The sequence below is a fragment of the Anser brachyrhynchus genome, assembly GCF_964034855.1.
Source record: "Anser brachyrhynchus genome assembly, chromosome: 1".
NCBI classification, from domain to species: Eukaryota; Metazoa; Chordata; class Aves; order Anseriformes; family Anatidae; genus Anser; species Anser brachyrhynchus.
This window is the reverse complement of record NC_137694.1, coordinates 124,803,042-124,875,130: the sequence shown is the minus strand read 5'-3', so window position 1 is coordinate 124,875,130 and position 72,089 is coordinate 124,803,042. Positions and strand designations below refer to the sequence as shown.

Sequence of the window (72,089 nt, the reverse complement as noted above, 5' to 3'; positions counted from 1 at the left end):
TTTTGAGCTTTTGCAGCTCCAGGTGTCATTTAGGGAAGATGGATTGAAAGAAAACCTGAGTGCACAGCAGCTGCCTACAATCAACTAAAAAAATAAATAAATAAATAAAAACTTGCACAACTTTCTTCTGAACCTTTCTGAGAGCAAGTAGAAGAGTTGGGGAAGAGTGTGAGAAGTATCACACCAAGTGCTGCAGGACAATTTAAGCTCTTTTGAGGCCTGATTTCTGTCTTGAAATACTTGCTTGGTGCTGTAATTTAGTCAGGTGCTTTGTCAGAGCAAGGAACAGAATCTGAAATCCATGAATTTTATGGATTTTAAATCTTTTATGCTGCCAGATCCCATCTGGTTTTTCTTAATAAACTATTTAGAAAAATGTAATTCTACATTGTCATAAACATTTATTTTTAGTTATTCCGTCACTTGTCTTAACCCGTATGTTTATCTGTATCATTCCTCATGGACTGCCTCTGTAGGTATATAATGTATTCTGATCACATAGCGTCTATTCATCTATAATGCTGTTGAGTCAGTTGCAGTCATATTTGAACATTTAATAGTTTAACCTTGATATAAATGGCAGTTGAATCTTTTTTCACCACACCCAAATATGTTCCTGACTAGTCATCAATTTTTACTTTTATTCCCCTGTCATTATTATAATTCCATTTTTACAGCAGAAAACCTCCCTCTTTAAAATGTTCATTATCCAGAAATAAATGACACCACCATCATGCTTAATATATACTAGTTTTGTGTGGGTGTTTGTGAGTGTGTGGGTGAGTGAATGCATGTTCTTTCTGAAATTTTATCTCAAAGTTAAACTGAAAACCTGTGGTTTGGTTTCAGGCAGGAAGGTAGCTGTATTCCTAAAGGAAATAGGGAGAATAAAAGCTGGTCCCGCTGAAGAAAAAATAAAATATATTCAGCTTCAGCAGCATCAACATTTCACCCGTCTTGCACTGGAAATGGGAATATATGAAGGACTGAACAAACAACTGTTTTTATTTTACAAGCCATACTGTGCATTCTGTTTTGTACCAGAGGTGGTGTTATTTGTCAGTTACTTTATACCTAGGATGAACTAGGTGTCAATTTTAAGAACAACACCTAGCACAAACTACCAGGAACAACAACTGGTATGTACATTTTCAGGAATACATGCAGAATCACATCCTGACCATTCTCTCTTCTCATAGAGATGCGATGGTGTCTCATGTAGCCCAGCCCTGTGCTAACAGAGCTCAGGAAAGGAGGCTATTCCAAAAGTAGTTTTTAGGTGCAACCTGAGCAAAGGTAATACTTCCCTTGAAAGCTGAAACCTCTTAGGGGTTAAATGAAACAGTTTCATCAGCTGATTATGGTTCATAGGCTAGGAACTGGACCACTCTTTAAGAGAAAGCAGTATGAACCCGTGCCAACCATGGAGAGGTTTTGAATGCACTAAGGGGACATACATAAGAAATTGACTGAAGACAAAAATAAAAATATACAGGGTTGTAAAGATAGCAGTTTCCCTTATTACTACTTATTACTATCCTTAATATGTCATATTTTTATTGTTATATTACATATTCTTACACAGATATCTTTCTGGATAGCTTAGTAGGCTGCAGCTTATATCTTTTTCAGTCTACAATAAATTTGCATTAGTGATATCTTTCCTTTTTTTTTTTTTTTTTCCTTTTTAGTTACTGTATCCAAAAGATTTACCAATGAATCTTGTAAGTCTCCATAATAGGTCAGTTGGCAAAGAGAAACTTTGTTATTATAACAGCACATATAGTGCAGGCTGCTTATGATTTTCTCCAGAAGATTAAGTATTTGACAATAACTTGCCAAAGTATAGTGGCTCTATAAAACTTAAAATCCAGAGGTTCTACAGTTGCCAAAAGAAGGGAATTCATTAAATATATGAAGTAATAGGTGATGAAAAACCTTTGTACACTGCAGTCTATAAAAATAATATCACCATAATTAGCCAATTGCCATAGGAACGTAAGTTCACAGTTTGGATGGTGGAGGAAATGTTTTCTTTACAATTTTGTCTTTATGAGAGAAAATATAAACTTTTTATGACAGTATTTAGTTTTATTTATTTCCCTTGTTCATCACAATATTTCTTCAAATATGCTACCAAATTTTTAGACTCATATGTGTAGAACCTCAGGATCATGGTTATAATTGATGAAACTAGGTTTTTAAGTTACTTAATTATAGTAAATTGATGTGTATATATATAATTTTAACCATATGATTTTAATTAGAACAGAGTAAATTATTTTGCTAAGTTTTAAAGTCTTCTGTGATTCTTGCAGAAATGACAGGAAATCCAATTTTATGAAGTATTTGAGTAAATACATAAGTAGGTATTTTTATGGTATATTTGAACATATTGTGAAGTAGGAAAGGCCTTAGATAGATTCTGTATTTGAACAAGTTTCATACACTAAAGGAAAAGACTTACTGTGCTACTAAATTTTAAGTACAAAAAAGTTTTTTTAAAATAATCTAGTTTTTATTACCACACAATCATAATAGCATCTAGAAGTAAAGTGACATAATTATCTCAGTTCTTTCAATTTGTCAAAGTTAGATTGCCTCTGCCCTAGTAACAGTTCTTTTAATAGTTTTCCCTGCAGGTACCACTGAATGTTTCAGTATGGCTTTGTATTCTGAGAGGGATTTTCCCAGCATGCTTTTCTCATTGGTACCTTTTAAATCTGGCAGCCAGCAAGGAGATTGCCATATGTGATTGCTGTAGGTTGGGCTGCTTCTCTTCCTTTTAAATGGTAAGCTATTTTTAAGTTTCTATTACATTTTGACATTTTATTTCACTGCTCTGAAGTGGTTGCTTACTGCATTGTGAAAATGCTCCTGGTATGTGCAAGTTCTGTTTTCTTTCTTTTTCTTTTTCTTTTTTAATCCATATCTGTGGATGTTGTTTACCCAGATTTTAGCAAAGCATTTGACAGTGTTTCCCAGAGTATTCTCCTGGAGAAACTGGCTGCTCGTCACTCAGACAGGTGCACAGCTCACCATGTGAAGAACTGACTGGATGACTGGCCTCAAAGAGTCACAGTGAATGGTCTTCAGTCCAGTTGGTGGCTGGTCACCAGTGGTGTTCCCCAGGGCTCAGTATTGGGGCCAGTTTTGTTTCACAGTCTTATCAGTTATCTGGATATGGGGATTGCGTGCACCCTCAGTAAGATCATAGATGAGGCCAAGTTAAGCAGGACTGCTGATCTTCTTGAGGGTAGGAAGGTTCTGCAGAGGGACTTGGAGAGGCTGGATCCATGGGTTAAGTCCAACATTCAACAAGGGTAAATGCCAGCTGCTACACTTGGGTCACAACAACTTCATGCATTGGTATACACTTGGGGAAAAGTGGCTGGAAAGATGCCCAGCAGAAAAGGACCTGGGGGTATTGGTCAAAAGTTGGCTGAACATGAGCCAGCCATGTGCACAGGTGGCCAAGAAGGCCTATGGCATCAGAAATAGTGTGGCCAGCAGAACTAGAGATGGGATTGTCACTTAGTATGTGGCACTGGTGAGACCACACCTCAAATATTGTGTTCAGTTTTGGGCCTCTCACTACAAGAAGCATATTGAGTTGCTCAAGTGTGTGCAGAGAAGAGCAACCAAGCTGGTGAATGGACTAGAAAACAGAGTGTTATGAGATGCAACTGAGCGAACTTGAGTAGTTTATTCTGGAAAAGAGGAGGCTGAGGGAAGACCTCATGGCTCGCTACAGCTACCTGAAAGGAGGTTGCAGCGAGGAGGATGTTGGTCTCTTTTCTCAGGTGACAAGTGATGGGCTGTGAGGCAATGGCTTCCAGTTGCACCAGGGGAATTTTAGATGGACATTAGGAAGAATTTCTTCACAGAGTGGGTAGTTAAGCATTGCAAGAGGCTGCTCAGGGACATGGCGGTGTCCACATCCCTGGAGGTATTTAGGAGGCGTTTGGTTGTGGCACTAAAGAACATGGATTAGTGATGGGACTAGATAGCACAGGTTTGATGGTTGGACTTGAAAGTCTTTTCCTACCTAACCTAGATGATTCTATGATTACCTGATTCTAAATAAAAATTACAAACTTAGACAATGATATGGAAAAAACATCTCGGGGGAGCTCAGGTACCCTAACAAAATGTTAAGGACAGAAAAAACTTATAATAATTTTCAGAAACCCTTTTTTAGAAAGTTCTGGAAAAATTATGACGGTGATCAACCAAATGGAAAGAAAAAAAAAAAAAAAAGTACAGCCAGTAATCATAGAATCGTAGAATCATAGAATATCCTGAGTTGGAAGGGACCCATAAGGATCATCAAGTCCAACTCTTGACACCGCACAGGTCTGCCCAAAGTTTAGACCATGTGACTAAGTGCACAGTCCAATCGCTTCTTAAATTCAGACAGGGTTGGTGCAGTGACTACGTCCCTGGGGAGCCTGTTCCAGTGTGCAACCACCCTCTCAGAGAAGGATCTCTTCCTGATGTCCAGCCTAAACTTCCCCCTCCTCAGCTTAACACCATTCCCGCGGGTCCTATCACTGGTGTTTACAGTGAATAGGTCACCTGCCTCTCCACTCCCCCTAGCGAGGAAGTTGTAGACCGCAATGAGGTTCCCCCTCAGACTCCTCTTCTCCAGGCTGAACAGGCCCAGTGCCCTCAGCCGCTCCTCATATGTCTTCCCCTCTAGGCCCTTCACCATCTTCCTCGCCCTCCTCTGGACACTCTCCAACAGTTTAATGTCCTTCTTGTACTGTGGTGCCCAGAACTGCACACAGTACTCGAGGTGAGGCCGCACCAACGCAGAGTAGAGCGGGAAAATCACTTCCCTCGACCGACTAGCGATGCCATGCTTGATGCATCCCAGGTTACGGTTGGCCTTCCTGGCTGCCAGGGCAGACTGCTGGCTCATATTCAACTTGCTGTCAACCACAACCCCCAGATCCCTCTCTGTGGGGCTGCTCTCCAGCGTCTCGTCGCTCAGTCTGTACGTATAGTCAGGGCTGCCCCGTCCCAGGTGCAGGACCCGGCACTTGCTTTTGTTAAACTTCATGTGGTTGGTGATCGCCCAGCTCTCCAATCTATCCAGATCTCTCTGCAAGGCCTTTCCACCCTCATCAGAGTCCACAATGCTAGAGAATTACAAAAAAAAAAAAAAAAAGGTAAAGCCAATAATGAGTATAAATGCTAGAGAAATACAAAAAAAATAGCTCTTTAATACTATTGTATATACAAAATAATGTCCTTAAGTCTTAAGACTGGAAAGTCAAAGAGATGTTCTATATCCTTCTGAGCATACAGAACCCATTTACTTCTGCTAGAACACATATCTGCAAAATTATCATTTGTACAAGCTATGGCCACTTCTAGTTAGTCCCCAGTAAATTTCACGTTTCATGATATATTTGTTTGTTTGCTTCTTTGTTATCTCAGAATTGTACTTACACAGGACCTTCACATACAGTCGTAAGCTGATACCCTGTATCCTCTCACTTCTTGCCCCACATTTTGATAGGTAAGCAGCATTCTGTTGACCCTTTCACCTGCTTAAGTTTCAAACTACTGCCTAAGGTACAAAAATTCCTTTATACTATTTTAACATCTGCTATGCTGTAGCAGAAGAGAAGAAAAGCTTCCCAAAAGCAGTGATCTGTTCTCTTCCCTGCCACCTCCTAAATGCAATTTTATTTTTTTTACTACAAAGGCAGCAAAGATCATTGTACATTCTCAGTAGGCTGCAGATAGCTTACAAGAAAGCTGGGGTTTTGAAACAGTCTTAGTGGCACGTTAGTGTCTGCAATCTGTCAAGAGAGCACAACAATGGAATTTAGATCTGGGTCTTGAGAGTGCAATATCTCACAAGCCTGAAGACTTTGATAATGATAATAAATGGGTTGCCTTAGACAGTTGAGGCATAGATTTCAAAGACATCCTTGAACCACTTCCTCTAACCCCTTCCCACATGTGCACACTCAGATGCTCATCTCCTCAGCAGTTTCTCTGCAGGGAGGTACCATTTAATAGACCCTTACTGGAATTACATTTTAAAATTGTGTTATAAAGCCCTGTTGCTCTGTTGTTCAGGTAAGCTTAAACAACAAATACCTGTACACAGTCAGCTCATTTATTCATTTTTGTGGGACACAGCTGTGTGTGCAAGGTAGCTGTTTATCCAGAGGAAGACATGAATCAAATTTTTAGATGTGGATGTACAAAATGCATGGCTTCCATTTCCCAAAGCGGGAGATAAGTCTTCTTCTCCTTTTAGTTCCATTGTAAGCGCTCAGTGACACTACAGCTGAAACAGAGATCTCAGACCTGCAAGAGAGATAGTGGACAGGACCCGGAGCATCCTCAGCAATTAGAAGGGGCATGCAGGAACTTGAAGGACCAGGCTGCAGATGCATCTGTCTGGGTGACTGGACCTTCTGGTCACAGCCCAGCAGTATGTGGCCAGGGCTGCAAAGGCCAGAACGAGACACTCAGCTATTTTACTATTCCTGTTAGTTACTTTTGACATGGTATTAGAGTCCAAAAGCAAGTTAGAAATAAAAGTAATTACAAAATCACTATATAAATATTAATATATGCAAACACAGAGCTTTATTGAAATTCATATTTATACAGCTATATTTATATAAATGTATTACATTTGTGTATTTATGAAAATAAACATACAAATATAAATGCTCAATCTTGAAATAACTGATTGAAATTTCATAGCTATGTTTTCCGCATGCTGTAAAAAACAATACTCTGTAGGAGATTCAGTTAACAAACTTTATTTGAGGTTGCCCTATATTAGAAGTTACCGTTATAGAATTGTTTCATGTCAGGTCTGATCTTTTGGGCAATTTATGATAAGATACAAAATTCAAACTTAAGTATTTGTAGTTCAGGTATGCAGATTGATTCACCATGCCTTTCTTGCCTTTTGTGTTTCATGTTTGCATTAACATTATTGGAATAAAAGGGAATTATTCAAGAAGATATTTTCTTATAAAATTCAGACACCGTATTCTTTTAAAATTAAAAACATAAGTCTTATTTCAAAAAAATGAAAAATATATGCTAAAAACAAGCACACACAAACATGCACACACACACACACACACACAAAAAAAAAGAAGCTCTCTAGTTTATATATATATATATTTTTTTTTTTTTCTGAAGCAGACTGTGATGCATACTGCCTAATATTTCAACTGGAAAGAAAAAGGCAGACTTCCATGAAATTTAGTGTTCTAGTGAAGTAAGAGAAAGAGCAGTCATGAAATATTGCATGAGAAAACAAAATAAAAAGTTAAACTCCCTTGTGACAAATTATCCTGCCTGAGGAGAAGCCATGTTGTTATTGGTTTGATCCCTGGCAGCAAAATACCACAGACTTCTTCTGAGGGTAGTGATTGTTTAACACGATGTTCCTCATCTTCTCTGCATCTTCTGATGGCAGCAGCATACCCTCTTTCACTTCCAGGAATATGTCTAATATTCTAGAAGTATAAGCAATACAAGAAACTGTTGTTTTCATGCATAACTACTAGAACCAAGCAATCCTCAAAATGATATTTTTAATATTATTTCTCTTAGGATGTTTAGCATCAGTGCTCCACTTTCCCTTGGTCTGGGAGTCTGTATGACCTTCAGCAGACTGTCTAGGAGGGCATCGCTGTGACTCAGCCACCTGAAGTGACCTGCAGGTGCCCACTGGCCCAGCTCACACCCCTGCAACAGAGGTTTCTAGGGATGCCTGCCCTGTAACTCCCACAAGTGGTAGTGCTCAATTACTGCCAGCTGCGTACCCTCCCCTCCCTTCTCCAAGAAATCCCAGTTTTCCCGGTTGCAAACCTTATTTATGTATTTTCCGTAGCTGATCATTACCTGTTTGAATTTCTTATGGCAACCATAAAACTACAGATGTCATCTCACTATGTAGACTTTCTGATTTCATTTCCCTGTGGAAATGCCCATAGGTTTGTTAGTATAGCATTAAAATCAGAGCTGGAAGTGGGAAATAATCTCTCCAACCAATGACCACATGAAAAATTGTCCTTTCCAAAAAATATTTAGGAAAGCATTAACCTAACCAATTATCACGAAGTTTGGTTTGTTTGCTTTTTCTCCACCAGTTCTCTAGGACTATTGTTGGGAATGGCTGACAAGATGGTGGCAGGAGAAAAAGAAGGCTCCAGGACTGCAGCAAAATCTGCTTGCTGGTTTAGTTTCATCCAAAGGGAAATACAGCTCGTGTTCTTCGAGGTCTGCCCACAGTGTGAGAGCCAAGTGAGGCAAGTCATGGGAAAAGGAAATTACCAGATAACTCACTTCAAGAGTGCACTTCCAATCCAAATGATATTGCTAATGTTGACTACTTATATGCTATGTGAAGGTACAGGATGCCTTAAAGTTTTATTGTAAAAATAAGCACAGAATGAAATTAAGTGTTCTTTTGAAAATAGGACTACACATCTAGCACAATTATATTTAGGGAAATCAGAGCTTTTAGTTGCAAAGCAAATTTACATGTTTCTTGTAATATCATTTGAAAAACTGCAGATATTTCATACTGGTCTGAGTATGGAGGGGGCAGGGGGCATTCCTTGGTTAGAGTATGTCTATGTATATGAATTCCACATATTTGCTTTATTTGTCCTTTAGGCCTAGGAAATTCAAGAGCTTGTGAAATATTTATACCATCTGCCTATGTGTTCCCTAACTCAAATCAAGCACTTTTGGTTCCCAAATTTCCCATCTTTCCCATCATTACCTCCCATCTTTGAAAAAATAAAACAAAATAAAATCACAACATAACCTAAGACAGAGAGTCAAGTTTTTTTCCATTGTTAATTTTTAAATTAGTTAATTGGAATAAAAGAAAACAATGTACCCATGTAATCACAACAGTTACAATGCCATAGTCATTATCTTCTTGTATTTAATTTTGAAGGGAATAAATTTTACACAGGTTACAATGCTGAAGGGGAAAAGAATATTTGCATGTAACAACAACTTTTATTTCTGCTGTGAAGTAATATACCTTAAACAGCAGTAAACATTCTAATGAAATAGCAGCTGAAGCAGTAGAGCATAAAATTAATATGCATCAAATGACAAAAAGGAGATGATCAGTTGATAGGCTGTTCCATAAAGTTTGCATGCATAATTCAAATGATGTTCAGCAATTCATGGATCTCACAGTTATAGCCTTCTTTTATTGCCAAGTCACAAAGTATATTTGCTAAGGTAGAAATACCACGTTTTTTTTTTTCATGGCAAAGTTTAAACAATTCAGATATCAAGTATTTGATTTGCCCAGCAGTGTTTTACAAATGGGGGGTAGGGAGGGAGGGAATGAGTATAGCAAAGTCTTCACTAAATTCAAAGACAACAGACCAACTTTTCACACACTTTTTTTTCCAATATAACTCAACATAACTTCAGTTCCTGGAGAGAAACGTATACTAAAATTGAGAAGTATTCCAGATTTCAGGTTGATTACTTGAACATTAGTGTCACATAAATGCTTGCAATTTAAGCTGTGAAAAACAATAGCATACAGATTTCCTATAGAGAAAGCACTGAAAAGAGTATATATATAGAGTGGTTTGTATACAGCTATAGAAAGAGTTTATACTTCGTAATAGAGAAGGAGTCTGATATATTCTGCAGTTTGCATTTGATATACAGGTAGGAACAAAATGTTCCTACCTGGAACATGTAAAACACAGAAAATCTTAAGCCTTCTGGTCTTTCCAACCTAAGAATTACAATACAAGTGCAAAGTGATTTGGGTCCTTGGCTCTTCAAGGAGAACGGTCTGCAATGAAAATGGCATGGAAATATAATAGTGACAAAGATGTCAAGAAACCAATATGTTCCTGTTGTACTTGTGAGAGTATGCATGGATTCCTAAAAGAGGGGGATGTATATAGCAATAGAAGATGCAAACAGCAGGTTATTACACAGACATGCAGTATTCTGCTAGTTGGTGTAAAGAAAACACTGAAATTAGATATTTGGCAAATTTAGATTTCACTGACAAATTTTCATATAAGTCAGCTGGGTAATTAAACGGAAAAGAACTCAGTCAGTTGGACCATGAAGAGACAGTATAGAGATGGTTATTATTATTTAAGTATTAATGCGTCATTGGAAACTTTATCAACACAAGTTTTAAATTAAATAATTTCTTTTGCTGTGGGTCTTTGAGGAGTCTCTTCCAAAAGCAGAATGCCTGAGAGAGGCCAAGGAAAGATAATTTATTGGCTGACTGGAGAACCATTAGCCAGGAAAGAATAGCAAATGGAAAATACATTCCAAATATGTCCAAACATTTCACTTGCCATTAGTGAAAGAGAAATCTAATAATAAAGCTGTAAGAATATGAAAATTCTGTTTTACAAAGAAATCCAAATTTGGCTTTGTTTTGAAATGGAACGAAACACAGCATTTTTTGACATAATCTGCAAGAGAGCTCAGTGAGGGGGGAGGGGAAAAATGTTGTCTCAGTCAAACCTGTTTCTTGGTGGTTCATATTGGTGTCAATCAAAGGTATGAGATGAATTTTAAGACAATATTTGACAAGCAATTTAAAAACAAAAATTGGTCTTATTTCAGTGGCTGAGACTGATTAAAAAAAAATCACTGTGAAATGCACAGTCCTTGGAACTTTAATATTGATAGAATTGCACATTCTCAGAGGATTTAGCTCTTCTGACTGAGGAGCTTCATCTTAACAAAGGTATCTACTAAGGCCTAGATATTAGGAAAAAATGACAGTATCAATTGAATCACAGTTCTGTGCTACCTGTGAATACTGAAGACTTCATGCAGTTGGATTGTGAATGGGCCCCCTGGACACTTTTTATTTTGTGTAGCCCTGAAAAATACAGTATATTTTTGAATCTATTCTCCCTCTCTAGAGGCAGGGTGTGATTTACATAGCTAAAAGTAAGTTATGAGTAAGAAAATGCATTAGACTCATGCAGAATTCTTTTTTGGACACTTTTAGTCACTTGGGATGAAATCCTAGCCATGTTGAATTTGCTGGGAAGCTGGATCATGATTTTTAACTAGTCATGATTTCAACTCTTAGTGTCTATTTAAGCACTGCAAACTTGCATTTAGCCTTCTTAGTCATTCAGATTTTGCCCTACTGACTAGAAAAGAATGATTTAATATTGTGAGGATAAAAGTGGAGAGCCCGAAGTGTTATATATTTTCTCTTTCATTATGTGCTCTCATTTTCTTGTGATTTTATCCCTTTGTCCTTTCCTATTTGATTTTCTTGCTAAGCATTCATTGTAATAAAGTGCCATGTTCAATGGAGTTGCAGTAAGAGATTTAAATAATAGCAGGTGTAGATGTGTAGGAATTTTGATTGTAATGTGCTGCTGTGAAGAACTCATGCATTTATAGTGCAGTATATTTCTGAAACCATTATGGCAATAAGCCAATCAGCTTGAATGCATCAGGGACACTGCTGCAAATGTATAGAGCTGATGGAATTCATTTCTGTCACTTATTCTTGAGGTAGGATTAGAGGAAATTTTGATCAGCTCATGCATCTCCAATTTGGCCTGCAGCTTTGAGCTCTGGCTATAGCTGAGCTCTCAAGCTGGGCACAGATGGGGCTGGATAGTATTTGGGTGAGAAGCTTCCAAAAAAAATCTGAACGCTGCAATGTGTAGGTGTAGGTAACTCACCAGGCAGTACGCTTTCCTCAGGTCTGCTCTTTACATCTTTGCCTTTCACTATGGCAGCAAACACTAGCTTGCTAGATGTATTCCTTTTGAAGATAAGAGAGAAGATCAAGTTCTTCAACAGTTGAAAATTCTATTATAAGTTCTTCAATACTAGCCTTGATATCATGTCTAGCTTCCAACTCAAGCAATTCCCTTACATTCAGATGACTTTTTCTCATTTCATTTTTAAAAGGAGCAAATTAAAACTGCTGTCAACATAAAATAGATTTGATTGCATTTTGCTGAGAATTAGTTGAAGCTATCTGTGTTAGGAGAATGAGGAGTTTGTTCTGGGTACTAATCATGACAAAGTGAAAAAGCTCATTTTTATACATTTATCTGTTGAGAAACTATAACTTCTAGGACTGTTTGTAAAGATAATCTATTATCTCTTCAAATTGTCCTGAATCTTGCAGTTGAATTCAAGCTTTATTTTTTGAACTATGACTTCAGTTGTGCTTGAAAACCTCAGTTACAAATTCAAGCTGCACTACAGCTGGGAATATTTTCAGCATGTTATGTAGGTACATATAATGTGACTTACAGCTCACTCTTCTATAAAGAATTTGCAAACCCCCTAGACATGGTGTTGAACAAGAACGAATATGGACCACTCTGGGACATAGTAGAAAAGACCATTTTTCAGGTGCTGACAGAATGTCTTGCTCATTAGTTTTAAGACTACATTGCAACCTGGGCCATGTGTCTCTCAGATCCACTTCCAACACATTTGGAGCTTAGGAAATTCTGTTAAGCTCTCCAAGTAGAAAGGAAAATTTTATTGACTTCTATTACACCATGACCGTGCATGAAACCTGGAAGGTGAGTTTGGTGCTTGGAAGTTATGCTGATATATCTCTGGGGATAGGTGGGGATGGGTGATGTGCCAGTGTGGTTTTGTGAAATGTTGGTCATGCTGTGGGTCAAGGTTTGCTGAAGTCATTTCTCCTGTCTAGAGAAAAATCAGGGGAGCTACACAAATGTGTACTAACTAACGGTCTCTTCTTGTCCTGAATTTGCTACCCTACTGATATTGTTTTGAAATCACACAGTGGATCATTGAATTTTTTCTACTTCACATTATTTTCAGTTAAAAATGAGTTGTAGAAAATATAATGGATGACTTAAGAATAACCCTGTGAAATTGCATGGAGGAACATTACTTGCATGAAGTGCTTAGGAATCAAAAGCTGCCATTACACCCATTGACACAACATCATCACATCTCCTTAGTAACTCGCCCCCAAAACTAACAAATGCAGACAGGATGATAATTGATGTAATTTTGGTGAGGAAATCATCTATGATCCACCAAAATTTATTCAAGAGATGTTGTCATCCTGTAATCTTTCAAAGAAACAGGAAAAAAAATCTTTTGTGTAGTGATGATAGTGTATTCTAACAGACAGGAGACAAAGTGACCTAACATGCAAATTATATCTGTAACAGAATAGCCGTTACTATAGTATTTAACTTAAACAAAAGCACACAGGATATCAAATTTGCCTCAGGAGCAGGTGTTTAGAATGGGCTGGCTCTTTTATTCACCTGCAGCTGAGCTATTTTTTCAGTCTTACTGAATTTTTGCTCAGTGTAGTTACAAGACAAATTGCGTGTGCTAGGGTATGTGATAAAAGCTGGTCTGCACACCAAGGGAGCTCAGAGAGATGAGGGAGGAGGGCATCCCAAATAATGCCCTGATCAACCGCTCCCAGGCCCACCCCAGGTACCACCGGCCTATCAAAGGCCCAAAGGCAGGGGGAAACCCAAATTAAAGACTCAGAGGGAGTGACACTGTGACACCCTGTCTGGGGTCCTCCCAGGGTTGTTCCAGCAGAACCTAAGCCCCAGTGTCCATGTGTGAAACCCATCACCATGAGTCGTTGGGTGCAGCTCTCTGGATCAACTTTTGGACTATGGGAGGTTGCTGCTTTGCCATGGGACGCGTTATGGGATGCAGGGGAATGTTTGGGATTGCACGCAATTTGCTGTGGGATATTTAGAGGAAGAATCAAAGGTGAGAAAAGGGGAGGGATTTAGGCCATTTGGGTTGGGACAAGTGTGGGAAATAGAAGGAGAAGTGAATATAAGTGTACATTTACATGTAAGCAAGGGCTGGTGAATGCACTTACTTGTCTGGTCCTGCCCTGCTCTTAGAATCACAGAATCATAAGATGGTTTGAGTTGGAAGACACCTTAAAGACTATCTAATTCCATCTCCCCTGCCATTAATTTGACGCAACAAGGAAGGCTAAAGCCCACCTAGAGATGAGGCTTGCAAAAGAGATCAAAGATAATAAGAAGGGTTTTTTTAAGTATGTAAACAGTAAAAGACAGTAAAAAAAACAAACAAACAAACAAAAAAAAAGACAGTAAAAACAAAAAAGACAGGGATCTCCTGGAAAGAGTCCAGTAGAGGGCCACAAAGATGATATGGGGCCTGGAGCATCTTCCCTATGAAGAAAGGCTGAGAGACCTGGGTCTGTTCAACCTGGAGAAAAGACTGAGAGGGGATCTCATCAAAGTGTATAAATACCTGAGGTGTGGGAGACAGAGAGATTTGGCCAACCTCTTTTCAGTGGTTTGTGGGGACAGGACAAGGGGTAATGGCCACAAGATAGAGCACAGGAAGTTCTGCACCAACATGCGAAAGAACTTCTTCACAGTGAGGGTGACGGAGCAGTGGAATAGGCTGCCCAGGGAGGTTGTGGAGTCTCCTTCTCTGGAGATATTCAAGGCCCGTCTGGACGCCTACCTGGGCAGCCTGCTCTAAGGGACCTGCTTTGGCAGGGGGGTTGGACCCGATGATCTTTCAAGGTCCCTTCCAACCCCTTCAATTCTGTGATTCTGTGATTCTGTGTAATGGGTGGGGACACCTTCCTCTAGACCAGGTTGCTCAAAGCCCCCTCCAATCTGGCCTTGAACATTTCCAAGAATAGGGCATCTACAACTTCTCCAGAAAATTGTGCCACAACATCACCACCCTCATATGAAGAATTTCTTCCTTTTATCTCCTCTAAGATTACCCCCTGTTAGCTTAAAATCATTACCCCTTGTCCTACCACTACAATCGCTGAAAAAGAGTCCCTCCCCTGTTTTTCTGTGGGTCCCCTTTAGGTACTGGAAGGCTGCTATAAGGTTGCCCTGGAGCCCTCTCTTCTCCAGGCTGAACAACCCCAGCTCTCTCAACCTTTCTTTATAGGAGTGGTGTTCCAGTTCTCTGATCATCTTTGTGTCCATCCTCTGTACTCATTCTAATAGGTTCACATCCTTCTTGTGCTGGGGGTCCCAGAGGTGAATGCAGGGCTCCAGGTGGGGTCTCCCAAGAGCAGAGTAGGGGGGGGAATCACCCCCTTTGACATGCTAGCTACACTGATTATCATGGTCTTGTGATGACAAGCTACGCTTGATCATCACAGTCTGCCTGCCTCCTTACTGTAGTCCATCTTCAGTTGTTTTCTGGTAAGGGGCTCTTTGCTCTGTGTGTGGGGGTGTATGGGGGTTTGTGGTGTCAGCTCCTGGAGTGGGGCTGCAGCCCTGGGACTGGTGTGTCCAGGTGCCATCAGCTGGGGAGCATGAGCTCAGCTGATGGATGAATCCACCTCATACCAGATGAACACACTTCTGCTGAAGGAACTCTGTCCTGCTCCACCAGGGAGGGGAACCAATGAGGCCACTGGTGCTGTCTGCGCTCATGAGGGTGCTCTGAGTGTCACTATGCGATCCGTGCACCCAGCTGGCTATACATATATATGTATGCATGTGTTGTGTACGTGTGCTCTCTGTGTGGGTGCCCACTAGGCATACATTTTCAGCTTTGCTACTGGATGCATCTGGAGACACAGAGTGGCAGTGGCCTCGCCTCTCTCGAGCTGCCAGATCCAGCAAGATATATTTTCCTCTAACAGAATGAACAGCAGTTTTAACAAGTCTGAGCAGGGATACTGATTAGTTTCCTGAATGCAGTCCTTTCCTTTGGCAGGACAGATTTATTCCACCTGTCAGAAATAATGCCTACCCCGGGAGTCCACTGGTCACTGTGAGGTCCTCAATCAGTGCTGGCAACCATAATTTGCATATTTTAAATTTCCCATTAAAACCACTCAAATACAACAACACATCTTAATTCTATCCTGTCATTTAATTGCTAGATTGTGAAAACTCAGACACAGATGAGTTACAAATGGAAGAAGGTTTTTCAGCCTATGAATAATGCTTTTTGTGTCCAACTTTCAAAACTGCATGTGTAAGCAGTAATGAGGACTTGCTTAGACACACAAAATTTGTGTGACCGTGTGTGCGTAGGATGGTATTGAAGTGTTGTTCTACAGGAATTATTGTGCTATACCAACATACATATGCAAATGAATGAGAAAGAAAAAAATTTAAATAAAGAAAAACAAACAAACAAAAAAAATAAGATAAAAAAAAGAATCAGATTTCAAGGAAAACAGAAAGATGTCACAGAACATAACTAAAAAATGCTGAGTTCCATGAAGCACCACTGTAAGACACAGAAAATGATTAATATGGTGCAGATTACTGGAAAAAATCCATAGATGTTTAAAAACCTTAATTGGCTATTTCAGTCTCAAGAGAGAGGAAAAATAAGCCTGTTATTGAAAAGCACATGAGCAAGAAAGAAAGTTTTTGCTAATGTCAGCATGTATCCCAATCCCTCTTTCACAGGCATAAGGTGAATATTGATTTTTTTTTTTTTTTTTTATGTTTCTGTAAGGAAGTTCTGAAACAGGATTCAGTGGCTTTTTTTCTTTTTTTTTTCTTCTCTCTTCTTTGAATACATATGAACAGTATGCATTTTCTTTCCCAGCTATAGCAATGGTATTTTGCTGCTGCCTTAGTTTTAACCAGTTTTATGTGTAGAAAAGCACAGTGTTGCACGATGTCAGTGATTCTGCAGAGCATAATGTTGATGGAAATGGCAGGCTGCTGTTGGAGACAGAGATGGTGTTATGGGAAGCCCAGGCTCTCTGTGAACAGTCAAATGAGGGTCTCTGGGAAAACATGGAGCAGCAACATCCATGCTTCACTGAGCTCTCACAAGAGAAAGCGTTCCAGATGCCTTTTTATGGGCTTGTGATGAAATTGAGATGGCACCATTGCATATTTCCAAGATTAGAAACATTAACATTTCCTTCACCACATTTGGGTGCTGCTTTGACAGAATATGGCATAGCAGACACAGACCTGCTGTGTCGCAGATTTTGCCAGGCTCTGTAACAGCCGTCATATGCTGATTTAATCTGCTGAATTTTTTTTTAGTCTTATTATTTATTATTATTATTTTACTTCATTTTTTCTCTTCTTTAGTATAATTTCTGATGTATAAAACCCTGTGCTATTTGCAAAGCGAAAGCTATGCAGTAATTGTAGTGTTTCACTTCTGATGTAAAGCATTCTTCTTTGGACATGTTGCAAATGAGATTAGCTGTTTTCCTTTCATATTCTCTGCATACTAATTCCATCAGAACTGCTACGTTATGCAAGCATATGGTTCTTTTTCTTCTTTTCTTTCCTTTCTATTTTTTAAGACAGTTTAAAGAAGTAAATTAAAATCCACTGTTAAGTGAAACCTGTTTCTCTCAGAAAAACATAATAATGGTCATTGAGATAACAGTGCATGCTGATATTGTAATGAACTGATGTAATGCACTGCATTTCATAGACTTGAGGCAATCAGGCACTGAAAATTACCCATCCACTGAGCTTACCCACCCACACTGATAGCTTAAGAACAGTCCCTCTAGGATATTTCTAAGTGTTTTGGACAGTCTAGTTTTTAAATTTCACAAGTGTCAAGACTGCCTTGAAAAAAAAGAAAATCAAAGAGACATTTCATGTACATCTGTATTTAACATCAAATACTACAACCTTGAGGTTAAAAAACTGTTCTCATTTACCAGAATGCAATTTATTTCTATGCAGAATATTTAGAACTGCAACTGGAAAATATGATTTAATGCAGGTTGTTGACTATCAGAAGGTGCCAGACTGGTATAAAATAAATAAGTTTAAAATATTACATGCAAAGGATTCACTATGCTGTTTAAAAAGTTATGACACAATAGTGTAAATGGGTTCCAGAAGAATATTATTAATAAGTACTTTTTTTTTTTTTTCTGTTGTTTGAATAGAAATTCTGGGAGTTGTCATTCAGGAAAGATGTTGGCCAAATGAGTGTCTAGAAGAGGTGAGAGGTCTAGGAAAAATGAACATCTAAAAGAATCCAGACATGTATCTTTCCACAAAATGATGTTTAAGATTAATAGCCTTCAACTATGCAATGGTCTTCTGTCATAAAGTTTATCTGTGTGGTTGGTGAATAAATTGAGAAAACAGGGGATTGTGTTACAATACAGAAGGATCACCTTAGATTCCTGGGCAACTTTTGAATTTTAAGTGTAGTGACACAGAAATAGATTGAATGTGGGTGTATTAGACACCCCATCACTGAAACTTTTAGAGTTAGGTTAGACAAGTTCTTCTGATATGGTATATAATTCATCCTGTCAGGACGGGGGGTGGATTAAGTGATCACCTGAAATCCCTTCCAGCCATATGACTATTTAGAACAGAATATACACCTACTGTAATTTATAACCCATTTCAGCTTTACTGCTTCTCTTCATTTCTTTTTCTTGTCACCTTTACTGTTCTGTAATAAAGTAACTGATTGATAGAAAAAGGGTTCCTTTGCTGAATTACTCCTCTATGGTTTATGTTAAAGAAACATTGAGAGCATACCAAGTCCAAGCCTACTGGATTCTTTGGGAGCAAAACAAAACTTTAGGTGCCTACTTCACGCAACCAGTAATTGCTTTATACCTATAAAGGCTCTAAGTCTGTCCCATAACTAAGGCAGCAAATACCGTCCAATGTTTTCCCCAACATTCAGTAAAACTAGAAAAAAAAAAAAGAAAAAAAAAAAAGGAAAAAGGAAAAAAATGAAAGATAAATAAATAAATAAATAAAGATACAGATAAACAGAACCATGAACTTTATACTGAGCAGAGTTTTCTGCCCCTTTCATGATTCATCTCGAGTAAGTGCTGCCCGCTGCAGTGTGCCCTGAGAGACTAGTTTCCTGGCAGTGTAGCTCAACAACCTGACTGGAATCAATACTGGAATCAGTACTCGAGTACTGTGTGCAGTTTTGAGCACTACAGTATAGGGAAAATATTAAACTGTTAGAGTGTCCAAAGGAGGACTGCAAAGATGGTGAAGGGTCTGGAGGGCAAGACTGAGGAGCGGCTGAGGCCCCTTGGTTTGCTCAGCCCAGAGCAGAGCAGGCCGAGGGGAGGCCTCATGGCGGCCTGCAGCTCCCTCACGAGGGGAGCGGAGGGGCAGGCGCTGAGCTCTGCTCTCTGGGGACAGCCACAGGACCCGAGGGAACGGCATGGGGCTGGGACAGGGGAGGGTCAGGCTGCTTGTTAGGAAAGGTTCTTCACCCAGAGGGTGGTCAGGCACTGGAGCAAGCTCTGTAGGGAAGTGGTCACAGCACCGAGCCTGACAGAGTTCGAGAAGCATTTGGTCCACTCTCTTAGACACATGGTCTGATTTATTTGGGTGGTCCTTTGGGGACCCAGGAGTTGGACTCTATGATCCTTGTGGGTCCCTTCTAACTCAGGATATTCTATGGTATCACAGCTCACTTTCAAAAAACCAAACAAAACCAAAACAAAAAACAGCACTGTGAAGTGGGGAGGAGGACAGAGAGAACTGAGAAAGCTAATGTCTGGCACACCGCAGGTGTACACCACAGGTTCACAGGGCAGGGCATCTGGGCACGGGGGCCCAGAAATATTCTCAACTCTACTGACCGAGCAGGAGTTGTTATATATGAGTTGTTTCTGAGCAGAATTTCTAGCTAGAATGATTAGTTCCACGTGATTCCCGTTAAGGGTCTTAGAGTTCAGAGGTGCAGTCCAGTTACCTTAATTTAAAGAGTTACTGAATATTAACTGGGCTGTGATAACTTGTCCATAGCAAATGTCAGTGAAAGGTTTCTGTTCACAATGCAAATATCACAGAAGTGACAGGAAGAAACTGTTGCAAGTCAGTTTACAAACAGTAACTTCTTAAGATTTAGGACTCATTTACAAGAGCAGGCTCAACCATCATTCTTACATTCCTCAATTTCTCCGCAGTTTGGGGGTCTGGATTTTAGACACAAATAACTCATAAAGTACAGGTCATATATGCTTTCTTACTCTAATTTGGGAGCAGATGTTCATGCTCAGATTCCCCCACACAGCAGAATTTTTGTTTATTTGATAGTCATCTAAATGAGAAGGAGGGTTTTCTCCTAAGCATTCCAGACACTAGAAAAACAACAATGCTCGCCAACATTCTAGAGGTCATCCCTAAAGATGACCTCCCACTACCATTCAGAAAGCCTCCTATGGCTTCCTGATGAAGATAAGATGAAAAAAAAAAAAAAAAAAAAAAAAGAAAAAAAGAAAAAAAAAAGAGAGAGAGACATAAAAGACAAAAGGAAAAAAAAAAAAAAAGCGTCCTAGTTCTAGTACTGATCTTTTTGGTCACTTTGTCATTCAGTCCTATGTGCTGACTTCAGTGTCAAAAATAAGAAAAAGATCTGTCAGCTGGGAGATATCTAATCTCTTCCAGAAATGAGGGTGACACCAAAGGCTCCAGGCCTCACTTTACCTAACTGTAGAGACTGATAGCTTAATGTATAATCTGTGTCTAGCCTTTTTCTATAAAGTATGAATCACTGACTCCATCCTAAAACCGGTAAACTGGGATCAAACGCCATCTGGAGGCGCTTGTGCTTCTCCGTTCACTCCAGACAGAGACTAGATGCCCCCATCGACTGGATGTCAAATTTTCAGACAGCTCAGTTTAAGCAAGATGAAAGTCCCCCTATGTGACAAAACAGTGAGTGCTAAGATAACATGAAAGCGCATGATCTTTTTTTTTTTTTTACTTTTTTTTCTGAACCTGAAGCTAGTGTCATTTTCCTTATGTAAAATCAGTAAATAACATAAGTACACACAGAAAAACAGGTGTCTGTATGCCATGTGTGCTTGTATAAACATTTGTATGGTTATTTACCTTCATCTAGACACAGTGTGAATATCTAAAAATATTCCGGCCAATTTCACTGCTGACATAAGCAATGAAATGACTACTGATTTATACCAACAATGTGAACAATTTGTAGATTTGCCTGCGGTGCCAGCTAACACGTTATAGCCCTGTGTCTTCACTGTGCTTGTTGATTTAAGGACATTGTTGTCAAAGTACTTCTACAAGCCTTTAGTGGTTTTAGCTATTGAAACTTAACTGTGTACATTTCAGACTTAAAACTCTAGACTTCCACAATATAAAATGAATATTAAGACTGCTACAACAATATGTGTGCAGATCTCAAACTGCATCTCAAAATTTCAAAATGTCCTGATACAGTATTTGCTTACACTGTTCAGGACTTTTATTCAATGAGAGGAAAACAGATTGGCTTTCTGACATTTTTATTTATTTTATTTTATTTTATTTTATTTTGTTTTATTTTATTTTATTTTATTTTATTTTATTCATTTCATTTCGTTTCATTTCATTTCATTTTTATTTATTTTTATTCTGTTGCTGTTTATCACAATGCCCAGAAGATCCACTAGAGGAAGAAGTTCTACCTTTAAAGAGAGATGGAAATGACTGACGGTCTAATAGATTCAAACTGGTATATGAGGCTATTTCATAACAAGAAAATTAAAGTTGTAGAATCATTCCTTTGTGAGCAGAGTTATTGCTCACTAAGCATTACCAGCATTCATAGTCTATCCATATCCACATCAGCAAACTGCTGGGGGAAATTATATATATATATATATATATATATATATATATAAACTTGGAAGATTATGAATAAATGCCTTGCCTTTCCTTACCTAAAAGAAACACTCATAACCATACTAACTACAAGTGCAAGCTGGTTTCTAAATTATCCTTTCTCAAATCTCTTCAGAGAAAAGGCTATCACACAGCAGCAACCCCTACCGAATGGTGCTTTGTGATTAGAAGCCAGCTACTGCTCGTGTTACAGCCCTGACCACAAGCAATGGGCAGCTCTGCTGAGGCAGAAGGAAATGTTTTGTGGTATAGCCCTGCTTCTATCTAGCTGAGGCAGTCAGTGGGAGGACTGAATAATTAAATTGCCTGGGAGGCTGCTTTTAGTTAAATGTCTGTAACATAGTTGAGGGCTGAAAAATGTGCTCAGAAGATTCATGCCCGGGATGACAGGGATAGGGAGCAAATAGAGAAAATACATAAACATTTTTAGAAATCATTTTTATAATTGAACTGGAAAATTACTGGTATGTTTAAGCGAGTGAGGGGAAAAAATCCATGCATAAATAGACAGCTTCCCCTTCACACAATTTTCAAAGAATCCAGCCAAGTATTTTGCCACTCTTTTTGGTGGAAAAAGTGCAGATGCCTTTGATAAATTAAAGCTACTGATTTATATGGCCAGATTACTGTCATACTGCTGACCTGATCACACAAGATTTACACCTTGTGAGAAACCATATATATATTTCCCCTGTTTCAAACACAGTTATGTGGCAATGTCAAACTGGAGCTGCAGTGTCAGCATTGCCATGGGAAAGGACCCCTCATGTGACCCTTTGAGTCAGGCCGTTCAGGCTTTGAGTCCTGAGTGGGTCTAGCACAGCAGCTCCCAAGCAACCTTGAGCATGCTCCTGCAGTGCTAAGTACTTGGGAGTGTAGACATTACATGTGGAGCAAAAGAAAATTGACAGGGAGAATCCCCTTCCTTTTGGGAAAAAATAAAATAAAATGAACTTTAGAAACCTGGCCTCATACATTCTCAGATGCTTAATAGAAACTTAAAGACCAAAATCCATGCATGGATCTACACAAGGTGCCCAGGTCTCAGCAGGTTAAGTATGAGGACATGATCACAGTGCCATATTCAGTAATTTTGCAGATACTGTCCAGCCCCACAAACACAAGAAGAGCACAGGTCTCAAGACTGAATCACTCTGAACACAAGCTGCTGAAACAGCTGCAGGGATAATATTTTTCCCCTCCTGCTCGTTCTTCTTTCCAATGGATATGAAAAGCCACGGGGTCACCTGCCTTTGATCTGATACTGAAGGGCAGCAGCAGTGGTGCAACTCCATTCCTGAGACCTATTCTGCCCCTACACATCCCTCTGCAGAGACCTTTTATGGTGCAGAACAGTCACTTTGGAGGGTGCCAGGCGTGGTGGTTCCCAGTCACACAGCTCCATGGGTGCAGAAACACCTCTGCCCTCAGTTTCAGCAGGCAGCCAGTAGGACAGGCACCAGTCACCAGAAGCTGGAAGGGTAGAAAAGGGGACCATGCCAGCCGATGTTATGCTGCTGCCAGCAGAGCTTCGTTCACAGCACAGTGTAGCACTGCTCATCATAAGATGGGACTGGCTGCAAGCTTTGTCTACACCTGCTGCCAGGGACATCCACAGAAATCCTCTCTCGTGTCTCTGAGGTGGCAATAGCCATAGCCATGTAGGACATTCAACTCAGAGTTCACTCACCCTGCGGAGGACAGAGTCAAGGCAGAAAAGTATTTGTCCCAGTAATTCTTCCCAATGAAAACTTGCGCTTTAGAGCACTGACAGGCAAAGGCTCTGGGCAGTGGAGTAGCTTTTCTTACTTCAGCAAGCACTGTATCCTCACAGAAGACTGAGCAGGTTGCTCTTCACTCCTGCACAGCTGCTACTGTGCAGGTGCCAGTGCAGCTCAGGTGCCAGTGGAGGAAAGAGCAAGCCATCTAGTCCCAGCAGGTTGGTGAAGATGCCTGTGTCCTCCTCTGCATCTGCTTCTCGAGCAGGTTCTTCCCTACTCTGCAATATTTTCTGGACTTGATACAGAGTATTCCCACAGGCACCCTTTTGCTCCAGCTCTGGCCTGTTTTGCGAATTATAATCTCTATCCATTTGCTTCCAGTCAGTTCTTGGCACATTGTTTCCACACTAAAATCATACCCTTCCTCACTCTGTTCCTGAATCATGCCGATTTCTTCTCTCCCATTCCTGTGTGGATCCCAAGTTTTTATCTTGGTTTCTCCTAAAGGTCTTTTTAAATTCTTTGCATAGTCATTCCTGTTCCTTTGACCTACGAGGAGACACATTTTTGCCAGTTCTCTGCTATGGAAAGGCAAAGAAAGTCTAAATAAATTACTTTTCCCATTCAGATTTCCTATTTACTGTTCCCAGGTGCTTTCATTTGAATAGACAATAGCTAAATGACTAACAGTGCTGCTGGTCCGAGAGAAATATGATAGAGTACACTAAGTTCAAGGTGGATTCATTGTGCACAGAAGCAACATTTTTCATGACAACTTCAGAAAATTGAGTGGAATGCAGAATTTGCTCAGAGAGGGATATTCCTGCTTATCAACCTGGAGATGTAAGCCGGTCCACCTGAGTCATGAAAACTTTTGTGTTCAGTGGCACAATAGATCCAAAACATCTCAAGGTGACTGTTCAGCTGAAAATCCTTGCCTGTGACCAAGGTTCAGCTATTACAATTCACTGTTATGAGTACTGCCAAGAAGCCTCTTCTGCCACTCAGCAGGAAAGAAAATAAAACTATTTATTTCCATTTTTAAGTGTGAACAGTGTATTATGAAATTCAGTGGTATACAAAGTTGTTTTAATCCAAACCTGTTTAATCTTTTTAGTTTTTACCCAAGATTCATTTGCTGCCACTAACCACTCTTTAAACATTTTATCAACATCCTTAGTGCTTTTGGGAAAAGAGGTTTCTTTATCAGGCATCCTTGAAAGCTAACTATTGTAAACTCATATTGTAACACATACATTTACGTTGCAGAGATACTAGATATGCTCAGAAGCTATTGTAAATTCATGGAACATTTATGCATACAGAGTAAATACTCTCCATATGAATACATTTACATTTGTTATATGTGTGTGCATGCATGTGTGTGTACATGTAAAAGCATTTATTTAACAGAGACTAAGCCTGCTCTTTTTTGGAGTGGTCTGAAGTCTGAACTGGTAGTGACGAGCACCTTACTTACATTCTTTTTGTTCTTTGGAATTCTGGGGAAGCTTCTTAGGACACACAACCCTATCCAGAGTTATGTGAGCACCAGAAGAGCACGCATTTAAGCCACACCATTAGTTTTCAGGAAGGGTGTTGTTTTTGCTGCTTTGATTTGTTTGCTCAGCAATGGTCATCAGTCCATGACGATGTCCTTATTGCTATGACAATACAAACCTCAGTGATAATATTTATGGATGAACTCATCCCCCATGAATGTTTGGCTACCTCTACAGCTGTTTCTACTTTCCACGTTTTATCTGGGTAGGTACAAGACAACGGTCCTCCTTGGGACCGACCTGAGTGCAGGAGTTGAGATTATCCTTTGCGCAAGGTGGCAGCAAAAGAAAGCTCTTAAACACTTCCCTCTCTCCCCTGCACACCTGCTGTTAAGAATGACTGCCTCAGCTATAGTAACTGCATTTTAAAAAACACCTCTTATTGATAGTGGTTAACGTACATGTATATACTTACTGCTTTTACTTTGAGAACACTGTCACTAACAATTCTTTCCCTGTTTCTTTTTACCAATACTCCCCAGGAGAAAAGGGTAACAAGATGCACATGGAGAAAGGTAAGACACAAAACAAATAGGAATTTGTTAAATTCTTGATTTTCCCTTTTTAATTTTAAAATAAAAAGGGATTATTTTTTTCAAAAAAAACCACAACTACTTTGGGAGAAAAGATCAAGTCCAAATCCAAGATTAAAAAAAAAAAAAGTGTAAGCTTGACATTTAATTACGACACCTTCATGCTAGCTGACAAATTCTGATGGACATACCACATGTACACAACATGTCAGCGCAACAACTGTGTATTTCTATAGGAATTAGGTTGAAGAATCAAGCTAACAAAATCCTTACTAGCAAATGCCTAGATGAAAAGCAAAGAAAAGTGTCGAGTCCACACCAGTAGTTCACCACCCTACTCAGCATTTGCTTTTGGGATATTTTTACAGTTGTTATTGTTTGCTTGTTGTTTTGGGGACTCAAGAGTGTATGTGTTTATTTTTTTTTCCCTGAAGCCCAACATGTGTTGAATGGAATGTTTTACCACAAGTTACCCAAGCTTCATTCAAGTTTCATTAAATCTCAAAATATTCATAATATGCTTTCCCTCACATCAAATAAAACATATTTTCTTTAATACTTCTTACAGACTTCCAGTTTGTTGACTTCAAGTCAATAGAAGTAGTTCACTCACAGCAGTAAGCCTCTGATGGAGCTGGTATTTGAACTATGAGCAGAATTGTGATTACAGTATCCTATCCTAATATCACCAGAACATGCAAAGCAAATGGCTTGTTCATTTCCCACTTCTGCATGCCAACTATGTTTAAAATGTAAACCTAGACTAGTTTGTTGTTGTTGTTTTTTTGTTTTTTTGGGGGGGGGGCAGAGCAGAGATTACTAACCTTGAAAGTACAATCTAGTATGTGTGATCTTTGTTCAGAGACATGGTAAAAGAATAGCCAGTCGACTTAGGTTATGAACATTCTTTGCAACCTTAAAGCTTACTGTGATGACTGTATTCTTATTCCAAAAACACTGTGTTTAATAAAAAATAATTCCAGAATATAAAGAATATTTTATTATTGAATACAAAAATACTATCTATGTAAAAACAATAAGTTAGTTTATTTACAGTACTTTACACTATTCTGCTCTAGGGCTTCCTTTGCATTGAATTTATTTTCATTATTTTACACACCTTTATAATTTTGCACAAAGCATTTCCAAAAGCATGTCATCCATGTTCACTGCTCCAATAATGGGCCTGAAGAATAGTTCAGCTATCACATTAGCATTAATAGATCTTAACAAGGATAGAACAACATTCAGCTTGGCAAATCTGGCTTCATCACCTCTGTGAATGAGTCTGACATGTTCATTTAGAGCTTGTTGTGCTTCCCTCTGCAGTCCTTCAATATACTGTGTACACTGCAGTCCAGGTAAATCTGAAAAGAAAAATAAATTATTTTGTTTACATAAGTTTCATCTACAAAACATTCAGCTTACAGATTATATTTATCACACAAAGAATGAAACAAATGAAATTGCTAGAGGACTTCTTGCATGCCGATTCAATGAGCCAAATTTTATAGTGTAGCTCAAAATCTTATCATGCTGGTGGTTCAGGACAATCAATACTCTTTGCTATTCAAAAGTGAACTGCAATATTTGCCAAATTCATTTAAATGTTAAAAAGAATTAGCTGATAACAGAAACTTTCACTGAAGAATGCTGTACAAAATGCCTTTGCAGTGACAAGTACAATCTGTAAATAGCTGAGATAATAAAAAATATATATATTAAAAAAAATTGTTTAATAACTTGTTCACTTCTACAAAAGGCATTACTCTCGTAAGGCATCTTTTGACAACAGTTTCTAAGTAGCTCCAGATAACAAGTGGCAACAAGTATTAACTCCAATATATGATAGAAAGTTTCCGAGTGAACTACACTGAGGGTATTGAGGGAGTGGGAGTAGAGGGATTTTGCTTTTCGGTGCAACAGTGTGACGGCAGAAGTGCTAAATACAACTTGGTACAGCCATAGTTAGGAAGTGCCACATCCAGCTACCTTCCAGGTAAGTAACTGACATGGTAACCACTTGGTAGAGCTGTTGGAAGTCTTTAGGAGGAGAAACGATGGATGAAAATAAAAAGAAAGAACAGTAATGCAACGCAAAGCCAAACAAGCACTCCCCTGCCGTGGCACACCTGAGAGCCTGAGGTTTGCCCCGCTTTGTCCCCGCTGTGCGGGTGCCGAGCTGTCCGGAGGGGCCGCTGAGCCCCGCCGGCCGGACAGACGGACAGACGGACAGACGGACAGACGGACAGACGGAGCCCCAGGGCGGCTCCAAGCAGGCGGGGAGCGGCGGCTGCCTCCCGGCTTTTCCCGAGCCACTGCCGCGGGCTGGCTATGTGTCATTCCTGGGACAGCGGCCGCGGCCCCACCCCTGGGGGAACTGCGCCCCGCGCGCCCCTTCTCCGCCACCTCCCTCGGGGGACCCCCGCGGGCACTCACCCGGGTTGAAGAGCACGGTGCCCTTGAGGTACGCGTACTCCTTGGTGCTGATGTCCAGGCTCCAGCACTTGGCCAGGAAGCCCTCGATGGCCTGGATGTCGCCGGCCGACGGCGGGTGCGGCCGCCCCGGCGCCGGTCCCCGAGGCGGGGTGTGCTCGCCCTGCCGCCGGTTGGTGAGGATCCTCTGCAGCATGCTGGGCTCGGCGCTCTCCACCGTCTCGAAGTGCACCCGGTCCTGCGCCAGCCCCAGCACCAGCAGGGGCGCCCAGCAGCTGCGGACCAAGACGAGCTGCTCTTCCAGGGGCAGCTCCTGGAAGCAGGGCACGTTCTGCACGAAGCGCAGCGTCTTCACCAGCACGGCCGAGGCCGCCTTGCACGCCACCTGCGGGCTCTTCAGGGCCACCCGCCGCTGCGAGCCGCACGAACAGCCGCCGCACGCCGGCACCCGCCTCGCCACCGGCACCGGACCCTGCCTCGGACCCTGGCCCGGCGGCGGCTGCCGCCTCTCCGCCTCCGCCTGCTCCTGGCTCTTGAGGATGTTGTAGAGGATGCTGCTGTGCCGCCGGCTGCCCGCGCAGCAGCGGCAGCGCTCCACGCACGCCATGGCACCCGGGGCCGGGGCCGGGGCCGGGGCTGAGCCGCCCGGGAGGAGGCTGCTCGGGGCGGTCGCGGTCCCCGCCGCCTGCGACCGACGGGAGAGGCGCACTGCTCGCCCTCTGCCCGGCTCTTAACTTATTTATAGCCGGCGGCTGGGTGTGCGTGTGTGAGTGCGCGTGTGTGTGTGGTGTGTGTGCAGCCGCTGTGCCCGCGGTTCAAAGGGGCAGACACTCTTTACTGGCTGGAAAAGAGAGAGAGGAGGGAAAAATTAGAAAAGAAAAAAAAAAAAAAAGGAAAAAAAGAAAGCCCTCCTCCTCCTCCCCCCTTTCCCGAGGCAGCGATGCCTAGAGGGAGTCGGCGAGCCGCCCGCCCCTGCCGTCAGGCTCCGAGGTGGCGAGAGGCGACCCCGCACGTCGCGAAATGGCGGCCGGCCCCGCGGGCTGGGGTTGGGGGGGGACACAGACTAACACCTGGGCCGGAACCAGGCGACATCGCCAGCGGTACAAAGGGCTTATTGCCTCTGCTGCCCCCTCGGCTTGATTAACGCCTTAATGCTGCCGTGGGGAAGGGAGGCGGACATGGTCCCCACAGTGTGGGGTTGGGGTCCTGGTGAGGCTCTGTCAGGGGTCCCCGGGGTTGCTGCCTCTGCTGCATGAGATCCTGCATTGAAACTATGTGGATCTCCCGTGAAACCATCCCCCGCGAATAATTCCCTTCCTCTGCTTCGCAGTGCTGCTGTGCATGGCCCATCTTTATGAGGTCCTGATGTTTACATTCTACCTATCCGTTTAAAACGTTTCAATTTTCCCTACAGGCTTGTCATGTCCTGAAGTGAGTATTTCCTCCTCATCTTAGATCTCCACTTCTCTGAGACCCATCTCGTCAGTGTGACATATGGACTCCGAAACAAGAAAATAACTATACCAGGCCTTGATGTTTACACAGGAGGGATAGAGGAACAGTGAATGTCAAAATGTGGTTTTACTCTTGAATGAAAAACTCATTTACTTTCTTAGTTGGACTAACTAAAACTGGGTGCAGCAGAGAACAGTACTTACTCAATACAGTAAGTAAAGAGTTACTTCTTTGTGCCTATATGGGCCAAACCAGAAACATTTTATGCTTTCTGTCAACTAGAAGAACCTTGGCACAGTTTTAGAGAAAGCAGCCAGTTTTCAGCAGCCTTCTGTACCTGCTCCATCAATATCTGCTACCAAGGGATGTTTAAATCAATTCTGGACAAACTTCTTTTCTTTCAATAAAAATTTGTAGTTTTTTAAGCAAATACCGCTAACAGCTTTGGGCTTCTTAGGAACATACAAAGTTTAGGCCAGATCTCAGCAATTTCTTTTCCCTATGAAGCTAGTCCTTCTATATCAGCTTACATTGTTATATAGCCATTTCTCTCTTAAGTATTCCTTCACAATTGGACTCAAAAGGGATATTCTTTACAAAAAAGCACAAAAGGTATATGTGTAATATAAAGCACTGGAGGGTTATTTGCCTTAAGTACACCTTGTTTTCCAAATGCAGATTGTCCAAAATCCTAATTAAAATTATCTTTGGTTTTACCTGTAAAATGCATCATATAATTTGTTTGTTTTATTAAAATATTTTTATTAACTTTCCTGGTGTCTCTTAAGAAGTCTTACAGTTTACTAATGCAGGGCTTTCAGATCTTTGTCTAAGGACTCTATCATTTTTTTCCACAGACTCAAATATGATAAAGTCTTTTATTGTCTTTGCAGTGGTGGAGAATTGTTACATTGCACCAATGCACTGATATCTACAGTTTGCAGACAACTGAGTTTTGTCCCTGCAGCAAAAAGCAATCTTTCACTGAACATTCTTGAAGAAAAAAAAATGCTTAGAGTTCAAAAATAAATAAACAAACAAATAAAACTTAAATGTTATGAAGTTTGTCATTCGAATAGTATCATTGGTAACTGGAAAATACTTGTCTAATCATGTAGTATATTTTCCTGCCATTCACAAGTGTTTCATGGTACATAAATCAGTGTTTTCTCTACATTGCTATGTTAGATTTTTTTCCTTTCTAGCCTTTTTCCTTCCTTTTTTTTTTTTCTTTCACTAACTTCCAAGAGAAAACTTGCCACATTTCAGAAAATGAGCATCCCTAAGCTTTTAGTTGACTTCAGTAGCACTTCTCCCATGAGGTACGTATTATTGGACTGACTGTGGAATCCAATTATGTTTTTTACTAGATTGCAATTTAGAAGGTATCTGTGGGAAAGTATGGTACAGCTGAGATTCAAAGCATTGCCTTTACAGTTTCAAACTTAGACCAGTAGTGGGAACATTCTGTTTATGGGAGGATGCTGCTTGCACCGGGCCATATGTAACTTTTATAGTGAGTCTATAATAGAATTTTTTCCTGATGTAGCAATGTGGATTGCAGGTATTTAATTTTTCAAGACATTTCTCTTTCAAACAAGTCTCAAATGTAGATACAACTCTACTGTCATACAATGACTTTGCTGGCACTTCATTTTTTAAACCAACATATGCAAAAAGGTTTTTTCTTTGATAACTACATCAATATGGGTATCCCATGCTGTAACTGAAACTTGATTTATTATTAAGTGCTAGAAATTGCATTAGTATAGTCAAAAGTGTACCTCTTTCTCTCATAAGTACATTTATGCATTAATTTCTTTCTTTCTAACTCTTAATGTATCAATATACATGGCATTTTATTCAGGGCAGAGCATGTCTTTCCCAATTAAAACATCAAAATGCCCTAGACATATTTAGTAATGTTTCTTAATGCCCTAGACATATTTAGTAATGTTTCTTATGTTGACATTTAGTGATTTGAATAGTCTTTGTTTTTGTGTCGGAGTTTTGCCTATCTAAAGCATTCAAGCTAAACAAAAGGCTGCAAAGCATTCTGTTTAAAAACAAACTGAAAACAGAATCTCTCACAGACAAGTAAATATGTTTTGATGGAAACTACGTGAAAACACATATAGCAAAAAAAAAGTGGATGTGTCTCATTTCTTCTAATTTACCCAGTCCATGTTGTCCAGTCATGAATAGATTTACATCCAAACAAAAGATTGCTTGTTTGTTTATATTCTGTTTTGTTTTTGCCTCAGAGAAAAGCCTTGGATATGAAGGTGATACAGCGCAGTCTTGGCAGTTATACTCTTTCATGTTGCTCTTCAGTGTCTCTGTATTGCCCATTTGGTAGCACACTTGGTTCTCAGCCAGAGGGCAAGACTTCGCTTTCAGAACAAGACCAAACAAGCATTTGGTTTGTGCCGTCAGTGCTTTAGTGCACCATTAGCTTGAGAGAGTGCTTTTTTCCACTGGGGAATTGGATCCTGATGTTCTGTAAATACCTCTTATTCCTCCCTGTGTAAGGGCTGAAAAATGAAATTTGATCTTAAGATGAGATGTAAAACTCAGGGCTCAATTCAGTGATTAGTACAAGCAAAGCTAACTTTTTCTCTGGAAAAAAAAAAGGCATTGAATGTGGAATACTGTTAAGAGTATATGTTTAGTAAGACATCTTTGGTACAAGAGAAGTATTCCATAAAAACAAGGTTTTGGAATTTACATATTTTGTTATGTTTCACACATATATTTCTCCCATATATTGAGACTGTCCATTTGTCAGATTGACCACCATTCAGAGTCTCTGTATTTTACTGGGGTGTTTACTTGAAAATGAGTGAGAATTAAGGGAAAAGTGTCATCATTAAGAATGTTTTACCTACACATTTTTTTAGGCATTCCTAATGGCACTACTGCCTCCTTCCTCAACTTGCAATGGATTCCTTGGGTGGAACAAACTGAGATCCTGACTGATTCTGCCTGAGCCAAAGACAGCTGATCAGTACCAATCAAGGGATGCTGAATGAATTTATAGAGCTTTTACGGCTGCCCTAAGGCTGTGATTTGACTGTTGTTACTGTATTCGACCACCAGCTCACCTAGCAGGATTTGTTTGTTATGGATTAGGATGAGCATGCGGTTATATTCTTATGGAAATAGCTGGACTGCATAATAACATACAGTTTTAGACCTTTACACCAAGTGCTTGAAAGTAGTTGATACCTAATCCAGTAGAATGATGCAAAAGCAGCCATTCAATATATCTTAAACAAATTTAAATCTTCAAAAGGTATTTTTATATTTATTTTTTTTTCTGGTCAGATGAATGCTTTGCAGCATATTGCTCTGAAATTTTGGATCCAGAAGTAGGAATCCTGAATTTGCATTTACTGTTACTGGACCATGCACTTTACTGTCGTCTTTCCATTGGCAGATAACCAACTTAAGGAGACCTTCACACATCCCACACATCTTCTCACCTTCATATGCTAATTTACCTTAGGTAATACAATTAGCTTACAGGGGAAGGCAAAATTAGGGGAAGAGAAGCAATTTTTTTCCGGGGAAAGAAGTTCAGTAACTTCACATAAAAAAAAAAAAAAAAAGTAACAGATCTTTGGGCTCAAATAAGTTCGTGTTAATGGGGGTTCTTTGGGCCTCTACTATGTAGAAGAGCTATGTATTCCAGCAATTTAGAACTGAACATTTAAGTATGCTGTTGGGGGTTGGCTGTGTCAATGTTTAAATCTAAGTAATTTCTTTTTTTGGCAAAAGTTGGTTCATATGCTCCCAAACATCTGCCAGTGTAGCATGTTTAAGGGTGCAATCCCATAAGACAGATTTAGCCAGTCTAATAGCTCATTGGAGCTGAAAGAGATGACTTCCAGATATATCTTTGCTGCTGCTGCTTTCCTTGTGCCAGCTCTGGCACTCATCTGACTTCTTGGCGAGCCAAATCCTTTCATTAAGCTGGCTGCATTTTTAGAACAGCCATTACAGGAAAGGTTGCAAAGAAATTAGATACCTTGAAATGTGCTCTCCATGCTTTATTTTCCCCATTGATGCTTTCTGAGGTTCTGCCCAACCTAAAAAGCTGTACAACTCGTGTTATGGCAGCTTTTTTTTTGGCTGAATCAGCAAGAAACTAACCTATCAAAAAAAAATGAATAGCTTTCTGCCAGTTTACTGATCTGAACTCGTTCAGATAAGGATCAGAAGAGTGCCAGAGCAGGTGGAAAGGAGTGGCCTTTCCTCATTTCCAGGAGTGGAAGGAGAGAGGGAAAAGAGCAGGACCACTGCTGAAAGCTCTTATTCCACTTGGTCACCATGTGGAACCCCTCCCTCAGGGGGGACAAAACCCTAAAGCTTGAGAATAGGGGAGAGAGGGCTTTTAGTAATCTTTGTTTTAAAATGAATCTTTTAAACACCACCTGAAATTGAATTGATCTGTACTTTTGCTAATGACACTTGGCTAAGGGGATTGTATTATAAAATATTAGTGTCGAAATAACTTTCAATTACTAACCTTATTACAGTCATTTGCCTCGAGGAATACATTGCTAATAGGGAAAAACAGATGGATAACAAAAAAAAAAAAGAATCTGGAAAATTAAGTGTTTTAATACATTGTTCAAGGTTGTGGCATAAAGAATAAAATGCATTCTAGCACTGTGGTGGCAATAGGACACTATGCATCCATTACACAAATTCTGAAGTTGAAATTACTGTATAAATATGTCTGATTGTCTGACACTGACAAGTTCACAAATACATTTACATTTGTGAGTAATATCCAAGGATATGCTCCTAATAAAAATAATTTAAAAAAAAAATTACGTGCAAATAGTTTTATCAGTTAGCATTCATTTTATGTGGAAATCAATGCGAGGGCTTTTAAAATGCATACATCTTTCCATAGGTTTTAATTGAGACATATTTCACCCAAGATGGGTATTTGAAAATAGTGTCCTTTTGGTGAATCGGTGATGTAATTTCTCATTAAATCAGGTTCATGTTTTGGTATTATAAAACATACTTATTTCCTTTTTATCATTCTCTGTACATGCACATACATAAATGATTTGTAGGTTTATCATGCAAACTAAAATCTGAATCTCAAATACTTATAATCTTAAAGTAACTTCTGCAGTCCTTTGGCCATGTTCTTTGCTTAAATCACAGTTCACCATGTTTCTAAATTTGTACGTTTTATATAAAATAGGAAAATCATTTGGCATTCTGTTCTGCTGGCAGACAAGATAGACTACATCCTCAGTTTTATCAAAGTAACTGAGCTAGCTTACCCTCTTTAAAGAAAGGATTTTTCTAAACTAGAACATTTCAGCAGAACTTGATTAGGGAGTGATCTGGCCGTTATGTTGGTGCATCTAGTGTACTCACAGTCATTGATAGACCAATGTACCATGAGAAACGCTAACATCTTAACCTACCTCAGCTGCAGCCAGACAACATCCTTGGTTGGTCTGAGATTCAGAGAATCCCGTAAGCTAACCTTGGACTTCCTAAAAGCACTATTTCCGCTGCTATATGCTGAGCTTTTGTTGACTGAAGTGCAATTTCTGCTCATCTCTATGCCTCTGCAGGAAACCATTCAATCGTGTTTCGGATTTAGTGAATATGAAGACTTTGTGGGTTTTTCAGTGATCATGACAGGGGAAGGTAGAGACATTAAACGTTGAGTTAAAAGAGGAGGTGTTTTTGTTTTTTCTTTTGTTTTTACCAAATCATCTGCTGAGGTTTGGGGGGTTTTGTTTGTTTGTTTTATTTATTTATATATATATATATATATACTTTTTTAAAAAATTTTTTTTTCTCCCTGGATATCCATGAAAATGGATAGCATTGAACAGAACAGTTACTGAGCAGAAAACCCCTAGACTCCAGTGTCCATACTGGTGGCTTTAGTTCAGAGGAACAAACTACAACGAAATACACACACGTTGCTAAGTGAGAAGAACCCATGATGGAGGAGGAATACATGAATGCGTGAAGGAATAGGGCACTGCAAAGAAGGAAGGAAAGTGCCACTGAATGGTGATAGAGTAGTCATAAGATGTACATGCAAGATAGAAAATGAAGTACAGTGAATGGGCATGTTGAGGAAATCTTTAGCTAAGAAAATCAGAATTGGAAATTTTTCAAGTGATGAAAAAATAAAGAAAGAAAAAAAAATAGGGTAGAGCTTGCAGCAGGAGAGAGTCCATTTAGGGACAGACAGAATGAAGACAGTTGTTCCATAGATATAAGATTGACACATATATTTTTCTTTATGCATCTTTTTGTTAAACTGTTGTTGGGGGGTTGGTTTATTTGGTTTTGGAAAAAGTATTGGAAATTGGAATTAGAGAAGAAAGGCATCCTTTTTTTTATTTCTTCCAGCCCATGGAAGCCATACTTCACATAGATTTCTGATTTTTGTGAAATTTCACTAGAATTCCACTATTACATTATTTTCACTAATTTCCCTGTTATCTCAAGGTATGTCTTTCCAGGTTTTGGTTTTGAAGATATTTTTGTCTTAGAAGAGATTCCTTCTTTTGTACCTTCATCATTTATTTTGTTTTCCAGCCATTTATACACCATGCAGAGTATCCACATCAGAAGGACAAAAAAAAAAAAAAATCACTAAAATGTCATTGTTGACACTTCATTGTCTCTTTCTTGCATCCAGAAATGTATTCAGTTTAAATCTTTCACTCTTCTCAAGGACATGTTTTCTCTGTACACCTGTAAGATAGTAAATCATATCATTACCTTGGACTTTTAATCTCAGAACTTCAGGAGCATGGTCTGAGAATGAGAAATGAGGATGTTGCTGATTGCAGATGTTAATGTCTGAAACTTTAAGCAATTACATGAGGAATAGTTTAGAGTAAAACAACTATGTTTACTTTTGACTTGAAGTATGAGTTTTAATCTTTTATTAACTGTGTTCTGTCCTCGCAGTAATTCATACATAAAGCATAGAAAGTTTAATCTGATATTTCATAGCTGCTTATTTCTCCTAAAGAAGACTTGAGTGCTTTTTGTTACCACACTTGACAACACAAATCCCTTACACACAAAAATCCCAGAAATTCTTTGAGGACCTCCTTTTTCTCTCAGCAGTGCTCTTCCCTTCCACCTCCAAACCCCATAGCAGTTCAGTTATTATAATAGTTTCTAAGTTTCCCAAATCTTTGCCAGTGTTTCCTGGTAAGCAAAGAGCAGTTTACTCTGAAGCAGGTCAGGTTATAATTTTAAAATGTAGAGGGAGAATAAACTACCCTTCTGTAACTGAAACTGTGTAAGTGGCTTCTTTCCAAGGTCTTGCTTACCAAGAGATATGAATAGTCTGCTTCCCTGCCATGGTAGATGCTGAACTCCGCCCTGATTCATGGAATTCTTCTCTGATCAGTAGAATTACATTAGTGTCAGAACTGATGTAAAATTGTGGTGCCTTGCACTGCTCAAAGAAAGTCCTCTAAGGTTTTATCCACCCCACAAAATTAAACAAGAGTAGTTTTAATAAGTCTATCAGGAGTATCAATGACATGTTGGAAATGACAGTCACAGTCCAAGTCCTCCAGGCTGTCAGTGATATCACCTTCATTCCCATGGCTAAATTAAAGCTACAGTAGTTTCACATCTTCATTTTGCTGAGTAGACATACTCCTAATATCTGTTGTTAAATGATTCGATTCAAGTAATAACTACAGCTCCCTGATATTATGAAGCAACATAAAAGGGAAATCCCATGTATTCCTGGCTTATGGTGTCTATGTTGTACTGTGAGACTGTAATTTGGGAAGGATGATACACTACTAAAAGAAAACTAAAAGTATTTTTCCAAAATATTTAAAAGCTGAGGTGATGTGGCTCAAACACCATCATTTCATGTCTCTGTTGCTGACACAGCTGATGTTGAAACAGTTTTATTAAAGACATTACAGGGTCAATGTAAAATCTCTGTGCATATCTAAAGTATTTTGAATGATTTATGTGAGTCCATGGATGTTCATTATGATGATATTCTTTCATGTTTCCATTGACAGGCAGAACAATGTCACCGGTAATGTCCAAAATAAATTATATCATCATAAAACTGGACCTTAAATGCAACAAAATTAAATTTAAGGTAACTCTTAAAGTTTGACAATTAAGGAAAGTTAAAGGACATATTTCAAGCAGCACTTGACACTCTAAATTGCCCTGTTCTCAGTAAGTGTTGACATGCAGTAGGCTTTGTGACACAGAAACAGACATATCATCTGTAATCTATGCTACAAGTGCAAGTGGAAGAATGTAGTGAGAGAGCTTATTCTTAATTCTCTCACCTTGTCTGGTTTACAGGTACTCTGTATTAATACACTGTTTTCAATGCCACCCGTCTCAGACTACTGCAGTTTTCTGTACCAGGCATGTGCTGTTTTCTGTAGCTATCAAAAGATTCTCTTCAGTAAGAGTTCATGTGTAAGTACTCATTATCTCCAGCAATTCTGCAGCTGGCCCCAGTGAAAATACAGACTGCTTATGGATTTCCTGATAGTCTGCTTTTATATTGTCGTTTATGTAGAAAGATGATAAGTAAAGACTGAGATAAGAGTGCCATTGTGCTTAGGAGCTCTATAACTAGTAGTAAGAGACTGCCAGCAGTTCAGAAGATGGATTATCACAACTAACTGAAAAGAATCAAAGCCAGAGAGGGCAAGAGGTGAAATGATTTCTCCGGTATTATTTATCAGATCAAAAAACAGAATTAGGAAAGAAAACCACCAGTGGAATTAAGGCTTTGTTTAAGCCAAAAACAAATTTCCCGCTAGATTCAATAAGGCTAGGTTTCATCCCACGTATTAAAACTTCCGTGCTTTATCATTCCCTGTACTACACCAGGCCTAGCATACACCTTGATTTTAAAATATCATATGCCATATGCAATACAGAGATTATGATTTTTTTTCTGGATATACAAAAACAAATTGGAAACTTGTTTCTCTTATGAGCTGAAATAAAGGTCATCCAATTCCTTCATCAATGAAGCATTGAAAAATGCAAGCACTACTCACAAAGGCCTGAATCATGCTGGCTGTAGATCAAAGAACCACTTTCAGAGAAATAGTGGAAGTTAACATCAATAGAGCAGTCAACATTTCTAGTACCAACATCAGGAACATTACTGGTCCTCTTTGTCCTCCACTGATGATGTGTCAGGCCCCTTTCCACCCAGTAAATATTCCAGGCCAGATTAAATTCTGCAATATTTCTCCTTCCACTTTCCTTAATCTTGTTTGTTTCTTTGCATTGGTGTTTTCATGCACATGGTTGTGCTCTAAATCCTGATTTTTCTCTGAAATTGCTTGTGTAGCAATTAAATTGTTTATCTGTTGTTTTGTATGTTTGTTTGTTTGTTTTGTTTCCCTATGCTTCCCTAGCGCTAGGCTTTATCTAGTATATACTAAATCCATATTCATCTTTACTCTAACCAGAGTGTTAAGTTCATTTTAAGTAAAGGGTAATTTACTAAAATAAAATAAAGTATTTTCTTGTACATTCTCACTCATTTTAATTGGATGCTTTCCACCTTGGTAGTATTGCTTTTTATCTGGTAATGGACGTATTTCTATAGCTGACAAGTTGCAGCACTTGTAGCACTGCTGGCAAAGCCTGGTTGCATGCACATTGTTCTTTTACTGCTTAGAAAAGTTTATCGTCCATATGAGGTCCAGGTCTTCATTTGCACACAAATTGTGTAAATTCTGCTGCACAGGGACTGATTAGAAATGAAGGTGGCAAAGCTTCAGCAGCTACGCTGAGCAGCAAGTACAAGCTCTTCTATGTCCTGGAGTCCTGGTGCCACTAAGCATCAAGCCTATGCACTGAAATTTTCTTTCCACAGAAATCAAAGCACTAGAGATGAGGGGATGGATTAGGATTGGCACATGTCTTGATACATCCTTACCATGTCTTGGATTCAGGGTGCGGCTGGAGTATGTATCCACATTAAAGACCTTGAAGACACTCTTGGCATCTCAAAGTTCAGATGACAAAGCCTACAGCTTCCTCTGTGTTCTTTGATGATAGAGCTTATTTTTATTAAAAGCAATATAACTGTCTTGTTTATATGCCTTGTACACTTCAGTATTCAGTCTTGCTTCTCCTGCTCCCATTCTCTGTCTTCACAGCACTTCATTATTAGAGGATTTTTGACTGGATTTTATTTTTAGTTTTCTAAAAAATGTTCATATATTTTGTACATAATTTCATACACATATACAGATATATATATACACCTTTAAAGATGTATAGATGAAATACATTTCATTTGAGTGTACCTTTTTCCTGCAGAGTTCTCACCTTTGAAAATCTTCATTTTTCTTTCTCTTTATAAAGGCTGGATTTTGCCATGTCTAGTAACCTATGCTCCATAACTTTCGTCTGAAATCTTTAGTATGATTTATGCTGAAAAGGACATAAGGGAAGCAGCAGGTAGCTTGGAATCTGTTTATGCAGTTTCATATGGTATAATTAGCATTCAGTTTTATCTCTGCACACAATAGTTAGATCATACTAGGCAGATTAATGAGGCAAATTCACTATTTCTTTGTATTTAGTTTATAATTATTTTTTTTCTCATTTTAACCTCTCCTCTGAAGGAAAATATGTAATGATATGAACCAAACTTTGTTATGAAAAATGTAAACAGAAAAAACAGATTGTTCCTATATTCAGGTTTGGGGAGAATAAAGGCCATATGCTTTAGTTAGTCTCCATGCAAAGAGCAAATGAAACAACTTCTTTTTCTTTTCATTGGATATAAATCTCTGGGTGAGATTGTTGTACATCACAGGGCAAAAATAAGGGTATAATTATGAGATATTGAATAACAAAAATAATTTATTTTCCTCTGTGTCTCTACACAAGAAAGGGTTTGGCTCTGTCCCACTGTTCTGTCCTGAGCATGGACTGCTCTCTTAGTGATGCAGATAACTAGACTAGAAGCCTAGAAGAACTCTTCTCCCTCCAAGCTCGTTTATACTTAATTTGCAGCCCCTGGCCTTTTCCTTACTTTTAAGATGGGTCCTCTCTACATGCTTGTCCAAAAAAAAAAAAAAAATGGTCTGTCTGCTTCTTATTAATGTAAATGTAGTTGTCTTGTTAGAAAACCTGTGTAATTAGGATTGTTCATTTTTACTAGATCAACTCAACTAGAATGATATGTGTAACAAATGCTGTTCGTAGGCTTTGCAGAAAGTATTGTGAAAAACCCCCCTTTTTCTTTTTGAGTTACACATATTTTCTTCCTGGAATTTGACTTAAAAGATCTAGAGGTAACCAGAAAACAAAGCAAGACAGCAACTTTATTTTCAGCCTCCTCTTTCCTTATGATTTCTGTTTCAGGGTTCTGTGTACCTTTCATTGCTCAGGCTTGATTTTTCCCATTTTGTTCCAGCCAGGCCTAACACAACCCAACTCAAAACCAGTTGTCTTAACACAATATGGAGAGTCTTTTTCTTTTTTTATTTCTTTTTTTTTTTCCCAGAAAAATTGGAGATATGCAGAATATATCATGCATCTATGTTAAGGCAGGACTGCAGTATATGTTTCACCTAGTGTCACAAACAATATCTTACTAAATAATGAACAGGAGAAGCCCTTTCTCCAGAAAATGTGTAAGACTATGCAGATGTGGTTAGACTGTGTCATTTCAAAATAAACAGCAGGCAGTTTTTCCTGATATACAACAGCTGACTGATATCAGTTCTATTTGCTATCATTACTATTAAAAGAATGGTCTATTAGGACTTTTCTTTCCCCAAGAGAACCCTAAGTAAAAGCTCCAAGGACACTTCCAAATAGACTGTAATAGTTCAGACATTCTTATCAGCAGCACATTATGAAACTGTGCTAGCTTTCTCTTACTTTTCTGACAAGTCAGGCTTTTCTCATAACATTAGCAAAGGAAGGGCAGATTCTCTGCATGTAACTCTATAAACAGCAATGCCACCAAACTGCATGTCATTAGCATATACACAGCTTTTCTGCAGTACCCAGTCTTCTATCCCTATTTTCCATGAGTAACCTGTTGAAATTCCTTTGTAGAGAAGAATCTGTCCATAGTCTAACAAAAGCTGCAGCCGATTCATTAGAGGGTGGTATGCCTCCTAAAATACAATTAGGTGCTTGTGGTCTTAATGATGAGACATTTAGAAGAAATATAGCCAGTAGAGTATAAATACATTGCCAATAGAGTATAAATAGCTCAGTATCTATATAAAAAGGAGGTAAAATCAGTCTCTCCTTATTCAAACTAATACATCCTGGAATTCTACTGCCTCTCTTTATTATTATTATTATTATTATTATTATTATTAATTTTACTGAAAATCAGAGCCTCAGTGTGTTAATTGCTTAATTGCCTTTAATTCATTAGTTACTTGTTATAAGTTAGTGACTGACAAAACGTGTTTTCTCATTATTGTTTATAACATATTGCAGAAGGAGAAATAGGTGCATGTGTTTTATCTAGTGTTCCAAGCAAGTCAACAACTTGGATTAATGATAGAGAAATTTCATGTTTCTAACTGTATAAGCCCTTCATATGTTCATAAATAGTATTTCAGAGTAGATCATCAAAGTCTTAACTATGCCAAATCCTGCACTGTTAGGACTATAGTCTCCTTGTCTTTGGAAAATAATAGCAGATAGTTTAAACTGTATCTGCTGTAGAATGGCATTAAAATCAAATTTGTCCACCAGTTTAGGAATCAGAATTTAAGCAGTAGAAGAGGCAAATAAATGCTTCTTACGTGTTGGAGTCACTTCATTCCATACTGCGTGAACTGTGTATAAAGTCACATTTTTTTCGATTCACTTGCAGAGCTCTTTGCTGAATCACATACATTTCTGTTGCACCACATTCATTGGTTTTATGACACAGTTCTTTGAGTGATTTTTTTCATTTCTTTTTACTTCAGATTCACCTTTTTGTATGCCCTCTTCTGTGACATTCATTGGACAACAGAAGTATGGTACTTAAGAACTGCACCACAGGGCACAAAGACAGGTAAGGTGAAGGGAAACATGTTATAGCTCTACATTACAACAACAATATAATGTTTCAGCACATTAACAATGATATTTTTAGACTGCAGTTTCTGGTATTTAATTGTCAGTCTAATGGTTTCAAATATACCACACAGACACATACTGTCATATGCAATTATACTTTGATGTGCTCTAAAGGTAGAAGAGTAAAGGTTCAGAGATTGTAATTACAAATTAGACTGATATGTTTTCTTTATGAAAAAGCAGTCACTCAAAGCAGGCACATAATTAAAATATGATACTGCTTTTTTTTTTTTTAATTATAGGTTTATGTGGCAATTCATGGATTTATAGAAGTGTAGACCACTGTCCAGAGGAGTTTATAGCAATTATTACAGGTGTCCCAGGCTACTCTGGCTCTGCTGGTATAAATGGAGCTTTGCTTAGATACTGTGCATGACTGTTCCTAAATTCCTGCGACTTTCATTGTCTTCATCATCTTAACATAAGGTGAGACTAGGTCTCTGTTGGTGATACTGTCTTTTTCTTTGTAGCTCAGCAAAGAAAAAAGTATTTTGTATCCAGCTCCATTATTGTTCGGTTTACTTGATTTCTTTGATTTAGTGATTGTAGTGAGAGATTTGTGAGTTTGATTTTCTGAGATTTAAGATGGCTACCCTCAGCTCAGGAACATCAGCAGAACAGTTCTTCTTGTAACTCACTGTCTATGATTTGACTGTCCAAAAACCAAAAATGTTCATAACTTTGTGCACCTAAAAAAGGGGATTTTGTCTAAAGAAAAGTTTGTTTATTAAAAGTTCCATCTATGACCTTTAAAAGCATGACATACATTATTCAGAAAGCATAGAACAATGACAAGCCAAGCGTTCGTCTCACTAAAAGCACTTTTTTTTCTGAAATGATTTCATAATAACAAAATCTGAAGGGCAATAGAAATATAATGTTCCTCAGAGAGGAAAAAAAAAAAAGGCATTGTTTAACAAAAGTGCTGCCACTGCATTAAAAGAATTCAAGAAACTCACAATAATATAATAATAAATTACAATTGCCTATTGTGCTTTCCTAATGACACTTTATTTATTTCTGTTTACCACCTGTATCATCCTCTGTTTGCCATAACATGTTGTATTTTTTTCTTATGTGTTAATGGTTTGTAGACAATCATCATCTGAAAACATAAGGATTTTTTCTCCGTTTATATTTCTGATATTTTTTCTTCACACAAACAAAACAAGAATTACGGATATACAAACTCTAAGTGTTATAGCTGTTAACTTGATTATAAATGTCCATACATTTGGCTTGATAAAAAATTGGTGCTATAAGTTTCGTATTTCAAATTAACATGTTCTGCTGTGCTATAGAAATGATGGATCCGTGTGGCATTATGTGGTTTATCAACGTGACGTTGCAGAGTTCATTTTAGAAATGCAGAGAATTGAAAAGAGGTAAAATGAAACACTATTCTATTTCCATTTTAGCACTTAATTTAAAACTATAGTCTGGAACACAGCAAAATGGGACTATTATCCTGGTGAATTAAATATTAACTTTGATTAACTTTATGCTGCTGTACCACTTAATCCTTGACATTGACCTACTTTTCTCAAGTTATTGTGTAGAGACTTATATCCTTGTTGTTTGGGGGGGGAAATGTCATACTGTTATAGCGGCCTGTAATTAAAACAGCTCACATTTATTGAAAGTTTTACCTTCAACTGTGTTAACTCCTTACAAGCTTGTGAGGAGGTTTGCAAGCAGCAGCTTATTTTAAGCTGATATCAAGTCTAAATTAAGGTCATATTCAATGCAAACATAATGATAGAATTGAATGCCATATTAGCAGAACACTGGTGTAGGACAGTGGAGATGTCTGTTCATTTCCCAGCATGGACGACAGATACTCTGACTGACCTTGGATAAAACAGTCTGTCTCAGATTTCAATTTCCCGTCTGTGAAAGGGGACTAATATCTTCCTACCACAGAGGCATCCTTTGCAAATGTTTATTCATGACAGTGAGACAGTTACCTAGTGAGGTTTATAAGATACTACAGAGTTTCAGCAGCTGTAATGCCAGACGTTCGCAGAGGTTATGGATAGAATGCCTAGGAAGGAGGCATTCCAGCTACAGGTTGCTCTGGTTCAGCACTGTTCAATTCTGTGTTGTTTTTTGTTTGTTTGTTTGCTTGCTTCATCTTTATTTATATTCATACTAAATGGTTCATTTTTTTTTTTTGTTTATTTCTTTGTTTGATAGTCATTGACTCTAGCACTTTCTGTTCCCTGTTTCTCAGTTGTATTTGCATTTACTCTCACTGACGGTTTGTTAACTCTACAAATGTACACTTAACTCACACACAGCTGCTGATATGTGTAAGACAGTGGTAGCTAATGCAAGTGACTAGAAATCAGCTTTTCAGTAGGTAATCCCCTGCCTTTCAAAGGCATCAGTCAAGAATTTTGACCTCCAAGCACAATAGCTTTTTTGAAATGCAGGGTTTCTTTTTTTGTTGTTTCCAGACCATTTCTCTAAACATCCCCAAGTTTTAGCTACTATGCAGAATCCATCTGCTGGATTTTTTTCTTAATTTTTTTTAACTTTCTCTTTTGGGTGGTCAGCATCTTGGAGAGCAAGAGCTGCAAGAGGATGAGAGATGCTAGATGCTATTTTTGGCATAAGAAAGTTATGATGATATATAAAATACAAGGGGTCATACTAATATAAGACTCAACTGGTAGCAAACCATCCATAAAAGGTGTTCCATACAAAGCCCAGTTACGGAGGTGAAGTTAAACCTAAATATTACCACACTGCAGAATTAGATTGTAATTCAAAAGTGTGCTTATTTTCAGGCTTTGTTAGTAGCTCCTGGTCACCAATCTAATTATGTTTCAAAGAATATAAAAGGGCAACTATGAGCATCTTGTGGTAACAGTTAAAGGGGTCATGTATAGGCATCCAAATATAAAAGTATGGCTTTATAAACTACACTCTAAGCAGGAAAACGTGTTATGCCTTTTGCTTGGTAAATTATTGCTTTCATACAGTGCTGAAGACTTATCTCATTTTTCAGCAGTGTTACAACTAGGTACATGTTAGTCTGTCAGTGTAGGTCAGAAATAACCCACACTAGAAAGAGGGAAGCTGAGAGGAAAGTAGATACTTTTTTTTTCACGATGTTTTCTTCTTTGTTGACTTTAGGTATAAACCATTACAGTCTTTTCTCTAAAACATTTGAAACTAAGAATTGGGACTACGTCTGAAAGCTGAAAATCACAGGTTTCATAGAGGGTTTCTAACTGGAGCTACATTTCTGAATTATGCATTAGTAATGTCCAAAGAAAAAGATACATTAATTACAGAAAATTCAGTTACTGATCTCTACAGACCTTTGGTTTTCATTAACCTTTCTTTTTAAGCATTACAAGCAAATCTAGGAAAGGTTCATATCTTGCCATAGACAAAGGTGAAAGATAATGTTCCCAGATGCATAAGATGGCTCTAAATGTAGTTGACAATGGATAACCTCAACAGATCCCTTTCTTAGTTGCTCTTTATGACTGTAAAATTTTCTCTCATTTGTGAGGCAAAAGATGTCATGGGTCATTGTGATATCTGTGGTTCGTATTGCTCATGAGCTGCCAGTAGGACACAAGAAGAGGTTGGGCTGAAATATTTTATGTTGTTGTGTAAGAATTTCTACTGTTTAATATTTGCATACTGTAACTGATTGGTACTTTGGGGTATTTTCCCCTTAGACTGTGTGCTTATAATGAGAAAAACATTCAGTAGACTTTCTGAAGGAAGCATAGTTCAAGGTGAAATTCTGCTAAAAAGAAAGACTGCATTAAAAATAACATTATATTCAACAGCTCAGTCCTATGTGCATTTAATCACAGCTGTAGAGATGAGTGTTAATGTTAATCCAGTACTGCCTTTAGTTCCTAATAGTGCTTTAAGAATTTCATACCTGTCAGAGAACAAGAGATCTACTAACACATTAATAGCCCTAGGCATTCCTTAAGTTATTGCTATCAGTCTCATAATTCACACCTTTAGACTTCCATGAAAACATGTTAACAGATGGCAGTATTTGCACAACAAACTGTTATGTCAATAGTTATGTCAACAGTTTTTTGACAATGTCAAAAATATCATTGTTTCATTTTAAATAAGGTATGGAACTAAGAAAAAAAGAAAGAGAAAAAAGAAAAAAATAGAAAATAGAAAATAAAAAGAAAAAAGAAAAAAGAAAAAAGAAAAAAGAAAAAAGAAAAAAGAAAAAAGAAAAAAGAAAAAAGAAAAAAGAAAAAAGAAAAAAGAAAAAAGAAAAAAGAAAAAAGAAAAAAGAAAAAAGAAAAAAGAAAAAAGAAAAAAGAAAAAAGAAAAAAGAAAAAAGAAAAAAAAAAGAAAAAAGAAAGATCAGCAGGGAGTGACAGGCTTTGAGCAAAATAAAAAACAGTTGTGGGAATAAGATCTTACTGAATATCATCAGTCTGCTTGAATCCATCTTGTTTTCAGAATTTACTTTGGAAATTTCCCAGAAATTGACAAAATTTGAATCTGGGGTTGCACCTACTTCCCATATTGAAGTTAAGGTTCTCAGTGTGAAATTACATAACTGACAGATTTCAGTAGCACACAAGGGCAAGCTGCCCTCATGTTTCTTGTGAAAACTTATTGCCATTTCATACTTTTAATCCACTTGCAAAGTGCATTGTGAATCTGATTTTGTCTTTTTTTTTTTTTTCCAATATCTGTGTTTTGAATCCATTTACTTCCCTCGCACACCAAGTCACGGGTATTGTTGATCTCAGCCTACTTGTAGTTAGACTTGATGATCTTTCTAGCTACCTTCCAACTGTTCTGTTCTGTTCTATTCTATTCTATTCTATTCTATTCTAATTTATGCAGAAAAAATGAAGCAGTAAAACACATGTAAAGCTTTAATGAGGTTTTCTAAATTTTGAAAACTATTTTCTTTTACATTTTTAAATCATGGTATCATGGAATTTTTATATTCTAAATCATAGATTTTATAAGAATTTTAAAAAGGAAAAGTAAAGGAGAGAAGAAAAGTCATAAGGGAATTATCAAATCTCCTGAATTATGAAGCTGCTGGCTTCATATCGGTCAAGAGGTTATCCATAAATTCACAAAAATATTATGATCTAAAGAAGGCATTGCACTGAATGTCTATGCATTTGGGGAGAGAACAGTAAGAGGCTGGGGGCTGCAAATTTGATACCCAGGACAAAGTATTTTACTGCACTATAGCCTCATGATGTTTTATTTCCTTCATAAAATAAAAATCCTTACTGCTTCAGCTCAGTTTGACTAAAATGGTGGAAGGAGGGCTTGGATAAGTAGCTGATCTACTGAGGGCAATAATCTCTCAAAGAAGGAGCAGGCAGCAGCAGGCAGTTGACATGTTTGCAACCAGATTTATGAAGCATGTTAGTCTTCCTTACGCAAAGTGCTTCTGCCTTTTCAGTCTTCTGCAGCAGATTCTTTATTGGCATTATAAAGCCTATCTGTTTAACAATGAGCTAGTAGAGTTGGTCAGTGCAAGTTGTTTTGGTTTAGTTTTGAACTTTTTTTCACAAAGTTGTTTTCAAATTAATGGCATTATCAAAAAGTTGAAAGTTTTGCATCATTGTGATAAAGACAGTGGAATTTATGAGGGAAAAAAAAAAAAGCCATCAACTTCCCTTTTAATTGATTGGTTTGTTCAGAATTTTTTACAGAATATTGAGAGTAAAATTTGTGACTATAGGTGTAGTGTGTCCTGGGGTTTTCTTGTGACATTCTTGCTAATGGGTTTCTGAACGGTTAAGTACAGGTGACATGAAAAGCAGGAGCAGTATTTTCAGTAAGACTGGCAAACCTCTTACAGGAGCCATCTTTGTCTTTGAGGCTACAGATCAGTCAGTTTTTAAAGGGAATATGTTTTCCTACATGTCCCCAGTCTTTCTTTTAAAATTCCTTGTTTTGTCTGCATATTAATCTACATACTTAATTTCTAGAACTATTTATTTTCCACTTAGTTTCTAAACTATTGGTTCACTATTGTCCTCTCTTTTTAATTTAGCTCTACCAGTTTACTTAAATTTATTGATCGAGTATATTTGAGAAAAAAAAAAAAAATTTAATTCTCTGTTAACAATGAACAATCCATTCTTAACACAGAAATATTCAAAAAATAGAATATAGGCGTAATAAATATCATATTTAAGGATGGTATTTAAAATGTATTTTCTTCCTGTATGTAAATTCTTTTACAATGGTTTAGCTGTTTCCTTCTAGTCTTTTTTTCCTAACAGCGTTGTATTTAGAAAAAAAAAAATGAAAAAATAGTTCTCCAAGATAGAGCAGTACTGTATGCTTCTGCAAATATTAAGCAGAAAATCAAGAGGAGACAAATATAACAAAACTGAAAATAATATTATCACAGCTGTTCCTTTCACCATCACAGGTGCTATTGTTCACAGGAACACATTGCTTTATCTTAAAAAGCTTGCTTTCCACCCAAAACTGAAGGGAAGAAGGGAAGAAAAAAAGGGGGGGTGGAGGAGGGTGTGAAGAAAGGTTTAAGGAGGGAGTTTAATTATAGAATTACAGAACCACAGAATGGCATAGAATGGCTTGTGTTAGAAGGGACCACAAAGATCATATAGTTCCAACCCCCCCTGCCATAGGCAGGGAGGACACACACTAGATCAGGTTGCCTGGGGCCCCATCCAGCCTGGCCTTGAACACCAGGGATGGGGCATCCACAGCTTCTCTGGGCAACTTGTTCCAGTGCCTTACCACCTGCTGAGTGAAGAATTTCCACCTAGCCTCTAATTCAAATCTCCCCTCTTTTATTTTAAAATCATTCCCCCTTGTCCTGTCATTATCTGATTGAGCAAAGGATTGCTCTCCATCTTTCTTATTAGCCCCCTTCAAGTACTAAAATGTTGCAGTGAGGTCCCCCAGAGCCTTCTTTTCTCCAGGCTGAACATCCCTATCTCTCTCAACCTTTTTCCATAGGAGAGGTGCTCCAGCCCCTTGATCATCTTTGTAGCCCTCCTTTGGACCCACTCTAACAGCCCCACATCTTTCTTGTGCTGGCGGCCCCAGACCAGGACGCAGTACTCCAAGATGGGCCTCACAAGGGCAAAGTAGAGCGGGACAATCACCTCCCTTGACCTGCTGGCCACTCCTCTGTTGATGCAGCCCAGGATGCAGTTGGCCTTCTGGGCTGCAAGTGCACACTGCTGGCTCACGTCGAGCTTTTTGTCCACGAGAACCCCCAAGACCTTCTCTGCAGGGCTGCTCTCAATGAGTTCTTCCAGTCTGTCCTCATATCTGGGATCGCCCTGACCCAGATGGCGGCACCTTGCACTTGAGTTATTAGGTTCAGGTGGGCCCACTTCTCCAGCCTCTCCAGGTCCCTTTGGATAGCATTCCTTCCTTCTATTATATCAACTGCACCACTCAGCTTGGTGTCATCTGCAAATTTGCTGAGGGTGAACAGTCCAATGCAGCAGTCCAGTCAGTGTTTTAGTTTAGGTGAGAAAGGTATTTCCAAAGTGCATCTCTTCAATATCTCCACAGGCTCTGTTTTTGTTTGCATTATAGAGTGGTTGTGGATTGTGTAAATTTGATACGTCTGGGGGGAAGCCAAAATGAAAGATGCTCTCCAGAAACATACCTGACACTCTCCAACTGCTAATGGGATTAGTCCTAAAGACCAGACTGATTAGCCCAATGTAAAACCCCTGAAATACATGCTACATGGATGTTGAATCCTCAGCACCAGCTGTTTTATTCTACACATTTGTTCCCAGTGCACTGCACTGCAGCACTTGCTAATGTAGATATAGCCTGATTCTCTTCCTACTTTATGTAGAGTTGCTGATCCATCCCTCACATAGCTGTTACATGAGAGCAGTTGTAGAGGATCCCAGTATGAAGTAGATAAGAAACAAAATTCCTTCAGGGAAGGGAAAGTTGAAGCTACATCTTAACAATTAAAACCACTCAGTTTAGAGAATGATCTTGAAATGTTACAAAGAGAACCTGTGGGCAGGAGTACAGAGAGGAAACTGGATTCCTAAAAGTGAGGATTCATCAGTAGAAGACAGCTCTTCAGAAGACGATCAACTTTATGTGCCCAGGCAAACTGTTCAGGAACAGTTTTAGCAGAAAAAGCATGGATGCAGGTAGAAGCAGACAATGTCTTTGCATTCTCTATTGTTTTTTGGTTTTGTTTAGGAAAAAATAAAATTGTTAGAGGAAAGAAGCAGTCACAGAAGAGCACTGCTTCTTCTTCCACTGCATAAAATTTTTCTCAGTGACATGAATCTACATTTATAGTTTCTTATATATTTCTGCAGTATGAGGGTGGGTTTTTTGTTTGTTTTTTTGTTTGTTTTTGCTTCTGTGTTTAGAAAGGCTGGGACAAAAGTATCACCATTTGCAGACACAGAGTCAGGCAGTGTGGTGGCCTGCCAAGCCACTGATACCACATATGCTGAAATGCTTGTTGCCCAGTCACATAGCACTTGTACTACAGCCAAGAGGCTCAAGAGAAAAACAAATGTGCAACAGTTCCCTGGGAGAGCAAAGCTGACATCACCAAGACCTTCACAGTATCATCTACCGACAACAGTGTGAAACCTAACACTGTTTGTTGGATGTTTCTGAGATAAGTGCAGTAAATTTTGAAGATATGCAATGATCAGTGTGAACAGTATTCCTTTTGGTAGTGATCCTATTCAAAGATAAAAATTTTATGATGTTTTGGAACTACAAGAATGGAACATTTCTGATTAAATAAAACAGTTGTCTTTTTCCAAAGAAACATACCTAGCATCCTAGGATGGAAGGCAAAGTGGTTGACAAAAGTAAATGGACAAAGAAATCTTTGCCATTTAAGAGCACTTTGCAAAGGAAGCTGCCTGGCTTCACTGTAAAGAATTACGTTTCACTTAATACTGCGGTGAAATCCGGAAATAAGTAGCATTGAGAGAGGCAGAAAAGGTCCTGTCCTAGGATTCTCTGTGACAAGTCTTCTCACCCAAATATCCAACACATTCCCCAGAAACCACCTCTTGTTGTCCTAGATATTGTCCTTTCTATCTTGTTCAAATCCTGCCTTAATGTTTGCCTGCTTCTTAAGGGAGGAGGTAAATTTCACATTCACATTAATTTTCACATTCTCTTTTGGGGAATGTGAAAAAGAGGGCTGATTTGTTTCTTTTTGGGTGCTTGTGTCTTACCAAAAGTTAATAAGACTTCAGTGCCTAGTGGTCGAAAATCTTGAAATGTTTAAAATCCTCACCCCACCCACCTTATTCTGTATGTTTTGCAAATTCAACTTGCAGAACAGGATGCTTCAGATTTGCTAGCTATTCTGAAATCATTATTAAAACCAGGGATAGAATAAAGTAACACAAATAACAGTGTATTTTATCAAAATATAAGCATGAGAAATAAGTTGTTATGTCTGGGAAGAAATAAAATTATAGAGAATATATTAACATATCATACAGCTCTCTTTTGGTCTGGTTTGTCTTCCCAGTGATTTCTTTGTTCCACTCACCACTTTTAAAGACAAATTTACATCCATGGACTTTATTTAGTCCTAACAGCTGATTTCATTAGAGCATCAAGCTGATGTCTCAGGTCTTTTGCCCGGTCATGCTGGGGATGTTTGTTACATAAAAATAACTTTGAAAGACTCTTTTCTTCTAGGCAGACTAAATAAACATAGTAGTTAGTCAGTGGCAAATGCATTCTTACATGATTTTAATGATAATAATAATAATAATAATATTCTAATTTTGATTACCATAAACAAACTCTCCTCCTGACCAGAGAATGTGGTATTTCTCAGCTGCCATATGTTTATATAATAGTTTGTAACCTATTTTACACAACTACAGATGAGAAAAAGAATACTTACTGCTTGTCCACAAGGAATTTGCAAAAACTGGCAAGCAATTATATGGGAGATAGACTTTTTTTTTTTTCAGTAGCTTACTGAATTGGGCAGGTATGTGATAACTAGTAGATGGAGTCAATATAAGACATTGACACTGTGAAAACCCTTAATCATGGGGTTAATGAATGAATGAATCATCATTCTTAAATCACAGAATCATAGAATGACTTCAGTTGGAATGGGCCTTAAAGATCATCTAGTTACAACACCCCTGCCATGTGGGGCCATCCTTAGCTGCCTTATTAATCTTTTTATATTTTTATTGATTCTGTAGATATTTCTGATGTATGCAATATCAGTTTCCAATTTCTAATTAAGAACAATTCTTTCTCTTAGCTGTTATACCTTATTGCAAGATAAGCATATTCCAAAAGCCCTTCTCTGTGTGAAAAATGTAGAGGCACTTAGCTTTCTTGAATTATCCAGGATATGTAGTCATTGATCATGTAGTACAAGGAAATGAAAGAATAAGGAGTATAAGATTTATAGAAAAATCTATGATTTCACTTTATTATGCTTATAATCTAATCTGTTTGTCTGAAATTCACCTTTGTGGTAGCACTTCACAAGGAAAGCACGAGGCTTTTGAAGAATCCCTCACAGCTGATTGAGCTACTGATTCCTTCATAACATTTGTCCAAGTGTTGATGGACTTCTGCAGATTTTATTTTTAATGAATTTTTACACCAAAACTAATTCCACCTTCTTTCAAAAACTTGTACAGAGGACATAAAGAGACCTTACCAAATATGACCTTTTTCCTGAAGGCAAGAAGTGTTGTCATTGCTGTCAAGGAGTTCTATAGTAAAGACAGGTATCAAATAAATGCATGCTTGATCTTTGTATAGGTGTTGTACAGAGCAATTTTTTTTCAGGGAACCTATGATGATGATGTTCCTGAAGTGCTGCTTTTGTCACCTTATACTTCTGCCAATGAAGTTGCTAAGTTGCTTCTTAGCTTCTCTAATACTGCGGGTTTTATTCTGAAATTGATATCCTTAGGCATTGCTAAATAAATACAATTTTAAAATTGTATAAGAAATCAGTCTTACAAATTGAAATTCTGGATGATTTCCTCAAAGATTTCTTTAAAAGTTTCTTGGAGGACATACAGATATTGCAAAATAATTTTCAGGATTATCAGAAAGTATTTCTGAAATGTTCAGAAAGGTAAAAGGACCAAGAATAAGTGTTTAAATACTTTCCATCTGTGGTACAAGCATCCCATGTTGTGTTCTCAGTGTGAGGTAAGCATAAAACAAGGTCTTCCTTTGGGTCTCAAGAGTAAGTACCGGTACATTTTTCTGATGTTTAAAGAGAGAAAAAGTCATGACACAGCCTTTTTTATTTATTTATTTTTTTTAGCAGCAGCAGAAACATTAATAGTGTTTCTCCCCACTCTCCCAACTATTTTCTCTTATTTATTTTAGATATTATAGGAAAGTAGTGGTTTTGTGACTTGTGTTGACTCTGGCTGAAACTGGACAAACAGTTAGAAGTTGCTGAGATGAAGAATTGTCAGGCTGTCAAGCAAACTCACGATGATTATCTAATTTATTTTCTAAGAGAAGGAGTTTAAAATACAGGTGAAGTGGTAGTTGATAAGAGACTATCAAATATTTCACACATCTCTGTCCCTGGAATATAGTCAAAATTATTCTACAGTAAACATGTTACTATGTGAGCTCATGGAGCTGACTTGCAATGTCCAGGCCCTGTGTTGCTTAAAAACGTGTTCTGCCAAACTGTTTTGGATCATCCGCACTAGAAGCTGATCATGACAGCTCTTACGTGGAAAGTGCTAGCCATTTCAGCATGCATCCAACATAGTTCTGTCTGTTTTCCATGCCTCACTAGTAATAACAACAATAGTACTCATTCTAGGAGGAACAGGAGTTAAGAGTCCTTTGGTCATAGTTTGGAATATATCTGAAGGACAACAGAGATGAATCAGGATACTTTTATTTCTTGTGAATTAATTCAAATAAATGCTTATTAACCTTGTGACCTTTTGGCATAGTAGTGTGATAGTTTTAATGCTAAAACAGAAATTACTAATATGCCTTTTTCAAGGTCTGAATGTTTATTTATTTTGGTGTTGAAATTGTTTATGCTGTTGACAGGCCATGTATCCATGCAGGTTTTGGCAATTGATTTTCTTTGAGTGAGTAAATAATGAAGTAATTTTACTTTGTCTGGGCCTTAATCAAAAATAGTTCCTATATTTTTGCTGGGAGAGGCTGCATATTCTTAATTTTCAACAGGTTGTGTGTGCACTGATAAACTATTCCTGCAAGCAGAAGCGTCCTGCAAGAGTCACCTGTCCCTTCTGTTACTTACATATATAATGTCAACAAACACTATAAGGTGCATTTTGCTAGGGTCATACCATTCTCATGATAACTGATTATATCAGGTACTGTGTTGTATCAGGTACCATCTGTTGTTATTAAAGACCTTAAAATTTGTCTCTGTCTGCTGCGATAGGGTATGAAAGTAGATTGCCTTCCATTTTAAGGAGCAGTAGTTCTGTTTACTTGAAAGGAATAACACCACATTATTTTTTCCTACTTGTATGTAATCTAATTTCTTTCTAATCAATTTCAGTTGAAAACTCTTTAGGATTAACAGCAAGCTAGAATAGTTTCATTGATTTCAGTGGAAGTACATCAGTTTACAACCAAATGAGGATCTAGTCTTTACATTGCCATGTCAGAACACTAAAGTTTTCATATTCTCAATAGTGTATATATTTTATTGCCAGAACCAACCCTGCTGAGGGGAAGTAAAATGTAAGTAAAAATCTAGTGACTTCTGAAGGGGAGGTTTTTAAAAATATTTTAGAAGCGTGATGGAAAATCATACATAGATTGTAAATATCCTTTTTACTCTTTGAAAATGAAAGCTGAACATTGAAATGTGGTTTTCAGTAAAACGTGAAACAAAAATGGTGGGTAAGTTGTAGCTGAAAAAGCTTGTCTTAAGTTTCATTGTGTAACTTCCTCTGAGAAGGTGACTGAGCACATATTGCCTCCTCTGAACCAAACTTCTTCCAGCAGAGGAAGAAGAGAAGAGGTGAGAGTTTGTATCATCCTATTTAAAATAAAGGGACTAAGTGAGTGTGTGTTATATACTGAGGAGAATGACCAGCAAAAACAAGTAGATATTAAAATGTTCCAGTAATGATTCAGCAGCTAAGATTGCATGTCAGAATAAGCTTTGTATGAAAAAGAAATTCCATTCTTTTCTTAAAAATCTTTTCTTGAAATTTTCACACAGAGTTGTGGAATTGGATAGAAATAGCAGAGCAGCCTTTTTATTGTACTTCACAGGGATTCTTTGTACAGCACTTGTTTTATACATCTCCAGACAGCCATTGCCCTTTTTCCTAAGCTACTTTACATCTGCTTTATCTATTTCCATCAGTAGGTCCAAAGCCTTTACCAAGCATTAAAAACATCTAAAATTTAATATGTAAAAAACTATATGTTTAAGCTTTCAAAATTACTGGCACAAAACCTACCCGCACAGAGAGGTAATGCCAAAGTCTCATAAATGCATGTTTTCTTCCCACACCAATACCATTTCGTTTGTTTGTTTGTTTTTTACCCTTAATGTTTTGTCATTTCCTCTCCCATTTTGTCTTCACACGGATCAACATGCTTCTGTGCCAGATTTCTCAGTGATCAGTGAGAATAGTTTCCTAAGGCTAATATGATGAGAAGTCTGAGTAAAGAGAGATGGGGTTGCATGTAGATTATTATATTTTCTAAAATAAACCTTGTATTGTAGTCAGAAGAAAGGGTATGTATTAACCAGGTGGCTTAACTTCGTTGCTTTGTTTCTGCAAGACTGAATAAATTCTACCCACTTCAAAACTATTTGTATAGGGCATTTGTAGCCATTGGAGTGAAGGAAGAGAAAAGATGCCAGTAAAATTGCTATTAATACGCAGATAAATAATGTTGCTTAATATTAAAAATCATAGAAGTTTTTGTATAAGTCTTGCCATTAGGGAAGATCACTGACTTAGTGCTTTTATCAAAAAGAAAGCAGGATCTGAGCTTCAGCAATTCTGCATTTTGCAAGAATTCTGTCAAAGCAGAGAAAATCAAAAGCTGCATTGTTTGCTTGCTACTCCTATGGCTGAGATACCGTGAGAAACAAGCAAAGTTATATTAGGAGTTTTAAAGGTGAGTGAAACCACAGTTCGATCAAGCAGTAGGCCAGCTGCAGACAGAACTGGTATTCTGTGGAAAATCAATACTCAGGAATTCTCTCTTTCAAAAGGTAGCAAAAGAAAGCTGAAGCTAAACCAAAGAATATAAAGGTTTTCTGGGGGTGAAGGGGTGAGAGAAGTCCCAATACTGAGATAGACAAATTATCAATTGGAAAAATAAGTTGATACCTGTTACCTACACCTTTCCTCCATTATTTGTTCTCCTGTGAATTAAATGTTATATTCTAAGAGAAGCTAAAAGCTATTCTGTGATATATTGCCTATTATCTAAGTACATAGACTGAGAAAATGAAACATGTTATGATTCATTAGTCCCTTACAATCATAAGCTCATTAAATGAATCTGTTCCAAACCTATTGTGGAAAATCCCTGGGCAAAATGAACAAAATAAATATGTTTGCATAAGCAGTATCAGGGTTTTCGATGACTTCCATGTGATGTTTATTCAGCAAACAGGCCCAGTATCTTTTCTGCATTATCAGTGGCTTAGATGCATCCAGTCTGTGAAGCTCACTTTGTAATCTGACATCAGCATGCAGCGTTCCAGGTTTCCTGTGACTTTGGACAGATTATTATTCCAGCTTTTAGCTTTGTCCCTTCGACCCTTACCCTGTTGAAAGCCTAGTTAAATAGATACAAATGGTTCCTGAAAAAGGAGAAAATTGCACAACAAAGTTTATTGCCAAAGTGTAAAGGCTGAGAGCAAAGCTGCAATCATCAACAAACAGGTCTCAACTGGGCCTCTACACTCAAGGAATGGGGGCTAAGAAGGTTTAAACTTTTTACAATTATATGAATGGTGGGTAGTAGTATAGAGGAGAGAAACTTGTGGAACAGAGGTAGGCATCAGAATACTTACTGGTTTTATGTGCTATATGTAATCAGAGATACAGCAGTAATGAAGATAAAGCCAATAGTCACATCATAAAAGTCACATAATGACTTTAAGTCTTACACAGGTGAAACCTGTATCATCTTTTTTGAAATACCGACTGAGTTTCATTGATTTTTGGTTCAGTGTCAGACATTAAGCTTTCTGTGTGCTCCAGAGGCTTGCAATTCCCTTTTGTCTTACAGTTTGTTTTGATGCTGATGGTTGTTGCTGTTCTGCTTTTTGATTTTTCAGTCTTTGTTTTTCTTTATTTAGTCTGTGAGGTCATTGACAATGGATTCCAGAATTGGTGTGAGAACTACAGATCCTGAGGTAAGTACAGCTCATACAGTTATAATGAAAATCCCTTTGAATTGAAGGAACTGAAGAATATATCCTACTTACTTTGGTGGGAGTAAAAAAGAATATGAACAGAATTACAGCAGTCAGGGAAGAACAGGAACTGCTGCTGACCAGGAGTGCTGCAGAACACTTTTCCTAGCTGTTTCCCTCATTAGGTAAGGATATCCAAAACAGCCATGAAAGCCTAGGGCACAGAAGGTCATTTAAGATCTCAATTCTGTCTTATTTGAGGGCAGGGGGGCAGTGGAGAGCCTTGAACATACTGAGGCTTATCTTTTTGAACTTTGTGGTTAAAACCAGAGACAATACCTGATTAAGAATCATCTCTTCTGCCTGAAAGTTCTGGGGAAGGAATATATTGAGTTCTCTTCTCCAAAAGTTACTACATTTTTTTTCTTGAACCCTGGAATTTGAGATCCACAGGGGATAAATTTCCAGAAGAAAAAGCAAAAAGGAAAGCATAGTGTTTCGATACACTTAAAGATGTTTCATTTATCATGATTAAAGCATTCTGTAGATGTAAGATTATCTTGACTCACTCAAATGTCTCCATTTAAGACATTTTATGCCTGTTTTGTCTCATTCAGATGAGATGTTAGCAAAGTACCATGCACTCAGAATCTAAAGAAGCTAGTCATTGAAGCAGTACTTTAAAATATTCAAACTTTCTCATATCCAGAAATAAGCCTATAAACTTCCTTTTTCCTCTGTGCCTGATAAAACCAGTCAAGTGAACAAAATTTTACTTGTATTTATTTTTTTCTCAAAACCATAATTTTCATAAAGGCAGTGGAAGTGATGGGAGGTAAAGGGGGTTGATATTGTTTTTTTTGTTGTTGTTTGTTTGTTTTCCTGATCAGAACAGTCATTACTAGTTTTTATAGGAATGTTCATTTAACTTCTAATTGGTTCCTCTCTGTTGTGTTAATTTTCAAGGTTAAAAACAGCCACTCATGAAGATAAAATTTGAATGTTAACAACTGTCTTCATACAGTGGTAAATTCAGTTTTTATTACAGCATAAGCCTAGTGGACTGAAGCTTAGACAATCCCTAGAAGAGCAATCCTTCTACACTATCTCCAGGAGTGGGATGTTTCTAAAACACAACCTGAAAATCGTAGGGAGTTGACTGGAATAGCACAGGCCTGACCATTTATCTTCATAAACAACCAAAGTATAGACTTAGAGGCTTTATTTGATGGGAACTCATGCCTTCCATTCTTGATGATTTCAGCAGAAGTAATAGATCCTCCACACCATGCACAGTTGAGATTGTTTAACTTAACAGGATGAAATTCTGCAGGGATTTTTATTGTTTAGTGTGATGTTGAATAGACCCATTACCACATCCTTATAATAGCTGTAACAACTAAGTGAAATGACACCATTGACAAGTTTTATCCTCAAATTAATATTTTCTAATTCTTTTTAATGCTCATTTTAGGTATTTGAAGTAGACATTTCATTGTCATTCCTTATTATTATTGGCAGTTTCTGTGAAGTGTTAGAAATGGATGAATCCAAGAATACTGAAAATCTGAAGATCCATATTGCAAAAGCCTTTTTGATTTTCTCATCATTTGCCACTTCACAAATATCTTTGACATTCCTAACATGGAGAAGATTATCTGAAAAATAATAATAATAATAGTAATACCTTTACACCATCACCTGTTTTCAGTGTTTGACTTTAGTGTGAGGAAATTTAATTGTTGAAGTAAGTGAAGCTTGTAAAGCTTGTGATTAATGTATATTTTAATGATCCATGCTAACAGTAGCATGTATTATTTTGTATACAGTATCATCTCCTTCTATGAATAATAAATGTCAAACAACTAAGCCCCAAATGTCATTTGGCTTTGATTCATTAAATTGTTCTTTTTCCTAATACAATTTTAATTGAATTAGCAATCTAAGAAACATGAAAATCAAAACTAGATGCTGAGATGTTACATTATGAAAATGGTTGTGTCATTATTAAATAAAAATAATTTTATTTTAATAAAGTGATGCAAAATAAAAATATTTTAATTAAATTATATTTTAATAAAGTATAAAATGAGTATGTGAAGAGTTCAAGAGAACTAGTAAAGTATCCTGTTTAAATTATCACATATCCCATTTTCAGAAAAGTACTTAAATGTCATTAGGTACAATCATTTGACAGATGCAAACAGCATATAATTGTATTTGTAACTGTTTATATATAACCAGTCAGTTAGAAAAGAGGCATGACAAAGTTATCCTGCTACTTAAATGAGGAGATCTTGAATTAAAACCATGTATTCTCTGGCATCATCCACTGGCAAAGAAAGATACAAGTTAGAAATTAATATTAGAGAGAGACAGAGAAAGAGAGAGATCAATTCCTTTCAGTTGCTAATAATGCAGGTAATTAAGATTCTGGATCATGTCCCAGAGTTTTGGCCAGAACTGGTTTTTTGTGCTAGAAAAGAACAGTGAACTCCTGAACAGTCTGCTCTTCAAGTGAGCTATTGTATAACTCACAAGTAAATGGTGTCATTTGCAATTAATTCACATAAATTGTGTTAACTTTCTGGCACCTCCTTCTGCACTTCCACATAAGGTTTTTCATAACTTCAGTGAAACCAAAAGAGTAGCAGTTTGCCAAGAAAGTGCTAGAAACAAAAAGTTCATAATAGTAATTCTATTTATATATATATATATGAGAGGTACAGAGAGAAGAAAATACAAAAGATAAAGTCTAAAAGAGTCATAACCTGTTTAAGCTTGTTTCTCTTTTCAATTAACTTGTTAAAAAACATAAGCAAAACAGACAAACATGAAATATTACTGGGGGTATCTAGTTAAAGACTGTAAAGATACTGAAGTGGAAAATGATAACACTCCCTTTTTATGTATAAAATTAATCTTTTTTTTTGTCAGTCAAGTAAATGAAAAAATATATATATTCACCTTGATTAAAACAAACTTTTCAGTGGGATTTTCATCTTTTTCTGAATCCCACTGACTGATTTAAATATGGAATCCAAAGTGGGTCAAACTTTTCCCATGACTGGCATTTTCTGGAGCTTTCTGAAGATGCTGCATATCTCTGCCAGGGATAAATGATGTTGTTAGTAGAGTTCTTTTCCTTTATTTAAATCACAAATCTGATTCTGAGTCTCTTCATTATCTATTTTGCCAGTATACTGTTCAACTGAATTACATCTGACAGTACTATCTATAAAGAACTGCTGCTCTCAAAGATGACACAGCAGACAAAGGTCCAGATTTTTCTCAATAGGTTGCAAGGATCATGCTTTCTGAGAACCTGACAGTCAGATTGTAGCTTCCTATTATATTACTGCATCATCTGAGTAAGTGTAGCTGCATGGTACCCTTTCTTTATTCAGGGCAAACCTATGATATTTAACTTGAGCAGTACAATTGGGATTAGCTGATTGTGAACATGAGGTGAAATTCATCTTAAATAAAAGCAGACAGTCAAAATAATTCAGTCTCACTACAGACAGTCAATGGAGAGAGACACCCTTGCCATCATTCACCTCGTCCTAGACTCCTGCCCTAGGATAAGCCTAGAAGTTTTTGTCTGGAAAAATTCTTGGTTGGTTACTGTAAGACCTTCATATTCCTGAACCCTGAAACATTTTTTTTGACGATGGTGCAGCCTGCAGGATGTATACAGTCCACAAGAAGATCCCATCTGTCATACAGCTGGTCTGACACTCTGCTCCCTAGCTGAACCTTTAACAACATATTGGAGTGGGCAGAGGCTTAATGAATTGTTTCTGGCATCTTATGTTTTCTATCCTGTTAAGTGGCCAAAACTCTTGCATTTCTGCTGTATGGTAGATGCAGCCAGACTTGTTAACTGTGATGTTCATCTATCCAGTATATATGCACCATTTCATCATGTATTGAACTTTCATCTCTTGATTATCCTCTTCTGCTTTGTCTTTACATGGACCAAATGCACTAAGAAAAACAATGTTCTAACACTTTACTCCCACAGTATTCACTCTCTAACTGTAGCCATAATTTTTTTCCTAATATATTAGCATGACCATTCTGGAAAATCATGGGACATAGTCAGATATCTACACTTTAAAAAGGAGGTTGATAAATGAGTAGCTATTCACACATGGAAAGGGTTGGCATATCCGAAAGGATATTTAGAGGAAAAAGTCTTCACACTGTAAAACATGATTACAGTGAGAGGTTTTAACAAGTTTGAAGAACCTAAAAATCAGTAGATGATATTCTGCAATTTAACAGGTCAAACTACATGATCACAGTGGTCCCTTCAGGTCTCAAAATCTATACATCTTTATTTTGCTCATTTTTCCCTATTGGAAATGGATTTCTCTAGAAGTGATTAAGCTGCCAGACTAATTGAGGTTTAGGTTAGCCAAAGAGTTTGAGCTGTTACTGGGAAAGGAAGTAGCCCACATTAGATCAAAGTGATTTCGGCAGCTTGCAGAAATTTAGATTTGTAAATACAGGGAAGAAATATGTGAAAAAGTCAGTCACTAGAAATATGTGCAAGAGAAGGAAAAGAAGCCTGACAAGTAAGAAAACTGGAAAAGGGAGATAGTAGATATTTATTTAGCTGTGGTACAGAGATTTCTGTGTCTGTCAGATACTATTACGTCTACACAAGCCTGAAGGATTGTAATGCTGTGATTAACAGACTATTACTGATTAATGGACTATTACTATCAGGCTGAGAGAATTGGGTCTATTTATTCTGGGGAAGAGAAGGCTTTAGGGAGGCGTTATAGTTATAGCCTTCCAGTACACAACGGGGGCCAACAAGAAAGCTGGAGAGAGACTCTTTATCAGGGATTACAGTAATTGGACAAGGGGGAAGAATTGCTTTAAACTAAGAGGGTAGATTTAGACCTACCCTCTTCTTCTTTAGGAAGAAATTTTTCATTGTGGGGGTGGTGAAGCACTGGAACAGGTTGCCAAGAGAAGTTGTGGATGCCCCATGCCCGGAAGTGCTCAAGGCCAGGCTGGATGAATCTTTGGTCAACCTGATCTAGTGGGAGGTGTCCCTGTCCATGGCAGAGGGGTTGGAACTAGATCATCTTTAAAGTCCTTTCCAATCTAAACCATTCTGTGATTCTATGATTCTGTGATTATTTGGTTTGCAATTGATATTTACTATTTCTATAATTATTACAGTTTTGGTCTTTATGAAAGAAAAAATATTTTTGTTCAAAACTGGAAAGGTTAGTCAGAGATTTTTGGTCTCATATTTTGTTTTAGTTTCTGAAGGTCTGGAAGGCAAATGGTAAGAAAAGTAACAAAACTATTCTCTGAATTTAGCTCTCAATCCCTGTGAAGAAAGTCAGAAATAGCTGATCGTCTTTGCTAAGAGTCTAGTGTGTGTTCAATTGCTTTCAGCCACAGTTGTGAATTAACTTTGCCTTGAGAAGCAGTTTTACACATTTGAGTCAGTAATTGGCTATGAATAGTCTAATCACTGCTACACATGGAGCACAGGGGTGCCAAGAACAGGTTTTTTATTGTTCCTTTGGAAAAGGAACACATGCCCACAGCTCACAAGGTAGAGGGTTGTAAAAAATACTTGGCAGCCACACAGAAATCATCTGAACACAAGCTAGCACCCTACCTTATGAGATACTCAGCAAATTTCTAGCCTGAACTTCAGCATGACTGCATATAGAAATCATCCTTCCTCATCTTCTACCCTCAAGTCTTTTATGTTCTTGCTCATGTGTATCTACAGTATATTCTTCGTACTTGTCTCTCCTCCATTTACATCATCCTAGCAACCCTGTGGAAAGTATGTTTCCACTGTGCATTGAGCTGACAAAAATAGAAGACCTATCAGGCCTGCTATCATGTTTTCATAGCTGGGATCCCACAGCAGCACAGGGCTTAAGACACCAGCAAGATGGAGTTCAGCTGCTAGCATCTTTTCTAACCAAAGAACTGAATTATTGATGAACAGAGCCTGAAGCATTTAAGGCTAAAATATGTTATAAATCATATGTCAACAGATGACCCCAAGCTGAATATATAGCTGAATTCATTTCAGTTTCATGTGACGTCAGCATTGCCCGTTGCATGAGTTACAGCCTTGCATTCACTCTGAGGCTATCTATTATCTAATATGTCTTACTTGATTTTCAGTTTCAGGCAGGCAAATTGACCATGTATACTTGCTTGTGTCAGTAGCTAATTTTAGGTAGCTAGTCTAATTGAAGATGTTATGCTCCTTTAGCTTGTCAAATACAAATTCACATTTTCTGATTAATGTGATTCATTTGTATTAGATTTGACTTGACAGAATGACAATGTGTAATATAGAATACAGGGATGACAGGGTTCTCAGTCTCCTCTGTCACATTTCATTATGAATTGTCTAGTCAAGGCTGTGGCCCACAGTATCTTGCCCGCAATATGGTAAAATTTGAACAGTATTGCAGCCATATATGGTCTACACAATATGTTCTCACAGGTGGCTATATGCTTTCAGAAGGGTGACAAGTTAAACAGCTTTCTTATGTTTGTAACACTTATATGTAACTGACTCTCTGACATTTTGATGTGACTGAAAAATTACTGAGAACATGTGGAAGAAAAAGAGAAAATCCTTGAAAGAAAGCTAAACAAACTTGAATTAGTACAAAATAACAGAAATATGGAATATGGAATGGGGAAAAATACAAGGAAACTAAAAATAAACAAACAAACAAAAATTACATTGGTTGGTGGAGCAGGGAATGCAAAAGGTGGGGAAAATGCAACAGTAGGCAGAAGTTGAAAAATGTGTCAAGAAATAAAAGAAAAACGTGACCTCAAATAAAAGGGTACTGGTAACTTCAACAAAAAATAGGGAAAAGCAGTAGATAATAGAAAAACACTCCATAGTGGAGTCCATGGGGTATTAACATTTATGAGCTCATCAGCAAGAAGAAGCTGCGTGCCAGGGTGGGTAGAGGGTGATCTGTCAGTCCAGCACCTCTCAGAACTCAGGCAGCAGAGGGAGACAGGAGGTGAAGAGCAGAATCTCTCTCTAAGATCACAGACAGTATTAAATGCACGTTTCTAAGTGGGAGGTTATTTATTCTGTGGCTTCCATAGGTCAAATGCCTTGTGTACACACAGGATATGTTAAATACTCAATTTTCCTTGCCACTACAATCTTCTTTTTGACTGTGTCTAACATTGTGTTGCACGTGTTTTGCATTGTGTAAGCATGTAACACCACGCGCTCAACAGATTAATCTGCAGTCAGTCCAGCCTGCCCAGGCCCATTGGTACTGCTGTGCTACCACTACAGATCTGCATGTGTAGGCAGTCACTGACTCATATCAACATTCATGTTGGAAGGAGCTTTAAGACATCTCTAGACCAACTTCCTGCTCAAATTAGGTTCAGCACTGAGTTCAGGTTTTGGGGGGCTTTGTCCAGTCAAGTCTTTAAAGGACAAAATGTGTCTCCAAGGATACATGACTCTAAGATGCGCAGATTAAAGCCCCCATCTCCTCCCTAGCACGGGAATTCTTTTCAAACCCCTTCTTTCCACCCTGCCAAGCTGTATGTGCTTCCTAGTCCCATGCTTACTAAACCTTCCTTTCATACTGGGAACTTCTATTCTGATTTCCCATTCTGCCATCTCTTCCCTCATTTCACATGTATTTCTGTTCCCTACATTTCTATACTGCCTCTGGGAAGGACGTGGTGGTTGGGGGTCTGACACCTGTTGTTTCACGGAGGCAACTGAGCAGTTTCCAGCCTTACTCACACAGATTTTATCAGACTGACAGTAACAGAACATGACCAATTTCTTTGTGTGTATCATCAGGAAAAGATTTTAAAGTTTTTGGTATGGAAATTTGAGAAATGTTCTTATTTTCCAGTGTAGACAAACTGCTTTTAAAAATAGATAAAAAGCATTTTGTCTGGTAGAGGAAATGCATGGAACAATTATGATTTCCATCCATTGTTCTGGAAATGTTTTTTTTTGGCTAAACTGTCTTATTATAGAGTACCTGGAGCAGCATCTATCTCAGTCTGGTATCCCCAGCAGGCTTTGCTCAAACTCAGTTTGCTGATGATGTTAACAAAGATGTCACAAAGTGGCACTTCAAGGGGCTTGGTAACTGTCAATAAAACTGAAAAAAATGGATGAAATTTCTGGTCAGTACAGAAGTTTTGCACTGGTTGAGATTTCACAGCTCGTGTTTTCTTCTGAGAAGAGTAGTTGCTGCTTTTCATGGGGTTGTTTCATTTTCATAGAGTCAGTATCACAGAATATTGGAAGGGACCTTAAAGATCATCAGACTCCAACCCCCCTGACATGGGCAAGGATGCCACCCACTAGATCAGGTTGGCTAAGGCCCCATCCAGCCTGGCCTTGAACACCTCTAGGGATGGGGCATCCACAACCTCTGTGGGCAACCTGTTCCAGTGCCTCACCACCCTCACAGTGAAGAATTTCCTCTCATGTCTAGTCTAAATCTATCCCATTTTAGCTTAAGACCATTCACCTTTGTCCTATCATTATCTACTCAAGTAAAGAGTCACTCTCAATCCTTTTTATAAGACCTCTTTAAGAATTGAACGGCCACAATGATATCTCCCCACAGCCTTCTCTTCTCCAGGCTGAACATCCCCATCTCTCTCAGCCTTTCTTCATAGGAGAGGTGCTCCAGCCCTCTGATTGTCTTTGTAGCACTCCTCTGGACCTGCTCTAACAGCTCCACATCATTCTTGTGCTCCAGGCCCCAGACCAGAATGCAGCACTCCAAGTGGGACCTCACAAGGGCAGAGCAGAGGGGGACAATCTCCTACCTCACCCTGCTGGCCACTCCTCTGATGATGGTTGCCATGACCCAGATGCAGCACCTTGCACTTAGACTTGTTGAACCTCGTTTGGTTCACACAGACCCACTTCTCCAGCTTGTCCTGGTACCTCGAATGGCATCTCTTCTTTCTTTCATATAAACTGCACCACTCAGCTTGGTGTCATCTGCAAAATTGCTGAGGGTGTACTCAATCCCCTCATCTATGTCATTGATGAAGGTATTGGAAAGCACTGTTCCGAAGACAGACACGCTTTGACATGAAATGGTTGATAGATATGAACATGCATCGGTCTTCATTGTTTGTTTCTAAAGCCCTCAGTAAGACACATTAATATAATAAAACACTTGTGGAATAAGAGTCTTGAGGATATTTTCTTTAATCAAACTGTTAAGACATATAGGAGGTAAAATAGATCTAAGATAAGAAGGTCCTGTCCCCAGTCCCTTCCTTCCAATGTGCAAAGTGAATAAGACTGCTGAATGCAGCTTTTAAACATTTCAAAATCACTCTTGAACATTCAGCCATTTGCAGTGAACTGCAGAGATCTCAGTATATTTGTTGGTAAATAGGAATTATTACAGCAATAATTCCTGTGCTCTATCTTGTGGCCATTACCCCTTGTCCTGTCCCCACAAACCACTGAAAAGAGGTTGGCCAAATCCCTCTGTCTCCCACACCTCAGGTAGTTATACACATTGATGAGATCCCCTCTCAGTCTTCTTTTCTCTCGGCTGAACAGACCCAGGTCTCTCAGCCTTTCTTCATAGGGAAGATGCTCCAGGCCCCGTATCATCTTTGTGGCCCTCTGCTGGACTCTTTCCAGGAGATCCCTGTCTTTTTTGTACCAGGGAGCCCAGAACTGGATGCAGTACTCCAGGTGAGGCCTGACCAGGGCAGAGTAGAGGGGGAGGATCACCTCCCTTGACCTGCTGGCCACGCGCTTTTTAATGCACACCAGGATCCCATTGGCCCTCTTGGCCACGAGGGCACACTGCTGGCTCATGGTCAACCTGTCGTCCATCAGGACCCCCAGGTCCTTCTCCTCAGAGCTCCTTTCCAGCAGGTCGTCTCCCAGATACTGAATGCAGAAAAAGAGGAGAAACAAAGAAACGAAGCTCAGTCAAGCTGAAGGCTATATTCAAAAAGTAGTAGCATTGTTACAGCCATGATGGATAAAAGCAAGGCATAATCCTTAGAAAAAGGGAAATTTTACTAAAACCAACTGGGACATCTAGAAAAATAAATAAGTTTTTAGGTACTTTTTTGTGTCAAACACTATGACATAACTATAGATTATGTCCTTCAGAAATAAAAAGCACAATTCAGATTCTTTGTTCATTCTGTGTATTCTTCCACTTCCATGTTTGCCATTTTGCAGATGTAATGTTGTTGCAGTTGTAATGATCTAAGGAAATATTCTGCAATTTTTTTACAATTGAGGAGATTTGTATTTTTGAAAATTCATATACTTTTTCCCACTGTTCTAATAAAAGATGTCCCCTCTCCCTGCCATTTTCCCCTTCTATACAGCAAAAATATAGAAAAGGAAGTTGTACTTCTCAAAAATGTAAGACTCACAGCTATCAATTTCAGCAAAAACAGTACACACAGAGAAATCTATATAGTTTTATACGATGCAGCAGAAAAAAATCGTTTGGTGTTTTGTGGCAAGCGAAAGCATATATGAGAAAGAAAAGAAAAAGGATGAAGGAAGCTTAAAATAGACAAATGCATGAAACTAGGGAACAGCTGCACCACATGCTCCATGTAATATGGAAATTGCAAAAGTGAGAAAAGGCCATTGGGAATCTTTTTTAAAAAGACCTGGAAACATTTTTTGTATTGCTATTTTTTTCCAGATGGTAAGATTTTCTCTTCCTTCTCACCATGCTACATTTTTAAAGACAATTTAGAGGAAAAGAGGGAGAAGTTGTAGGCATGTTTAAAAATAAATGTTTCATATTTCATGTCTCTCAAAGAAAAAGTGCCCACATTTTCAGATAGATATTTCAGTTAGTCTGTTGTGATATGTGAATGGTAATAAAGATCTACAGCTGACTTAAATACAATTGGCAGTAGAGTTTATCTGAGCTTCAGTTTATTTAGAAATACAGCAAAATGTGGCCTCTGTCTTTTGTGAGTAACATATGTGACACACAGAACTGTAAATATTAATACAAGAATAATGCAAGGTGTGTGAAAAACTCAAAGTTGTGTTTTGATGGGTTGAGTATGAGTGTAATCTACCATTCAGGAACCCATGGATGAGGATCAGGGTAGGTTTGACATTCAGAGTTTCACCCTTGACAAACAATAGATGCTCCTCTCATAAATCCTGGTGTACAAAATTCTTCATCGTTAAAAAGTTTTTGTTTTTGTTTTTATTTTATTTTTTTTTTTCCAAAGAGCTATGATTCAGCTTGATTTTAAGAGTACTTCTCCTGTTACCTGCTCTCAGCCTGTCTAATCAGGGTCTTTGTAGTTTGAGTGGCAAGGCCAGCCCAATTTTATCCCTCCACAAAGCTGTAGCACAGGTAGAATTGTCCCAAATCATCCTCAATGTTAACCTTTCATTAATTTTGGGTGTTTTCATCTTTTTTGACCATTAACTGCAAAGTGGTATCTCACTACATCTTGTAACTTTGGCACAGAATTTATTTCAGAATTCTGGAGGCAACCATGATTGTCACAATCATATTCCTCACTTAGATATCACTATGGTAGTCAATACACTCTTGGAGGTGAAGATAATGGAACCAGAAAGAGTTTATAGTAATAACAGATCTACTTCTCTTCATTACATGAGGCATTCTAGTTCATGTAATGTTGCTTCCTTAGTGGGGGATGGCAATAGATTTCCTATTCTTGAGCTGAGTATTAATTATGCTTACTAGTGCTTCTGTAGTTGAAGGTCCCATGATAACCCCCTATTTTATTTTTAGGGGTTTATAATTCACCTTTAAAAGCCCACTTTGAACTGAAATATGTCCCCACCATCTAACACCCACTTATCTGGCCCAGTAATAATATATGATAGATATGGAAGGATGAAGCTGCACTTTGAATAATTCAAGGTGATTACCGTATGTGAAAAATTATTCTTTTCATGTGCACGTCATCAGAAGGGCCATATAAGTATGCAACTAACATCGACAGGCTATATCTCATCCTAGTACCGTGTCAATAAACAGAGGCCAGTCCCATTCCCTACTTTTTCTTCCTAATACAATTTGCATTACAAGAACTGAAATAAACATTTTTAAAAGTCACCAGAAAATGTTAAAAGAGCTAAATTTATCAGTTTTTTGACATTTCCAACGTTAGGATGTATGGTGGCATGATTTCTAAAGGGATACCTTAGTTTGTAAGTCACCAAAGAGGAAATATCTCCACCAATACTTATTTTATAGTTTTTTTGTTGTTTTGTTTTGTTTTATTTTATTTGTTTTGGGGGGGATTATGTGGTTATTCAATTTTAAATATGAGTTTCAGTGTTAGAGGACAGGTGCGCGTATCACAAGACCACTAATGAATGTTTAGAGAAACAAAATCAACATACTTAGCTCTGTACTCTTTTCTCAAACTATAGACTCAACTCAAAATTTTTCCAAGTACTAGTAGCGACGGCGAGCAAACCAGTTGCTCGCTGAGGATCAAGAGTCATCAACTCAAAGCAAGATCTACCACACAAAAGATTTACCTCTTTTCCTTGGTGCATTGCTCTATGCTTATTTGCTCACCCTCCCCCCACAAAAAAAAAAAAATAAAAAAAATCTTACTCTACAGGAGTATAATATTGGTGCTCCAAAAAAACAGGAATGGAAATGTGAATGTCCTTATAGGAGCGCAAATGAGTTCTACTAAGTAGAGAACTTCTCTCTCCTAGCAACTGTTGCAAGACATATTTGCTGCTCCATTTCCTCGTTTTTACTTCACAGAAAATAAGGTAATTTTAAAATATATTTTAAATTCAGAACTAAATTTTTTGTAAATGTTGTTGATGTATCCATCCCTTCCCCACCTTTTCTGATTAAAATCTTCTCTTCCAACATTTTTCTGATATTAGTGGACAAGAATACTTCAGTTTAATATGGCATTTTACATATTTGCTGAAGATCCAATGCTAATTACTCTTTATTTTGCTAATTTCAGAGTACAGCTGTTAGCACCTTACCTTAATCTGTACATATTGCATATTCTTCAGGTGAAATTTGTTTTTCAGTTATTCATCACCCTGGTAAACTACACCGTCTGTAAATCTGCACTCTTAGAATTTTGGAATTGAACTACTGGGTAGCTGCATAACTCAGAGCTGACACAGTGCAGTTTACTTCTGAAGTTTTCTGTAACAAAAACTGTTGGAGCTATAGCATTAGCATTTTAAATGTAGTCCCATGGCGTCAGCCTTCAAATAATTGTGTCATAAGGAGGATCTCCCAATGAAACAATAATAGTAGACATGTTTCTTACCCAAAAGAAAAGTTAATACCTTTCTGACCAACAGTTAGCCTCCATTTTCAATCCTAGCTTGACCTGCTGTTGCTCAGAAGTGCAACTCCAATTCCTCAACTACAATGAAACACCAGGGAAGGGAGTACATAGAGCCAGGCACTATTACTTAAAATATTTTTTTAAATATATGGATAAAGAACATCTCCAAGGGAGATCCTTCAGGATTTTGCAGTTTGCTGGAGCTGTATACATAGTGTGTTATTACACTGGTTCTACTTAGCTGGTGAAAGTCTCATAAACTCTCCTTTAGAATTTAATTTGATATGGTTCATGAGTATTGAAGAAAATTTAAAGAAAAGGAGTTTTAAGTTGTGTTGGAACCAAGATGAACGTTCCTTCTTTATAATGAGATGACTATGTATTGTCATTAAAATGTGTTTGATTTTCCATAAAATCTTTTCTTTAATAAATAAATCTTAGTGGTCTTCAAAAATCTGAGTTTATGAACATATATCCTATTTGCTACAATGATGTCTTTCTGAAATGACTTCATTACCTATCTATACAGAGCTCATTTTTGAATTTTTCACTTTTTTTTTTTAATGACTATTTTTCACTTGCTGCTCTTATGTGTACATATAGGAAATTAGCTGATTTTGCAGTCCCTATACCTAGAGAAATCAACTGAGGCAAGCCATATAAAAATATTTATTATTTATTCCTGTGATCTGTGTCATTGTTTTCCCAATAATGGACTCCCAACATGAAGTAAAAACATGCATCAGACATATGCATTCACTTCTCTCTCATATTTAGACATTCTCAGTATTTCTTTGTGGGTTGCATTTATAAATCTGATTTGCTGTTTGTTTATTTCTAAGACTTTTTTTTTTTTAATGAATGGTCTAAAA

The 72,089-nt window shown here is 38.1% G+C and overlaps 1 protein-coding gene and 1 long non-coding RNA gene across 2 annotated transcripts; one reads left to right on the top strand and one right to left on the bottom strand.

Moving 5' to 3' along the window:
* Positions 1-26,443: 26,443 nt before the first annotated feature.
* NR0B1 (nuclear receptor subfamily 0 group B member 1) lies at positions 26,444-28,512 on the bottom strand. The gene is made up of 2 exons (XM_080575986.1): positions 27,906-28,512; positions 26,444-26,833 (listed from the first exon to the last, which is right to left on the bottom strand). Exons 1-2 carry the CDS (start codon positions 28,507-28,509, stop codon positions 26,589-26,591), a joined length of 849 nt encoding a protein of 282 aa, XP_080432112.1. The 5' UTR covers positions 28,510-28,512; the 3' UTR covers positions 26,444-26,588.
* Positions 28,513-28,863: 351 nt separating this feature from the next.
* Positions 28,864-60,640, top strand: LOC308187747. Its single transcript, XR_013944889.1, has 5 exons — positions 28,864-29,002; positions 29,317-30,679; positions 42,338-42,426; positions 57,811-57,867; positions 59,342-60,640. It is a non-coding gene; the product is annotated as an uncharacterized lncRNA (long non-coding RNA).
* Positions 60,641-72,089: the final 11,449 nt, after the last annotated feature.

Excerpts from the sequence above, each read along its gene's own strand:
- NR0B1 (XM_080575986.1), bottom strand. The coding sequence starts at position 28,509 with ATGGCGTGCGTGGAGCGCTGCCGCTGCTGCGCGGGCAGCCGGCGGCAC. Across the intron at positions 26,834-27,905 it reads CACCGTGCTCTTCAACCCGG|ATTTACCTGGACTGCAGTGT; the intron begins GTGAGTGCCCGC and ends TTTTCTTTTCAG.